At 48.5% G+C, this 70,499-nt stretch overlaps 2 protein-coding genes and 1 long non-coding RNA gene across 17 annotated transcripts; 1 reads left to right on the top strand and 2 right to left on the bottom strand.

Annotated features, from left to right (window-relative positions):
• Positions 1–19,561: 19,561 nt before the first annotated feature.
• LOC131820361 (uncharacterized) lies at positions 19,562–22,905 on the bottom strand. 6 transcript variants are annotated; one of them, XR_009349610.1, is made up of 5 exons: positions 22,814–22,905; positions 21,265–21,510; positions 20,993–21,141; positions 20,687–20,867; positions 19,562–19,887 (listed from the first exon to the last, which is right to left on the bottom strand). It is a non-coding gene; the product is annotated as an uncharacterized LOC131820361 (long non-coding RNA). The 6 variants fall into 6 exon arrangements; XR_009349608.1 differs by lacking the exon at positions 22,814–22,905 and adding an exon at positions 22,381–22,561 and having other exon boundaries at positions 21,253–21,510; XR_009349606.1 differs by lacking the exon at positions 22,814–22,905 and adding an exon at positions 22,381–22,560.
• Positions 22,904–42,555, top strand: ZNF596 (zinc finger protein 596). 9 transcript variants are annotated; one of them, XM_059155922.1, is made up of 7 exons: positions 22,904–22,993; positions 23,484–23,642; positions 29,316–29,400; positions 31,009–31,135; positions 31,971–32,063; positions 32,532–32,614; positions 33,080–36,470. In XM_059155922.1, the coding sequence occupies exons 3-7, from the start codon at positions 29,389–29,391 to the stop codon at positions 34,322–34,324; spliced, it is 1,560 nt and encodes a 519-aa protein (XP_059011905.1). In that variant the 5' UTR covers positions 22,904–22,993; positions 23,484–23,642; positions 29,316–29,388; the 3' UTR covers positions 34,325–36,470. The 9 variants fall into 9 exon arrangements, with proteins under 9 accessions (XP_059011905.1, XP_059011911.1, XP_059011904.1 ...); XM_059155928.1 differs by lacking the exons at positions 22,904–22,993; positions 33,080–36,470 and adding exons at positions 23,000–23,250; positions 42,454–42,555 and having other exon boundaries at positions 23,478–23,642; XM_059155921.1 differs by lacking the exon at positions 22,904–22,993 and adding an exon at positions 23,000–23,250 and having other exon boundaries at positions 23,478–23,642.
• Positions 42,556–51,100: 8,545 nt separating this feature from the next.
• Positions 51,101–69,452, bottom strand: LOC131820355 (zinc finger protein 431-like). Of its 2 annotated transcripts, none has more exons than XM_059155916.1 (6): positions 65,395–69,450; positions 64,523–64,679; positions 63,835–63,961; positions 63,089–63,184; positions 62,228–62,310; positions 51,101–52,774 (listed from the first exon to the last, which is right to left on the bottom strand). In XM_059155916.1, exons 2-6 carry the CDS (start codon positions 64,625–64,627, stop codon positions 52,700–52,702), a joined length of 486 nt encoding a protein of 161 aa, XP_059011899.1. In that variant the 5' UTR covers positions 64,628–64,679; positions 65,395–69,450; the 3' UTR covers positions 51,101–52,699. The 2 variants fall into 2 exon arrangements, with proteins under 2 accessions (XP_059011899.1, XP_059011897.1); XM_059155914.1 differs by lacking the exon at positions 51,101–52,774 and adding an exon at positions 55,316–57,607 and having other exon boundaries at positions 65,395–69,452.
• Between the last annotated feature and the right edge of the window lie 1,047 nt (positions 69,453–70,499).

Here is a 70,499-nt window from a genome sequence, read left to right as displayed (position 1 = left end):
ATTCGCCGATGACATATCACATAAAGGTCTAGTATCCAAAATCTAGAAAGAACTTATCAAGCTCAACACCCAAAGAACAAATATTCCAATCAAGAAATGGGCAGAGCACATGAACAGATATTTCTGCACAGAACATCCAGATGGCCAACAGACATATGAAAAAGTGCTCCACAGCACTTGGCATCAGGGAAATACAAATCAAAACCACAATGAGATCCCACCTCACACCAGTCAGAATGGCTAAAATCAACAAATCAGGAAATGACAGATGTTGGCGAGGATGTGAGAAAGGAGAACCCTCCTACACTGTTGGTGGGAATGTAAGCTGGTGCAACCACTCTGGAAAACAGCATGAGTGTTCCTCAAAAAGTTGAAAATAGAGCTACCTTACAACCCAGCAATCACACTACTGGGTATTTACCCTAAAGATACAAATGTAGTGATCCAAAGGGGCATGTGTACCCAAATGTTTATAGCAGCAATGTCCACAATAGCCAAACTATGGAAAGAACCTAGATGTCCATCAACAGATAAATGGAAAAGAAGATGTGGTATATATATATATATGCAATGATGTGGATTGATCTAGAGGATATTATGCTTAGCGAAATAAGTCAATCAGAGAAAGACAATTATCATATGATCTCCCTGATATGAGGAATTTGAGAGGCAGGCAAGGTGGGGCTTGTGGGGTGTAGGGAGGGAATAAAATAAAACAAGATGGGACCAGGGAGGGAGACAAAGCATAAGAGACTCCTAATCTAAGGAAACAAACTGAGGGTTGTTAGGGGAGAGGGAGGGATGGGGTGGCTGGGTTATGGACCTTGGGGAGGCTATGTGCTTTGGTGAGCGTTGTGAATTTTGTAAGACTGATGATTCACAGAATTATACCCCTGAAGCAAATAATGCATCATATGTTAATAAAATAAAAAATAAAAGAAAAATTTTAAAAGGCAGGGGAGAAAAAAATGGCCTTAAATGTCATGTTAGACCAAATGCACTTATCAAAGATATGAAGAACTTCCCATCTAAAAGCAGCAGAATACACATTCTTCTCAAATGCACATGGAACATTCCTCAGTATCGATCCCATATTAGGCCACAAAAGAAGACTTGATTGAGATGCCTTGGTGACTCAGTCATTAAGCATCTGCCTTCAGCTCAGGTCATGATCCCAGGGTCCTGGTATCAAGCCTCAAATCAGGGTCCCTGGGACGCCTGGGTGGCTCAGTTGGTTAAGCGGCTGCCTTCGGCTCGGGTCATGATCCCAGTGTCCTGGGATCGAGTCCCGCGTTGGGCTCCTTGCTCATCAGGGAGCCTACTTCTCCCTCTGCCTCTGCCTGCCATTCTGTCTGCCTGTGCTCACTCTCTCCCCCTCTCTCTCTCTGATAAATAAATAAAATCTTTAAAAAAAAAAATCAGGGTCCCTGCTCAGCCAGAAGCCTGCTTCTCCCTCTTCTACTCCCCCTGCTTCTGTTCCCTCTCTCGCTGTGTCTCTGTGTCAAAAAATAAATAAATAAAATCTTTTTTAAAAAAGACTTGATAAATTTAAGAACGTTGAAATCACATTAAGCATGTTTTCTGAAGTTGTTCCTTTAAGTATAAAACTAAAAGTCAATCAAAAGAAGAAAATGGGGGCGCCTGGATGGCTCAGTGGGTTAAGCCTCTGCCTTCAGCTCAGGTCATGATCTCAGGGTCCTGGGATTGAGTCCTGCATCAGGCTCTGCTCACAGGGAGCCTGCTTTCCCCTCTTTCCCTTCCTGCCTTTCTGCCTACTTGTGACCTCTGTTAGTCAAATAAATAAATAAAATCTTTTTAAAATAATAATAAGAAGAAAATGGAAAATTCATGAATAAGTGCAGTTCAAACAACATGATACTGTGCAATGAGTCAATGAATTAATCAAAAAAGAAACTTAAAATGCCTTGAGACAAATGAAAATGGAAACACAACACAAATTCTATGGGACACAGCAAAAGCAGTTCTAAGAGCTAAGTTCATAGCAATAGTCAGAAAGAAAGAAAGATTCAAATCAATAATTTAGCTTTACATTTAATTGACTTAGAAAAAAAGTAAGAACTGAAGTTCAAATTTAGTAGGAGGAAGGAAATAAAAAGGATCAGAATGAAATTAAATTGAAGCCAGAAATAAAATTACAAAGATCAATGAAACTAAGAACTGGTTCTTTGAAAGGATAAACCATACTGACAAATTATTACCTAGACTTGTAAGGAAAAAAAAGAAAAAGCTCAAATAAATAAAATTAGAAATTAAATAGAAGTTATAAATGATAACAAAAATTCAAAGGATCATAAGAGACTACTATAAACAATGGAGAATATAAACAATGGACTACTATAAACTACTGGACAACATAGAAGAAATGGATAAAAATCCTACCAACATTAAAACCTTTCAAGCTTAAATCATGAAAAAATAGAAAACCTGAATAAAAAATTATTGATAAGGGGACACCTGGGTAGTGTAATGGATTAAGTGTCTGACTCTTGACCTTGAGCTCTGTTCAAACCCCAGTTTGGCTCCATGCCTAGCATGGAGCCTACTTTTTAAAAATTACAGTAAGATGATTGAATCAATAATCAAAAATCTCTTAACAAACAAAATTACTAGACCAGAGAGCTTCACCAGTTAATTCTACCACTCAAAGAAGATTTAAGCCTATCAATCTCAAACTCTACTAAAAATGAGATTCTAAATGATTATAAATGATTCTAAAAGCATATTATGAAACCAGCCTTATCCTTACACCAAAATAAAGACAGTGGAAAGAAGGAAGGAAGGAAGAAATTAAAAAACCAGTATCTCAGAGGAGTCAAGATGGTGGAGAAGTAGCAGGCTGAGACTACTTCAGCTAGCAGGAGATCAGCTAGATAGCTTATCTAAAGATTGCAAACACCTACAAATCCAATGGGAGATCGAAGGGAAGAAGAACAGCAACTCTAGAAACAGAAAATCAACCACTTTCTGAAAGGTCGGACTGGTGGAGAAGTGAATCCAAAGCGACAGGAAGATAGACCCTGGGGGAGGGGCCGGCTCCCGGCAAGCGGCCGAGCAACGGAGCACAAAACCAGGACATTTAAAAATCTGTTCTGCTGAGGGACATCGCTCCAGAGGCTAAACTGGGGTGAAGCCCACGGGGGGGTCAGCACGGCCTCAGGTCCCGCAGGGTCACAGAAAGATCAGGGGTGTCTGAGTGTCACAGAGCTCGCAGGTATTAGAACGGGAAAACCGGCTACAGAGACAGAGCCAAGGAGTGAGCTCCCAGCTTGGGGTTACCTTGAACCAGTTGCAGGCTCGGTGAGCTTGGAGCGCGGCTGGAGGCCAGGGAGATGGGAGTTATTGGGCGCTGTTTTCTGATGGCGCACTGAGGAGTGGGGATCTGGGCTCTCGCTCCTCCAGGCTGGAAACCGGGAGGCCGCCATTTGTATTCCTGTCCTCCGGAACTCTACGGAAAGCGCTCAGGGAACAAAAGCTCCTGAAAGCAAACCCGAGCGGATTGCTCAGCCTGGCCCCTGGTAAGGACGATGCGATTCCGCCTGGGGCAAAGACACTTGCAAATCACTACACCAGGCCCCTCCCCCAGAAGATCAACAAGAAATCCAGCCAAGACCAAGTTCACCTACCAAGGAGTGCAGTTTCAATACCAAGGAGAGTGGTGGAATTCCAGAGGAGGAGAAAGCAAAACAAAGCACAAAACTCATGGCTTTCTCCCCATGATTCTTTAGTCTTGCAGTTAATTTAATCTTTTCTTCTTTTTCAATTTTTTTCTCTTCTTCTGCTAATTCTTTTAACTTTTACCCTTTTCTTTTTAACGTTTTTTTAACTAGTTTATCTAATAAATATTTTTTCTTTTTTATAATTTTTCTTTATTCGTTTTCTTTTTTTAATTGTTTCTTTTCTTTTCTTTTTTCTTTCTGAACCTCTTTTTACCCACTTTCTCCCCCCTCACGATTTGGGATCTCTTCTGATTTGGTTAAAGCCTATTTTCCTGGAGTTGTTGCCTCCCTGGAGTTGTTGAAAATAGAACTGCCCTATGACCCAGCAATTGCACTATTGGGCATTTACCCTAAAGATACAAACATAGTGATCCAAAGGGGCACGTGCACCCAAATGTTTATAGCAGCAATGTCCACAATAGCCAAACTATGGAAAGAACCTAGATGTCCATCCACAGATGAATGGATCAAGAAGATGTGGTATATATACACAATGGAATACTATGCAGCCATCAAAAGAAATGAAATCTTGCCATTTGCGACAACATGGATGGAACTAGAGCGTATCATGCTTAGCGAAATAAGTCAAGCAGAGAAAGACAACTATCATATGATCTCCCTGATATGAGGAAGTGGTGATGCAACATGGGGGCTTAAGTGGGTAGGAGAAGAATCAATGAAACAAGATGGAATTGGGAGGGAGACAAACCATAAGTGACTCTTTTTTTTTTTTTTTTTTTTTTTTTTTTTTTTTTTTTTAAAGATTTTATTTATTTATTTGACAGAGAGAAATCACAAGTAGATGGAGAGGCAGGCAGAGAGAGAGAGGGAAGCAGGCTCTCCGCCGAGCAGAGAGCCCGATGCGGGACTCGATCCCAGGACTCTGAGATCATGACCTGAGCCGAAGGCAGCGGCTTAACCCACTGAGCCACCCAGGCGCCCCCATAAGTGACTCTTAATCTCACAAAACAAACTGAGGGTTGCTGGGAGGAGGGGGTTTGGGAGAAGGGGGTGGGATTATGGACATTGGGGAGGGTATGTGCTTTGGTGAATGATGTGAAGTGTGTAAACCTGGTGATTCACAGACCTGCACCCCTGGGGATAAAAATATATGTTTATAAAAAATAAAAATTAAAAAAAAAAAACTCCCAAAAACAAGAGCCATGTACCTGATGGATTCCTGGGGGAAATCTACCAAACTTTCATAGAAGAAATAACACCCATTCTCCTGAAGCTGCTTCAAAAACTGAAGCAGAAGGGAAACTTCTAGACACTTTTTATGAAGCCAGCATTACCCTGATCCCCAAAATAGGCAAAGACCCCACCAAAAAGGAGAATTTCAGACCAATATCCCTGATGCATATGGATGCTAAGCTTCTCAACAAGATCCTAGCAAATATGATCCAACAGCACATTAAAAAGATTATCCACCATGACCAGGTGGGATTCATCCCTGGGTTGCAAGGCTGGTTCAACATTTGCTAATCAATCAATGTGATGGAACAGATCAGTAAGAGAAGACAGTAGAACCACATGTTGAAGAAGAAGAAGAAGAAGAAGAAGAAGAAGAAGAAGAAGAAGAACCACATGTTGAAGAAGAAGAACCTTTCAGTTAATGCAGAAACAGAATTTCACAAAATCCAGCATCCATTCCTGATTAAAACGCTTCAAAGGGGGCACCTGGGTGGCTCAGTGTGTTAACCCTCTGTCTTTGGCTCAGGTCATGATCTCAGAGTCCTGGGATCAAGCCCCCAGACAGGCTCTCTGCTCAGTGGGGAGGCTACTTCCCCTTATCTCTCTGCCAACTTGTGATCTCTCTGTCAAATACATAAATAAAATATTTTTTAAATGCTTCAAAGTATAGGCATAGAGGGAACATTCCTCAACTTCGTAAAATCTATCTATGAAAAATCCACAGCAAATATCATCCTCAATGGAGAAAATCTGATGGCCTTCCCTTTGAGATGAGGAACACAACAAGGATGCCCACTCTCACCACTCTTGTTCCACATAGTATTAGAAGTCCTAGCAACAGCAATCAGGCAACAAAGAGAAATAAAAGGTATTCAAATTGGCAATAAAGAACTCAAACTCTCTCTTTGCAGATGACATGATACTTTATATGGAAAACCCAAAAGGCTCCACCCCCAAACTACTAGAACACACACATAAATTCAGTAATGTGGCAGGATACAAAGTCAATGTACAGAAATCAGTTGCTTTCTTTTTTTTAAGATTTTTATTTATGTATTTGTCAGAGAGAGTGAGCACAGGCAGACAGAGTGGCAGGCAGAGGCAGAGGAAGAAGCAGACTCCCTGCTGAGCAAGGAGCCCAATGTGGGACTTGATCCCAGGACGCTGGGATCATGACCTGAGCCAAAGGCAGCTGCTTAACCCACTGAGCCACCCAGGTGTCCCAGAAATCAGTTGTTTTCTTATACACCAACACTGAAAATACAGAAAGGGAAATTAGAGAATTGATTCCATTTACTATAGCACCAAGATCCATAAGATACCTGGGAATAAACCTAACCAAAGAGGTAAAGGATCTGTACTCAAGGAACTACAGAAAACTCATGAAAGAAGTTGAAGAAAACACAAATTGAAGAAGACACAAAAAGATGGAGCACCATTCCATGTTCATGGATAGGAAGAATAAACATTGTTAAAATGTCTATACTGCCAAGAGCAATCTATACTTTCAATGGTATTCTGATCAAAATTCCACCAGCATTTTTCAAAGAGCTGGAGCAAACAATCCTAAATTTGTGTGGAATCAGAAGAGACCCCGAATTGCTAAGGAAATGCTAAAAAAGAAAAACAAAACTGGGGGCACCACGTTGCCTGATTTCAAGCTTTACTACAAAGCTGTGATCACCAAGACAGCATGGTACTGGCATAAAAACAGACACATAGACCAATGGAACAGAACAGAGAGCCCAGATATGGACCCTTAACACTATGGTCAAATAATCTTCAACAAAGCAGGAAAATACATATAGTGGAAAAAAGACAGTCTCTTCAATAAATGGTGCTGGGAAAACTGGACAGCTATGTGTAGAAGAATGAAATTCAACCATTCTCTTACACCATACACAAAGATAAACTCGAAATGGATAAAGGACCTCAACTTGAGGCAGGACGCCATCAGAATCATAGAGGAGAACATAGGCAGTAATCTCTTTGATATCAGCCACAGCAACTTCTTTCAAGATATGTCTCCAAAGGCAAAGGAAACAAAAGCAAAAATGAACTTTTGGGACCTCATCAAGATCAAAAGCTTCTGCACAGCAAAGAAAACAGTCAACAAAACAAAGAGGCAATCCACAGAATGGGAGAAGATATTCACAAATGACAATACAGACAAAAGGCTGATATCCAGGATCTATAAAGAACTTCTCAAACTCAACACAAAACAGATAATCATGTCAAAAAATGGGCAGAAGACATGAACAGACACTTCTCCAATGAAGACATACAAATGGCTAACAGACACATGAAAAAATGTTCATCATCACTAGCCATCAGGGAGATTCAAATCAAAACCACATTGAGATATCACCTTACACCAGTTAGAATGGCCAAAATTAACAAGACAGGAAACAACATGTGTTGGAGGGGATGTGGAGAAAGGAGAACCCTCCTACACTCTCAGTGGGAATGCAAGTTGGTGCAGCCAATTTGGAAAACTGTGTGGAGATTCGTTAAGAAATTAAAAGTAGAGCTTCCCTATGACCCTGCTATTGCACTACTGGGTATTTACCCCAAAGATACAGATGGAGTGAAAAGAAGGTCCATCTGTACCCCAATGTTCATAGTAGCAATGACCATAGTCACCAAACCGTGGAAAGAACCAAGATGCCCTTCAATGGAAAAATGGATAAGGAAGATGTGGTCCATATACACTATGGAGTATTATGCCTCCATCAGAAAGGATGAATACCCAACTTTTGCACCAACATGGATGGGACTAGAAGAAATGATGCTAAGTGAAAGAAGTCAAGCAGAGAGAGTCAATTATCATATGGTTTCACTTATTTGTGGAGCATAAGAAATAACACGAACATGGGGAGATGGAGAGAAGGGAGTTGAGGGAAATCAGAGGGGGAGATGAACCATGAGAGACTGTGGACTCTGAGAAACAATCTGAGGGTTCTGGAGGGGTGAGGTGGGAGGGTGGGGGAGTCTGGTGGTGGGTATTATGGCGGCATGTAATACATGGAGCACTGGGTGTGGTGCATAAACAATAAATTCTGGTACACTGAAAAGAAATTTAAAAAATAAAAATAAAAGTATCTCTGATAATATAGATGCAAAAATCCTCAAAAAATATTACCAAACCAAATTCAACAATACATTAAGGGGGGCCTGGGTGGCTCAGTCAGTTAAGCTTTCAACTCTTGATTTCAGCTCAGGTCATGATCTCAGGGTTGTGAAATCGAGCCACATGTTGGGCTCTGTGTTATGGAATTGCCTTCAGATTCTCTGTCTCTCTTTGCCCCTCCACACACTACTCTTTCTCTCTCAAAATCTTTTTTTCTAAAAACAACCAATACATTGAAAGGGTTGTACACTGTGATCAAGTGAAATTTATTTCAGGAATGCAAGGATGACTTAATATCTAAAAAACAACCATATGATATACTGCATCAACAAAATGAAAAATAAAAATCATAGGATGGTGTCAATAAATACCAAAAACATGCTTGACAGAATCCAACATACACTGAAATTATAAAACAATTAAAAACTCTTGAAGAGGGAAGATGGAGGAAAATTAGGAGACCCACGTTTCATCTGGTCCCTTGAATTCAGCTAGCTACCAAATAATTCTGAACACCTGAGAATTCAGGTGAGCTCTAAGGGGGGAAATGCTGTAATTCTACAAATTGAAAAGCAAACACTTTTGCAAGGTAGGAAGTGCAGAGAAGTGAACCTGAGGTGGTATATTGGAAGGTTAAGCATGGGGAAGGGAGCCTGTGTAAGCTGGGGACCAGAAAATGACATAGCAGCTGAGGGCAAAATCAGAACTTTCAGAAGTCTGCTCAGGTGAAGGACATCCCTGAATGAAAGGCGCTCATGGTGAAGTGGGGTGGAATCCTAGGTGGGAGAGCCTGGTCTCGGATCCCCAGCATCACAGAAAGAACAGGGGATGCCTGAGTACAGCAGAGTTCCCAAGCTTCAGCGTTGGAAGGCCACCCACAATCAGCAAGCCTAGGAGTGGGCTTTCAGCTCTGTGTTGCCATACACTGTGAACCACGGCATATTCGGGCCACTGCTCTCCAAGCAGAGGCCCAGCAAGAACCCTGGAAAGAACCCCCATTCTTTCTCAGAGAGGTACAGTGCAGGTGTGTGTCACAGGAGTTTGCAGGGTTTGGAAATTCCAAATGGGGCCGCCTGCCTGAAATGAGAATGCCTGGTCAAGGGCTGGGTGAGCATAGAGTTTGGACAGAGATGAGGGAGACAAGAATGGATGTTTTGTGAGGCTGCACTGAAGGGTGGGGCATCCCAGACCTGGAGATCAGGGTGCAGCCATTTCCATCCTCTAAAGCAGTTCGGAAAGCCTTCAGGGAACAAAAGCCACGCAGAGCAATCTGGAGTCACTTACATTGAGCCTGGCCCCTTGGCAAGGGAGGTGCAATTCTGCCTGAAAGAAACCTGAGAATCAGCACAAAGGGCCCCTCCCCCAGAGGATCAGCAAGAACATCTACAATACCAAGTTTACAGATCACACAGAACTGCCAAAACCCCAGCACTAAGGGAAAACAGTATCTATAACTTGGGGCTTTAGCCTCATGATTCCTCAGTCTTCCAGTTTAAATCGTTTTTGGGTTTGTTTGGGGTTTTTTTGTTTGTTTTTTTGGTTTTTTTTGTTTTCAACTAGTTTATCTACTCTATACCCTGAGCTAGCAGGAGACACACTCTGGTCTCCCTCCCAGAGCCTACCCAGAATCTGGAGTCTGGGTGCCCTACGGACCAGCACACAACAGGGTCTCTGCTGACCAGGGACCCATAGCCCCCCAGGTGAGTCCACACTGCCCTCTCCCAGCTCCTGCCCCGCATCACCTCTCCTCACTGTGGGGCTCCAGGACCCGAAACCATAGGGCTGGCTCAGCTCCAGCTTGTAATGAGTTTGCACCCTCCACCCCAAGCAGCTAGATTTCCTGGGGCTGGAGGGAGGACTGGCTGCAGACACGGATGGGATTGGGGGAGAGGTGGGGACTCATGGAGAGTGAAGGATGGGGCAGGGGCCGAGTCCTGGGGCCACTGCTCATGTCTAAAATGGCTGACGTCCATGAATGCCCACGGTGTCCTTCATTATGGTAACAACACCCTCACACTCGAGCAACATGGTGGTGGGTCCCTCCTCCCTGGCTTCTTTGCCACACCTCTGACTCCAGCCAGGGCTGCATCCAGGGACAGGCTGGATCTCTGTCCCTGAGTCCTATCAGGAGACAAGGCAGGAAGAGGACAGAAGAAGGGGAAGGGGCAGACTGATCTCCCTGTTCTGAGTCAGTCTTCACTGATGCCTCCAGTCCTCTGGCCCAGCACTGCACTTAGCTGGACCCTGGGAGGGAGTCTGCATTCCAGGCCAGCTGGGTGGGCGTATTCATCTCTGTCCCCAAATGTGCAGTCCATCTGGCCTTGCACCCTGAGGCTTGCTGCCCAAGGTGGGCATGGCTCCGGGGCTCAGCAGACTTTGGAGCCACAGAACACTTGGTGGTGGTGAGGGAACACGCGGGCTGCTCAGGTGCGGAATCATGGGTCTCGTGCACATCTGCCTCAGGGTTGTGTCACGGCACAGGTGCTGTGTGAAGGTCTCCTGGGCACACCTGACCCTCTCAGGAGGGAGGCCTGTGTGCCTGATGCACCTGCCCTCCACCTACACATGGCAGAGTGGCCAAGTTCATGCATTTGCATGTCCAAACCTCAAGGATGGTTGGGAACCTGGGGTCAAGAGAGGAAGGAACTGGCCCAGGACAAATGAGGGGTATAGAGGGGTATAGACTGATCTCCCTGTTCTGCTCTGCAGTCCTAGACCAGCCCCAACCCTCCCATGAGTTTGCTTTGGGGGTGAGAGCCCCTCAGATCCTCGGGAATAGCCACCTTGGGCATCCCCAGGCATGTACAGGTATGCACACTGTACACACACACGCACATACATACACACACAAGTCTGACTTCCCAGCTGGGGCTCAGAAGGGGAGGACACCCTGGGAGTGAGGTGGGTGACAAGGGGGAAAGAAGAGGTGGGAGACAGCTGGGCCATGAAGCAGGGGCATCGGGACTCCTGGCAAGAACCCAGATCCATAGCATGGGGAGGGGAGAAATGCCAGGCTGATGGTCAGGAGGTCTCCAAGGGGCCCAGAGGGGTTGCCAGGGCACTGGGGGATGACAGGTTCTGGGGTCTAGTGTCCATCACCACCCCAGACTACCGGAAGCAGGATGAGATTACCCCCCACCCCAAGTCCAGATGGGGCTACAGCACAAAAGGCCTCAGCTTACTCTTCTGCCAACTGGGCTGCAGAGACAGGGTGTCCCTAGGGTCCCACAGGCTTGTAGAAGAGCCGGTTGACCTTGCATCTTTATCCCTGACCCACTGTGCTCCCCTGGGGAAATGCTTTGTATTCCGTCAAGGTCCTTCTGAGCAGAAGACAGCCTGGGGACTTGGGGGGGCTGAGGACCTGGGTTTGCAGAACATGGAAGAGCACTGGACCTCTGGTCTGGGGGCCAAGGTCAGGAGCCCCCTTGTTGCAGCCTCAGGGTCCCTGTCTGGAAGAGGTTCCAGAGTCAGTGCTATGGTCAGGGTGAGGAGGCCTCAGGAAGGAACTGAACACCAGGACAGGAGAGGGAAACGGGGACAAGGGAGGCTCCTGAGGTCTCTCGCATCACCCCTGGGAGCCCACAGATCCTGCTCCTGGGGGACATAGACAGAGAAGGAAACAGAGATTGAACACAGAAGACAGGGAACAAGGAGAAGCCACAGACTTTCCTCAATCAGGTTGGAAATGACACTCCATCATTTCACCCCATCCTATAGAGCACAGTCACACAAGCCATCCACCCTGGGGAGAGGATTCCACAGGGATGTGTGGCCAGGATTCAGAAATGCCTGCGAACTGCTGTGGAGACTACCCAGCATGTGGGCACAGACAAGGCCCTGGGACCTGAGCCTAAACCTAATGGGAGCCCCTGGAAGTCTCCATTACCAGGGACAAGATCTGAATCCATTCATTGCAACCTGCCCATGGGGGATGGGAGATGGGCAGGAGGAGGGTGGTTTTGCCTGGACCCCAGAGCAGATCCAGGCCCCTTGGCATGTTCCATGCCAAGACCAGCCCTTGGCTCACCCTTGCATTGCCAAGTGTGCACACCAGCCTCCTGTGATAGCAGGTATGGAATGTATGTACAGGTGCCCCCCGGTGGCATCCCTAGAAATAGAAGCCAGAACACTCCCAATGTGCAGACAGGAAGACTGGGGAAGCCCTGAGAGGCACGCAGTCTGTCCGGAGTCACAGCCCTGGACACAAGGAGGAGCCTGGTCTGAACCCAGCTCTGTCCCCACAGCAGGGACACCGGCTGTACCTGGCCTCATGGGGGCTGTGGGTGGGCTATGTGGGTGTCACTGTATGGATGAAGCATGGGTTGGAGGGTGAGCAGTGAGCACCTGGGGGAAGGGGGCCCTTGGGGAGACTCTTGTGTGAGAAGGAAGTTGGATAAGCAGGCCCCAGGCAATGGTGACCTCACTTCCCTGACGACAGAGCTCAACAGAATTTGGAACCCAGGTAACCAGGCACCCACATTCCAGAGACAGCTGCTGTCCCCGTCCATTTTGTTGGAGATCCTCGAATGAAGAACATGTTTGCATGCTGTATCCCAAAGTTCAAAGGCTGCAGGCAGAGGACAGTGCACCCTGCAAACACTTTCCCTCACCTGGGGATGCCACATCAGGGATCCCCGATGCCTCTAGCCATTTAGCCAGAAGGACCAAAAGGTGACACTGGGAAGCCCAGAGCCAGCCACCCAGCCCCACACACTCTGATCCCACCTGTGCAGCCCCAAGTCCCCTCCCCATGGGCGTGTGCATGTGTGCACTTGTGTGGGCCTGTGTGTGTCAAGAGGGCTCATGTGGTTGGAGATGTCCCAAGCAAGAGCAGGTTGATGAGGGGTCAGATGCCCAGTGGGCAGGTCATGTACAAGGTCAAGGCTAGCTGGGTGGGACTGGGTGTGGGGGCTTCAAGCTTCTGCCCAGGGTTTATCCCCAGAGCCCTGCAGGGATGGGTCACTGTCCCAGGTGCAGGGCTGTGCACACACAGGTCTGTGTCTGGTCTGGGAACAGCAGGGCGACTGGAGAGTGAGAAGGCTGGGCCTGGGTGCCTGTGGGTGTGTGGGGTTAGCAATTGCACTACTGGGAATTTACCCCAAAGATACAGATGCACGTGCGCCCCAATGCTCACAGCAGCAATGTCCACAATAGCCAAACTGTGGGGAAAGCCAAGATGCCTGTCAACAGACAAGTGGATGAAGAAGATGAGGTCCATATACACAATGGAATACTACTCAGCCATCAGAAAGGATGACTATTACTGTACAGTGCTGTGGATGGAACTGGAGGGAATTAAGCTAAGTGCAATAAGTCAAGCAGAGAAAGACAATTTTCATACGGTGTCCCTCCTACGAGGAGCGTAAGGAATAGCACGGAGGACCACAGGGGAAGAAATCGGAGAGGGAGACTCTGGACTCCGGGAAACAAACTGAGGGTCTCAGAAGGAAGGGGTGAGGCGATGCGGTGACCGGGTGACGGGCATTAAGGAGGGCACGTGTGGGATGAGCACCGGGTGTTCTGTGCAACTAATGAACCCCTGAGCACTACATCTGAAACTAATGATGTGGTATTGCTTGGCTAACTGAATTTAAATTTTTTAAAAGCTGAAAAAAGGTGGGGGGTGACAGCGCCGAGTGCACCAGTGTCTCCTGCACACAGAGTTGGGCCAAGTTGTTTCTGGGCGCGTCTGTGGAGCCAACCACGAGCACCAGAATACCGTCACCACCAGAGTCAACAACGGTTGTCTGGGGGCGGGGAGGAGGCTCTGACCAGGGCAATGAGCTCCTGGGCACTTCATCTCTGTGCTCGGTCTCGTGATCTGGATGATGGCTTTGTAATTACCATTTTATATTTCCACATACACAAAATTATTTGTAATGCGTAAAGTGTAAAGTTCTTTACTTTAAAAAAAAGGCGTTCTTCCCAACAAACTAGCAGAAGTGGCATGTTTCCACCAGGAAAATCCTAATGCGGGGCCGCTTCAAGCCCCGGGCCGGAGGCAGAACCCCCTCCCTGAGGGACGCAGAGCAGCGACGCCCAGGAGGAAGCCCCCACGCGCCGAACCCCGGGCTCAGGACTCCGAGAGCGCAGCCAGGGGCCGAGCTTCTCGTCACTCCGCACACCACACTGCTGCCCTGGTCGCTGGCGCACGGCTCAGCGCTGTGCACCCCTGGAAGAGAAAGAAGGGCTGCTCCGGTCCACACCCCTTCTGCTGGGGGGCGAGGGGAGCAGTGCGGGCCGGTCAGGGCGCGTGGTCAGACGTGCCAGCCCCGCTCCCAGCTCCCCGAGCGGTTTGTTTCCCACGCAGCCCCTGCAGAGACGCCGACTTCACGCGCCATACACCTGCCTCACTGGAAACACGAACCTCAGGGCCCAGCCGCACCCTCACGAGTGGCCAACGTTCCCACGGTGATTGCAGAAACCCCCAGCCCCGGAACCACAGACACGTGGCCGTCTGGTCTGGCTTCTCGCCCGGGCACCATGTTTTCACCGTCACCCACCCGCAGGCCAGTGTCCCACCTTCACTCCGGAGTCCAGCCCAATCGCGTTCACCCCGCGTGCTTCCACCGCAGTAACTGTGACTCACAGTAACTGTGACTCACAGCCGCAGGGCACACGGCGGGCGGAGTAACCTGCACTGTGGTCAGACCCGGGGGGATGCCCTGCCCCACCAGAGGCCCAAGAGGAAGGCTGTGCTGGCCAAGCAGGGGCGGGGGCTCAGCGCCTGTGGTCTCCTGTGGAACCAGCTTGCTGCTGAGCATCCCGTGGGAGCTGCTCCCCACGGCCACGCAGGGGACACGGAACCATCTGAGACCCCTCCCCTACCAGCCACGCAGGGGTCACAGAACCATCCCCCTCCACACGCAAGGAACGTGGAACCATCCACTCCTTACCCCCCACCCCCCCACCCCCCCCCCACCCCCCGGCCAGGCAAGGGATGTGGAACCTTCTGAGACCCCCACCATGCAGGAGACAGCACCAATCACCACCCGGGGCACAGGGAACCCTCCACCGCCCCACCCCTCACCACACAGGGACCATGAACAGTCTGCTCCCCGACCCCCACCCCCAGGGACCACAGCTTCTGGAGGCTCCAGGGATCCCCTGGGTGTGGTGGTGCCTCTTCCACCACTGTCTGTCTTTACATGGCTTTTCCCATGTCTATGTCCCTCTTCTTTCTATAAGGACACAAGTCACACAGGATTAGGGACGCTCTAATGGCTCCTATTACCTGCTTATAACTGCAAAGGTCCTTCCGAATGAGGTCCTGAGGTCAGGAGATGGACCTCTCTCTCTCTCTGGGGATACAACTTACCCTTCACACCGAGATAAACTTGCTCTAAAAGAAAGCCAGTTCTACTTAAACGAGTCTATAGAAAAGGCTCTAGCCTGCCCAATCTATTTAAGAACCATGTGGGCAGGAGCTTAAGGTCCAGCAGGCCCACATGTGAAAGGCATCCAGGAGTCTGCTGGTTTCCTCTTGGCCTTCTGGAATCCAGCCAGCCTCCCCAGACCCACATATCCCCAGTAAGACACCTTACTCCCCCCAATTCTTTCAAAGGTGGCAGCTTGAAACTGGCTGGAGAAAGACACCTTTTGGACAGCATGCTTGATGGGGACAGGGATTACCTAACAGCCAAGGCTCTCAGAGGTCTGTTGTCTGGTGGGTCCCCCAACAGACTTGCCAAGGGTGGGGGTGCGGACTCACCCGATTCCTCCAGCTCTATCCTCAGAGCAAGATTCAATGATGAAAATGAGGCAGATGCTTCCTACCCTCACACTTCCTACCTACTCACAACACCTGCCTGGCCCCTTGGGCTTGGGATCCCCTACATTGTGCAATTCTCACAGTGCCCCCGACTTCTACTGCACCCCACCTCCTGGCCACTGAGGGCAGTGGGGCCAGCCAGGGCCCTCCAGGCTTCTGGGCCTCCAGTGGATCTCAAACCACCTGAACACCCTCCAGGGCAGAGAGCACCCTCCCCCACAAAATGTTTCTGAGTCAACAATAGTCCCCAGGCTGTGTACCTGATGGCATCCCAAGGCTACCAGGAATCAAGGTTCCCAGACATGTCTTCGCAAAGTACCCCGACAGCCACACGGGCACTGTTTGGCCAAAGCGGTCCATGTTCCTCCAGCTTTACCTTGGGGGGGCAGGGAGGATGCAGGGAACAGGCTCCTTTGTGTAACAGAGCTGGAATTAGGGGGAGGAATTGGAGAGCCCAACACCCATGCACAAGAGCCAACCCCACTGCACACATGCCCTCTGCTAGTCCCTGGCTCCCCGCATCTGCATGCCGAGCCTCACCTTGACCTGTGCTGAGGAGACCGGGTATCTCTCTGCCTGAGGAACTCTGCTCAAATCTCCACCACAACAGAGCCTCCTGGGCAGAGGGAGCCCACCCCTGAGAATGTTTCCGAGGAGGCAGTATAAAAGTGGGAGCAGGGGTGCCTGGGTGGCTCAGTGGGTTAAGCCTCTGCCTTCGGCTCAGGTCATGATCTCAGGGTCCTGGGATCAAGCCCCGAATCAGGCTCTCTGCTCGGCAGGGAGCCTGCTTCCCCCCCTCCCACTAAGCCCCCCCCTGCCTTTTTCTGCCTACTTGTGATCTGTCAAATAAATAAAATCTTTTTTTTTTTCTTTATCTGACAGAGATCACAAGTAGGCAGAGAGGCAAGCAGAGAGAGAGGAGGAAGCAGGCTCCCTGCAGAGCAGAGAGCCCGATGTGGGGCTCGATCCCAGGACCCTGGGATCATGACCTGAGCCGAAGGCAGAGGCTTAACCCACCGAGCCTCCCAGGCGCCCAAAAACAGAGTGGGAGCACTGAGTCCCCATCGAGCCTGCCCGCCTACCTGACGGGGTCGCCGGCTTTACCAGCAATCTGGGTTCTGGCATCTTTTGTAAAAGATGAACCAGCCGTGCTGCCTCCAGACCAGAGCTGACAAGGGTGTGCCACTGCTTCCAGCTCGGCCTCCAGTGGCAATGTGCACCTCTGTGTCAGCCAAGACTTTCACTGAGACTGACTTCAGGGACCCACAGAGTAGATACACCTGGGGTACGGCCTCTTCCTACAACTGCCCTGCTCCAGGACCCTGGCACCCTGACCTGCACCGTGCCAGCCCACCAGCCCACCCTGTCCTATGGGGCTCCAGGTCGACTCCAGAGCATCAGAATGGCATCGGGAGCCCACATGAAAACAGTCTCAAGTGGCAGGTTGCCCCTCCCCAGGTGGACTGGCTGCTTGAGGGGTCCCAGGTTTCTCCAGCAAAGATGAAGTGCCTCTCTGGAAGGCAGCCTGAGCATCCCCCAGTCTCTCTCTATAAAGGCAGCCCCAACTGCTCCAGCTCGGCCTTCAGGGGTGGTACGTGCAGTTGTGTAGAACAGAGCTTGGCTTCTGCAGATGCCACAGCCCACCAGGAGCTTGCAGCCACACCTAGGCGCTACTCATGGCTGTTTCTCAAGATCCAGGCCATCCTGGGCCCACGGCAGTCACATCTGTGCAGTCAGCCCCCACCACTGGCCTCCAACTGTGCATGCGCGTTTGCTAGTTGCCAAGACACCTTGCCAATCAGGCCCATGGTGGCCTACTGAGGTCCAAAGCACGTTCTGGGGCCAGAGTTCTACGTAGTTTCCTGTTCCAAGTCCAGGCCTCCCCCCGGCCTGAGCAGCCTTTGAGTGTGCAGTCAGCCCTCGTCATTCACCTACCCACCCCCACAACCTTGTTGGCTCCTCGTGGAACACTGGGCTCAGGCCAGTGCCCCACACTGCACCACCCCAGGGCAGAGGGCGGTTACACCCTGAAATTCTTTCAAAGGCAGCAGCTTCAGACTGGATACAAACAGATCCCTTTTGAAACTAGGGGCTTCTTGAGTCCCTGGGCTTCTCGAACAGAGCTCCCTGGGGTCTGTGCTGAGGTCAGAGGGGTCCATCTGAAGCCTGCCCCGGGGCCCAAGATCGCCTTCCCTCCTACCTGCCTTTTCAGTTCCTTGTGCTCCCTCAAGCCTGGGCTGCCTGGTCAGACCCCTCTCAGCCAGCCTCCGGTGATGCATACCCAGTAGGTCCCTGACAATTGGGCTCAGCCTGTGGGTGCCTGGTGCCCCCTCCTTGTTACCTAACTTTTGTCTGTTGGCAACCTTGTGGGCTGTGGGGCTCAGCTTTGGCTCCCAAACCTACATATCACCACAGTCAAGAGTGGTTTCTCCCCTTCAAATTAAAACCACATTGAGATACCACCTTACAGCAGTTAGAATGGCCAAAATTAACAAGACAGGAAACAACATTTGTTGGAGAGGATGTGCAGAAAGGGGAACCCTCTGACACTGTTGGTGGGAATGCAAGTTGGTGCAGCCTCTTTGGAGAACAATGTGGAGATTCCTCAAGAAATTAAAAAGAGAGCTTCCCTATGACCCTGCAATTGCACTACTGGGTATTTACCCCAAAGATACAGATGGAGTGAAAAGAAGGGCCATCTGTACCCCAGTGTTCATAGCAGCAATGGCCACGGTCGCCAAACTGTGGAAAGAACCAAGATGCCCTTCAACGAATGGATAAGGAAGATGTGTCTCCATATACACTGGAGTATGATGCCTCCATCAGAAAGGATGAATACCCAACTTTTGTAGCAACATGGACGGGACTGGAAGAGATTATGCTGAGTGAAATACGTCGAGCAGAGAGAGTCAGTTATCATATGGTCTCACTTATTTGTGGAGCATAACAAATAGCATGGAGGACATTGGGAGATGGAGAGGAGAAGGGAGTTGGGGGAAATTGGAAGGGGAGGTGAACCATGAGAGACTATGGACTCTGAAAAACAACCTGAGGGGTTTGAAGTGGCGTGGGGGTGGGAGGTTGGGGTACCAGGTGGTGGGTATTAGAGAGGGCACAAATTGCATGGAGCACTGGCTGTGGTGCAAAAACAATGAATACTGTTATGCTGAAAAGAAATATAAATAAATAAAATCTTTTTTAAAAAAAAGAGTGGTTTCTCCCCGAAATACTTTCAAACATTGGCAGCTTGAACTCGATGGCCCCCAGGGCCCAGGGATCCTTCAACACCCAAGGCTCCCAGAGGTCTGTCTGGAGGGTCCCCAGAATATCCCGCACCACCCCCACCAGATTCCTCCAGCTCTGCCCTTAAGGCAAATACGTTCAGTGATCCTGATGACTGACAACATGAGGCAGATACTGCCTGCTCCTCGTGGGCCGCTATCACACGCTGCCTTGTACCCACGCGGCTGGCCGTGCTGTGGTTTGTGGCTCACGGGGGCCGAGTCCAGCTCCTCTTTCACCACGTGAGGGCAGTGGGGCCGGGCCAGTCCTCCAGGTTACTGGCGCCATAATTCACTCCGGAACCCAACACCATCCCAGACAGGAGCCCTCCCATTCTGAAGTATTTCTGAGGTGCCAATCCTCACCTCCCCTGAAGGGGTACCCATGGGGTTACCAGGAATCCAATCTCCTGTCTTGGTGAAGAATACCCCAGCAGCCACACAGTCCTGTGCAGAAAAGCAATGCATGTATTTACAGCATTTCACTGCATGAAATATGTGCATTTTTCTAATACAGGAACATAATTTAGGCAGATGTAGCAGCCAAAACTGAAAAACTTCCACCACATTAAGAGTCCACCTCTGTGCGTATAACCTCCAGGTAGCAGGAAACCGTCCTCTGAAACTTTCTGACATGGCAGCTCTCAACTGGCGACAGTCACTCACCCTGCAGACTGGCCACACCATGGGCTCCCAGGTGCCGCATTTGGCCAGCTCCCCAGTCAGTGGGCAGGCCCCGACCCTGCAGAGAAATCCATGTTTTCCAGGTCTGCCCTAAGGAGAGAGAGACCCAACAATGCAGGTTAAGGCTTAGAAAAAGGCAGATGCCATGAATGCCCCAACAACGTCCTCCTGTCACCCAGTTTGGCCAGACATTGCCCAGCTCCAGGTCCCAACCTCACCCCACCTTCCTCACCTGCCCACGCACAGTAAAAACCCAGTCCAGTCGGGGGGGGGGGGGGGGGGCACCCAGCCCCATGGAGGTCTAGCCCACCCCACCCACTGGCAGAGCCTTCAGGGTGCAGGGCCACACTCCCGGGTTTCCTCATACAGCTTCATCTGACACTAAGGACTGTCAGACCCTCTGGTACTGCCTACCTCTAGGGGCGCCAGGGCTTCCTCAGCAATCAGGACTTCCCAACTGTGGGAGCCTGGGTGGCTCAGTGGGTTGAGCCTCTGCCTTTGGCTCAGGTCATGACCTCAGGGTCCTGGGATCGGCTCCTCCCACATCGGGCTCTCTGCTCGGTGGGGAGCCTGCTTCCCCCTCTCTCTCTGCCTGCTTCTCTGCCTACTTGTGATCTCTGTCTGTCAAATAAATAAATAAAATCTTTAAAAAAAAAAAAAAAATGGCTTCCCAGCTCTATCTCCTGGGAGGTCTCCTGAAAGTGCTATTTGGCCAGAAGCAGCAAATGTCCCCTCTCTTCCAAGGTGAACGATTCAGTTCTTCATGTTTCTAGCCAGAAAATTTACTCAAGGCTTTTATCAATAACATCAATTAGTATAATGCGAAGTTAAAACAACCCAGTAACTCCAACCACTCTAGGTTATTCCCACCTAAAGAACATTACATTACCAGGGTGGCATCTGGGGGACTCAGTCTGTTGGGCATCTGACTCTTGGCTCCAGCTCAGGTCACAATCTCAGGGAAGGATCTGCCCATTCGGCTCCGCGCTCAGATGGGAGTCTGCTTGAGACTGTCTCCCTCACCCCCTGCTCTCATTCTCTCTTTCATTCTCTCAAATGAGTAAGTAAATCTTTGAAAAAAAAAAAAAGAAAGAAAAGAAAAAGAACGAACATTACCAGCAGGCTTCAACAACTGGAATGCACATCAAGCCCGTCACCGCAAGTGGAGGAGGTCGGGATATCAGTGAGAACTCACGCGACACGCCCCTGAGGTGCTGAGAAGCTGGACCGGCACAGCGGTCCTGGGCGGGCACCGAGAGCCAGTTGCCAGACAACACGCGGCTCTTCCCACAGAGTTGCTCTGAATCCTGCTGACTACAACAGGAAATGCTGATGCAAACACACCTGAGAAGAAAGAGAGTTTCACTCCAGGTGCCCAGGAAACATGCTCTTAACAGAGAACGCACTCCAGAGCATTATCAACTTTTCACATCTTGTAAAAACTCAAAAGCTCACAGGTTAACATACTGGCAGGATTCATGAGTTTTAGGGTTAGGGTTAGCTTCAAGGAACGCAGGGGGCATTGATGGGCATCTCAAGGACAAGTCGGTTTTCCTTTAGGCGACTTCTTCACAAAGCAGATGTACAATGCACGTGGAGGGGCCATCAACCAGGTTCACGGTTTGAGCAAGTCTGTGTACGGCTCTGCTGGCTCAGAATCTGAATCCGCTTCCTTTGTACACCAGCCTTCCACATGGCGGACTTACTTCGTGCCTCAGGGAGGAAGAGGAAAGTCTGGGTGTCCTTCTGGCATGGCCTGTCTCTTAAGTAATTCTTACTTAAAACGACCAATGTCACTGTACATTTCGGAGGGCCTGTCCTCAGGCCCCACAGTATCCGGGCAGTCCCTACTCTGCACGAACCCACAATCCCGGACGGACTTCAGCAAGAAACCTATCAGGTCACTCTTCTCACCAACCCTAACCCTCACGTTTCCTCCTAGTAACTTGCTGCCACGAACCCCACTCCGCTCCCCGGTGTGCGTTACCACTCGGCGCACCGCACCTCAGTGGAGCCCAACCACCCGCCGCCCACGGCAACACTGCGAGGTCCCTACACCCAACGCAGAAACAGCCCCACGCCCTGAGAGCTGCGCTTTAACACGTCTCCTGGTTTTTGTTTTTTAATTGATTTATTTATTTTCAGCACAACAGTATCATTGTTTTTGCACCACACCCAGTGCTCCGTGCAATCCGTGCCCTCTATAATACCCACCACCTGGTACCCCGACCTCCCACCCCCGCCGCTTCAAGACCACTCAGATTGTTTTTCAGAGTCCACAGTCTCTCATGGTTCCCCTCCCCTTCCAGTTTCCCCCAACTCCCTTCTCCTCTCCATCTCCCCTTGTCCTCCATGCTATTTGTTATGCTCCACAAGTAAGTGAAACCATATGATAAGTGACTCTGCCTGGTTTATTTCCTAAAACTCCGAGAGCCCGGCCGCGCGCCGCCCCCGCCGCCCCCGCCGCCCCAAGGCCGCCCACCCGCGCCGGCCCAGACAACGGGGGCCGCGCTCACACCTGTCACCCCAACCGGGGCGCGTCTGCGCACGCGGGGCCCGAGGCCGCGCGCCTCCCGGGCTCACCTGGAAGTGCCCCGAACAGCCGCCGGGCGCAGGGGAGCGGACACCGAGCAGCCGCCCACCGACCCGAGCGGCCAGCCGGCCGGCGCGCGCCTGCGACCGTGGGGCCGAGCGGAAAGTCTGCGGCCGCCTCTTCCTAGCTCCCGACGCACCCGGCCCCGGCCCCGCCCCACGCCGGCCGCGCCCCGGCCCCGCCCCACGCCGGCGTCCCGGCTCGCCCCACGCCGGCGTCCCGGCCCCGCCCCACGCCGGCCCCGGCCCCGCCCCACGCCGGCCGCGGCCCCGCCCCTTCGCCGGCGTCCCGTCCCGGCTCCGCCTAGTCCTCCCTCGGGCCCCGCCCCTGCGCTGTGGCCGCGGTCTGCAGCGCTCGCGATCCTCAGCCCCACGCTGGCCGCGCCCCAGCCCCGCCCCTCCGCGGCCACTCGTCCCCGCTCACCCTGGCTCTGCCACGTCCCGGGAGGGCCGCGTCCGCTGCACCGGCCCCGCCCCACGCTGGACGCTCTCCCGCACGGCCCCGCCCCACCTTGGCCTCGCCCCTCCCGGGCAAGGGCCCCGCCCCTCACGTAATTTCCTACTAACCCGGAAGAGGATTTCCGGAAGCGAAGGTCCTGGTCTGGTGAGTGGATCGTGGTCTCTGCCGCTTAAACCCGGGCTCGTCGGCCCCTTCCTGGCTCGGTTCTCCACGCCCCGGGACCGAGGACTCCTGCGGGCGCCCCAGGCCCCGCAACCGCCCGTCAGACCCGCGGGGAGTCGCCGGGCCCTGCGCTCCCTGGGCCGGTAGTCCGTGTCTGTTGGCGGTCGAAGGCGCCCCCGAGGCCTGCACAGAATCCAGTCCTCCCCGATGCCGCCGCCGTCGTACTCCGGCGGCCGGGGGTGCGTCCCCGCCTCGGGGGGGGAGAGCGGGCCCGGGTCCCCGCGCCCCAGACCTGCCCCGGGGCTGCGGTGCCGGCGTGTTCGCGTGCCGGGTCCCGCTGGGAAGGGAGCGCCTCCGTCCCGGAGAGCGGCGCGGGGTGTCGGCGGGGTGAGGAGGAAGACCGGGAAGGGACGGCGGGCTCCCCGCGCAGTGGCCGGGCGGGGCGGTCACGGAGGACTCCCGACAGGAGCAGCGGACGTCAGGGAGGAAGTGGCCCGGGGAACACAGGTCGGCATGTGAGGGCAGAGCAGCGCGGGAACACGGACAGTCGGGCGAGACCGGCCAGCACTGGCGCTGGGCAAGGCAAGGGCCATGGCTGTGAAGTCCTAAGTTGCTCTCCTGGTTAACTCAGGTAAGTCAAGTTCAGACGAGAGTCCGCGGTACTTTTCCTGTCTTTATTACGTACGGAACTGTTTCTTGTTGGTTAGCAGATAATTCTACAGCGTTTAGTGCACAGCTAGTGTTTCCGTGCGCAGCTACAGCGTTTCCGTGCACAGCTAGTGTTTCCCTGCACAGCTACAGCGTTTCCGTGCTCAGCTACAGCGTTTCTGTGCACAGCTAGTGGTTCCCTGCACCACTCCAGTGTTTCCGTGCGCAGCTAGTGTTTCCGTGCGCAGCTACAGCGCTTCCGTGCACAGCTAGTGTTTCCGTGCGCAGCTACAGCATTTCCGTGCACAGCTACAGCGTTCCGTGCGCAGCTAGTGTTTCCGTGCGCAGCTACAGCGTTTCCGTGCGCAGCTAGTGTTTCCCTGCACCACTACAGTGTTTCCGTGCGCAGGTAGTGTTTCCGTGGGCAGCTACAGCGTTTCCGTGCACAGCTAGTGTTTCCGTGCACAGCTACAGCGTTTCCGTGTGCAGCTACAGCGTTTCCGTGCGCAGCTAGTGTTTCCCTGCACCGCTACAGCGTTTCCGTCCGCAGGTAGTGTTTCCGTGCGCAGCTACAGCGTTTCCGTGCACAGCTAGTGTTTCCCTGCACCACTACAGTGTTTCCGTGCGCAGGTAGTGTTTCCGTGGGCAGCTACAGCGTTTCCGTGCACAGCTAGTGTTTCCGTGCACAGCTACAGCGTTTCCGTGTGCAGCTACAGCGTTTCCGTGCGCAGCTAGTGTTTCCCTGCACCGCTACAGCGTTTCCGTCCGCAGCTAGTGTTTCCGTGCGCAGCTACAGCGCTTCCGTGCACAGCTAGTGTTTCCGTGCGCAGCTACAGCATTTCCGTGCACAGCTACAGCGTTCCGTGCGCAGCTAGTGTTTCCGTGCGCAGCTACAGCGTTTCCGTGTGCAGCTACAGCGTTTCCGTGCACAGCTAGTGTTTCCGTGCACAGCTACAGCGTTTCCGTGCTCAGCTACAGCGTTTCTGTGCGCAGCTAGTGGTTCCCTGCACCACTACAGTGTTTCCGTGCGCAACTAGTGTTTCCGTGCGCAGCTACAGCGTTTCCGTGCGCAGCTAGTGTTTCCCTGCACCACTACAGTGTTTCCGTGCGCAGGTAGTGTTTCCGTGGGCAGCTACAGCGTTTCCGTGCACAGCTAGTGTTTCCGTGCACAGCTACAGCGTTTCCGTGCACAGCTAGTGTTTCCCTGCACCACTACAGTGTTTCCGTCCGCAGGTAGTGTTTCCGTGCGCAGCTACAGCGTTTCCGTGCACAGCTAGTGTTTCCGTGCGCAGCTACAGCGTTTCCGAGCGCAGCTACAGCGTTTCCGTGCGCAGCTAGTGTTTCCGTGCGCAGCTACAGCGTTTCCGAGCGCAGCTACAGCGTTTCCGTGCGCAGGTAGTGTTTCCGTGCGCAGCTACAGCGTTTCCGTGCACAGCTAGTGTTTCCGAGCGCAGCTACAGCGTTTCCGAGCGCAGCTACAGCGTTTCCGTGCACCGCTACAGCGTTTCCGTGCACCGCTACAGCGTTTCCGTGCGCAGCTACAGTGTTTCCGTGCGCAGCTTCAGTGTTTCCGTGCGCAGCTAGTGTTTCCGTGCGCAGCTACAGCGTTTCCGTGCACAGCTAGTGTTTCCGTGCGCAGCTACAGCATTTCCATGCGCAGCTACAGCGTTCCGTGCGCAGCTAGTGTTTCCGTGCGCAGCTACAGCGTTTCCGTGCGCAGCTAGTGTTTCCTTGCACCACTACAGTGTTTCCGTGCGCAGATAGTGTTTCCGTGCGCAGCTACAGCGTTTCCGTGCGCAGCTAGTGTTTCCCTGCACCGCTACAGCGTTTCCGTGCACAGCTAGTGTTTCCGTCCGCAGGTAGTGTTTCCGTGCGCAGCTACAGCGTTTCCGTGCACAGCTAGTGTTTCCGTGCGCAGCTACAGCGCTTCCGAGCGCAGCTACAGCGTTTCCGTGCGCAGCTAGTGTTTCCGTGCGCAGCTACAGTGTTTCCGTGCGCAGCTAGTGTTTCCATACGCAGCTAGTGTTTCCGTGCGCAGCTACAGCGTTCCGTGCGCAGCTACAGCGTTTCTGTGCGCAGCTACAGCGTTTCCGTGCGCCGCTAGTGTTTCCGTGCGCAGCTACAGCGTTTCCGTGCACAGCTAGTGTTTCCGTGCACAGCTACAGCGTTTCCGTGCTCAGCTACAGCGTTTCCGTGCACCGCTACAGCGTTTCTGTGCGCAGCTAGTGGTTCCCTGCACCACTACAGTGTTTCCGTGCACAGCTAGTGTTTCCGTGCGCAGCTACAGCGTTTCCGTGCGCAGCTAGTGTTTCCTTGCACCGCTACAGCCTTTCCGTGCGCAGCTAGTGTTTCCCTGCACCGCTACAGCGTTTCCGTGCGCAGCTAGTGTTTCCCTGCACCACTACAGTGTTTCCGTGCGCAGCTAGTGTTTCCGTGCGCAGCTACAGCGTTTCCGTGCGCAGCTACAGCGTTTCCGTGCACCGCTACAGCGTTTTTGTGCGCAGCTACAGCGTTTCCGTGCACAGCTACAGCGTTTCCGTGCGCAGCGACAGCGTTTCTGTGCGCAGCTACAGCGTTTCCGTGCACTGCTAGAGCGTTTTTGTGCGCAGCTACAGCGTTTCTGTGCGCAGTTAGTGTTTCCCTGCACCACTACAGTGTTTCCGTGCGCAGCTACAGCGTTTCCGTGCGCAGCTACAGCGTTTCCGTGCGCAGCTACAGCGTTTCCATGCGCAGCTACAGCGTTTCCGAGCGCAGCTACAGCGTTTCCGTGTGCAGCTAGTGTTTCCCTGCACCACTACAGTGTTTCCGTGCGCAGGTAGTGTTTCCGTGCACAGCTACAGCGTTTCCGTGCACAGCTAGTGTTTCCGTGCACAGCTACAGCGTTTCCGTGCGCAGCTACAGCGTTTCCGTGCGCAGCTAGTGTTTCCCTGCACCGCTACAGCGTTTCCCTGCGCAGCTAGTGTTTTCCTGCACCACTACAGTGTTTCCGTGCGCAGCTACAGCGTTTCCGTGCGCCGCTAGTGTTTCCGTGCGCAGCTAGTGTTTCCCTGCACCGCTACAGTGTTTCCGTGCGCAGCTACAGCGTTTCCGTGCACAGCTAGTGTTTCCGTGCACAGCTACAGCGTTTCCGTGCGCAGCTACAGCGTTTCCGTGCGCAGCTAGTGTTTCCCTGCACCGCTACAGCGTTTCCCTGCGCAGCTAGTGTTTTCCTGCACCACTACAGTGTTTCCGTGCGCAGCTACAGCGTTTCCGTGCGCCGCTAGTGTTTCCGTGCGCAGCTAGTGTTTCCCTGCACCGCTACAGTGTTTCCGTGCGCAGCTACAGCGTTTCCGTGCGCAGCTCGTGTTCTGAGTCCAGCTACAGCTTTTCTGTGTGCAGCTACAGCATTTCCTTGTGCAGCTACAGTGTTTCTGTGTGCAGCTGCAGTGTTTCTGTGGCCGCTACAGTGTTTCCATGTGCAGCACTTGGATATATTGAGGACTCAGGTCTTCACATTCAAAACCAGGTTTAAACAGGTAGTCTAATATTCAACACTTTTCTTTTTTTTATGTGGTTCTGAAGATTTTATTTATTTAGACAGAGCCCCCACCAGCCGGGGCAAGGGGCAGAAGAAGAGGGAGAAGCAGACTCTCCCATGAACGGAGAGCCCCATGCAGGCACTCAGTCCCAGGACCCTGAGATCATGACCTGAGCGGAAGGCAGAGAGGCGTAACAGACTGAACCACTCAGGCGCCCCAACAGTACATTTTTTGATGTATTGATATGATGTTCTGGAAAAAAGGGAAATTAAAAGCTTTTAATCAGTGTGAGTAAAACCATGAAATAGAGAAGTTGTTGCTGCTCAGGAGGCTGGAATAAGGTCTGGAACCTTCAGCGGCAGGGCAGGCCTTGTCACTATTGAACACAACTCCAATGCATGCATAAGGCCAATGCAATGATAGTTTATTCTCCCCAGGCCTCTCCTTCTGTCATCTCTGCCTAGCCCAAAACACCCACACACAAAGCACAAGACCTTTGGGAAAGGAAAGACCAAGAAATTTTAAAATAAGCAAAGAACAAACATCTCTCCAACTGGGAGGTGACCCTTGGTTTTGAGATGGGAGGATAATGTGCAGTGAGTGTTAATAGATGGGAGAGAGCCTGGGAGCACAGAGACAGGAGAACTCCACATCCTCCCTTGGTAATCCTGTATGCAGCCTATACCGCAAGAGACTGCAAGGATTGTAACTTGAAAGGGAGGATCACACAGACTCCCATTCCCCTGAATGCAAGGTGACAGGTGGGCTTCAGCAGGAATCGGGCATTGTGAAGCACAGGGCAGACACTTGTTCCTCTCCATCTGCAAGTTTATCATCCCTCTTCCCTGGTGCTTTAGTAGACCACAGAGAACCACCTAGTCCACATGCTGATTTCCTCCCCACAGTTTATTCAAAATCCTGAGTGGCACATTTTCCAAACTAGGAGAAAGATGATGATGATGGTGATTCAGGACCATAATTATTAGCAGAATTCTTTTGAGGAAGAAACAAATTATGTTTATCTCCCAAGCACAGAATCACATAAAATAAAACTTTATCTTTTCTTGACATGAGATACAAATGGGTAAGTTAAACCTGCTTCTATTTATGACTCGTTATTACTTGTCCATGAAATACACTTACTTCCTATGTGTGTTTTAGGGGAGGAGTTAAAATCTATAAATGCTTTCACAGACAAATACCCAAAATCAAACATCGAAATTCAGGGAAGTTTCAGCTAATGCAGATTTCAGTGAACAATTTTCTAAAACTTCAGCTGGAGTAAATAACGTCCTCCTAAAATCCTCTCATTCTTTAATTTCTGGAAGTACTACCCCATAAAGATTATTAGACATGAGTTCTGCTGTAACCCACATATTCCTGCAATTTTCTGATGCAGGGAATTTTAAGGGGTAAATTTGTAAGGTGGGTGCCTTTGACCCTCAAAATGAAGTAAGTCACTTAACTGGCTAATCTTACCATTAAATGCATTTTTTTAAGATTATTTATTCATTAAAGAGAGCATGAGCTGGGGGAGGAGCAGACTCCCCACTGAGCAGGGAGGTGATGTGGGGTTTGATCCCAGGACACTGGGATGATGACCTGAGCCAAAGTCAGATGCCCAACCGACTGAGGACCCAGTCACCCCCATAGAATTCAAACTTAACGACCTTGCTTCATAACCAAAAACCCAGTCAGAACAAATCTAAAGGCCAGTGTTGGTGGAGACAATGATGGATGATATGTGTATCCAGAGGGCTGGACAGGGAAGTATAGGGATGGAGTTGAGACACCAGAGAGCTGAGGAGTTAGGGAAACTGCTAACAAGCGAATGCCTAAGTCTGGGAAATTTCACAATGCTTCCGCATGTGGCAGGTGCAAGAAATCCTGGAATTGGAATTGGAGGGAACTGGCTCTTCACATTCTTCCTAAATTGAGAGTATTGCTTTCATTTCTCCAAGCAGTAGTAGAGCCTTACCTTTGGAGAGCTGACCTCTTCTCCCTGTTTCCTTTGGAGCACATTGCATGTTTCTGTCTGGTCTGCTGGGGATTACTTCCAAGTGGAGTGGTCTTCGTAACAAATGTGTATGGACACTGTGGGCAGCTATAGTTTAATTGGCTCCTTTCTTATTCCTCAGCTTTGCCTCCTGTTGCTGAGAGACTGTGTATGAGTGAAAACCCAGAAGACACTTGGCAACTGAGCTACTAAGAATGGACTCACAAGTGAGTAGGGAGTTATTCTTCCTACTGAAATAGCGTGTCTGTTGCCATCATGTGGACATAAATCACACAGGCATTCATGTTCTAAGTACACTCAAGTTTTTCAAGCTTTCCAAGAACTGTGGAATGGTCATGTTTGGTCAGGGACTCATCATGTGGTAATCTCTTTCCCAATGTTACGCTGAGATATCTCAGGTTCAGTTAATGCCCTGCATTTTCAGGAGACATGAGAGAAGTTTTTCTTCATAGCCATCCCATGCCCTAGTTGGCACCAAAAATGCACTTATAACCATTTTATTAACTGTAGTGGGCTTAGGATTCAGGTCAGTACAGGTGATAGAGATGAAAAAGGAGCATAACTTTACAGTCCAGTAGAAAGGCAGATGTTCCCACATGTGAGCTCTGTCACTGCAGTATTATATGTGCGGGGGTGGGGAGGTTGTTGCTGATCAATACTGAGGGATGAGTGACGGTCATGCCGGAGAAGCCAAGGAGGAGTCCTCCCTTTCCCCCAATTTAAACCTCTTAAAAGTCTGATAGGATGTGTTTGTACTTTTTGAAACTTATACAAGAGAAAACTAAAAGTCATTACTTCCTTTGTCCCAAATCCTGATTTTTTCCCCCTCTTTATAATTTCCCTTAGTTCAAATTTGGTAACTGGAAACAATGTATAGGGAATATTGTTTTCTTAACTTTGAGTGTGATTCAGGAAAAGGAGTGTAGGAGGTAAAATGAAACCCAAGGACCCCTGGGAATTTTCGATGAGCTGAAGAGACAGGAACAGTAAAGTGGCTTTAAGCATACGTGAACCAAGAGATGAGATAAAGAAAAGCATGATGATGACAGATCCCTGGAGGGCCTCAGGCAATAGGAGGGGTCCAGACACTACTATCCTTCCTTAGGGAAGTCTCAGCCTCTGGCTCACGCTTATGAACCATTTGTCCTTATGCTTTATAATGAACCATTTATCTTTATGCTTTATAATAAATACCTGTTATGTGAAGATTAAAGGATGTGCTGCTGATTTCATATCCTGTGTGGATTCTGTTCAGTTTTACAGAATTATGGACACTGTTTCAATACTCTGGTAGTTAATGGATAGTAAAACTAGAAGTTGCATTTAAATGTTTGCTGTTAGCATTTAATAAGTCATTGGATCTTTAAGAACTCATAAAAGATGATCATCATAGATGATGAAACTGAGATCGTATAGGGGAATAATATTGTCAAAGTACTTTAAAAGTGGCAGGTTGTGTCATGAGTCCATAGATTTACTTGAAATTGGTGGAAAATAGTGTTTTAGTTTTAATAGTGTTCCAGAGAGACTATTATACTCATGATCTGGAAGTCTCACTTACAAGTTTATTGCAAAACCCACAGGTTAGATCACACCTCATTCTATATCTCTGTAATGAAATGTATGTATTATGAATGTGTCTGGGTATATGTGAAAGTCAGATGTCCAGGTGTGCACTGAAGATGACTGAACCCAGCATTCTGTTTGAGCTTTCTGTACGTGCAGCCCCCACTTCCTTAGTGCCGTTGTCTGAACCATCTGCCCCTGAATATTGGCAGGGATGGTCCTGTCTGAAAACATCCATAATCTTCTAGGAATCAGTGACGTTTGAGGATGTAGCTGTAGACTTTACTCAGGAAGAGTGGACCCTGCTGGACAGGTCCCAGAGAAAACTCTTCAGAGATGTGATGCTGGAGAACATCAGTCACCTGGTCTCAATTGGTGAGTCTCTTAGTGTTACTATGTATGTATATTTCTAGTCACTCATTCACTCAACAGCTTTGTGGCTAAGAGTCCTCATTTCTCACTGAAAACTGTCCTTCTTACAACTCACAACAATCTTCACATTGTACTTGGATTTGTCATCCCACTAGAATGTAATTTTCTTCACACAGTTTCATGTCTTTCTTGCTGCTCAATCTCTACAACACCCAAACAGTGGTGGGAATTCATTATTTTTGAATTGGTAAGTAAATACATTGACTTTAAAAAAAAAAAAAAACCCCAGGAGCACCTGGGTAGCACAGCTGGTTAAGTGTCCAACTCTGTTTCAGGTCAGGTCATGAGCTCAGAGTCGTGGAATTGAACAATAAAGTGGCTCCATGCTCAGTGCAGAATCTGCTTAAGTTTCTCTCGCCCTTTTCCCCTCCCCACACTGGGTCTCTCTAAAATAAATAAATCTTAAGGAAAAAAAAACAGGTGGTTTTCCATGCAGAATCTAGATTTTTCTGGTGGAGTTTTATTTATTGGGTTCATTTAGGATATAATACTCAAACACTGTGAGAACTTACATCTTCTCACAGTGTTAAAATATTGAAGATTGCACAGTTGGTCTCTGAACTTAGGCATCAATAATGACAGGTCATTAAAGTCTTTGGGAAAGATCAGGAGTTAACCTTCTGTTGGTGAAGGACTACCTATGCTGTTTTCAACATACTCTTACCAGAGAGGACTCTCAGAGGTTACCTCATTCTTTCCCATTAGTTGGCCCTACATTGATGATCATGCCATGTCCTACACAGAAGTCAAAATTCAATTCTCTTTTTTCTATGAACAGGCAGACAGCTCTACAAATCTGAAACGATTTTCCACTTGGAACCAGGAGAGCACCTTTCAAAAGGGCTAGGTTTGCTGCAATGCCAGAGTCTGGGTGAGCTACCTTAAGAGCTACTAAGTGAGTGAGTAGGCCCTAAGAATCATCAGATAAAACTTAGCTGCTTTTTAAAAAGATAGATAATATGATAGGGGGAAATATTTTTAGATATTGTCATTATATTTAACAGGTGTCAATTTCTGTTCCGTCTTTGGGAAGGTAATAATTACGTACTATTGAAGTTAAAATACACCAAATGTCCCTTTCCATGATTTTCTTATGTGAAGATTTTCCCTCTCTTTTCCTCCCCAGCTTGCCGTCTCCATCCTACTTTTCTCATCTTTCAGTCCTGAAAATGTCAACTGTTGATGTCCTATGTGTTTCTTCTCCTTATGGTATTCCTTAATTTGACTTTCTTTCCCATCTCTGTGTCAGTATTCAAAACATATTCCATGAGCATTTAGTGTCTTCAGCATCTTAATTCTGTCAGTGTCATCATTGCAATTTTTTCCCCAATCATTTCAGATAGGGAAGATGATCTTAAAAAACAAGAAATGATACTCATGCAACATGTCTGCAAGAAGGACACAGCATTAGTCAGTGCAATGGTAAGCCTCAAGGGGATGAACCTGTGCTTTGAGAAATGTGGGTATTGAATAAGGAAGGAATTGGGCACCATTAACCAATCATAATTTAAGCTGGAATCAAGGGTTTTCACAGCAAGAAGTTTTGGTTAGTTTTATTTTAGGGAAGAAATTAATCTGAAGTCAAAACCATAACCTGAGGTCTCGTAAACAGCTACATGGTCATAACTTACATACCTAACATTTGAAACACAGTATTGTTTTGAAACATTGTCTTTAATCAGATATCTCTGCATTTGGGCTGCTAAAAAAAAGAAAATTTCTGTGCTTGCTGGAGAGGCATACATATATGTTTATGTAACTAAGGTAGACAGTGTTGTAGGACTCTGTCCCTGAATGATGACTAGAGAATTTATATGTAGACGAAGGAAGGAAGGAATAAATTTGAGGAACTTTTTCAACAGTTTCTCATTTCCTTTTGAATAACAGAGATCTCACACTCTGGAGAATCCTTTTGAATGCAATGATTTTGGAGAAAATTTAACTGAAATACTAACATGGACTCAATATGTGGTACCTAAAATGGGAAAGAATCCCTGTATCAGCAAAGAATGTGGAAAACACAGCAGTTGTTCCCCATCATTTAATACACGTAAGCAGAGTCACACTACAAGTAAATCACATGAATGTCTTCAGCGTGGGAATGCCTGTATTCAAAGCTCTGCCCATAGACAAACCAGTACTACTCAGAATGGAGAGAAAACATTTGAATGTCATGAATGTGGGAAAGCCTTTGGAAAAAGTTCTAACCTGAGGCGACATGAGATGATTCACACTGGAGTGAAACCACATGGATGTCATCTGTGTGGGAAGGCCTTCACTCATTGTTCTGACCTTAGAAAACATGAGAGAATTCACACTGGAGAGAAATCATATGGATGTCATCTGTGTGGGAAAGCCTTCAGTAAGAGTTATAACCTTCGGCGACACGAGATGATTCACACAAGGAAAAAACCCCATGAATGCCATCTGTGTGGGAAAGCCTTCACTCACTGTTCTGACCTTAACAAACATGAAAGAACTCACTTTGGAGAGAAACCATATGGATGCCATCTATGTGGGAAGACATTCAGTAAAACTTCATACCTTAGACAACATGAGCGAACTCATAATGGAGAGAAACCGTATGAGTGTCATCTCTGTGGAAAGGCATTCACTCACTGTTCTCACCTTAGAAAACACGAGAGAACTCACACTGGAGAGAAACCCTACGAATGTCATCTATGTGGGAAAGCTTTCACTGAATCTTCCGTCCTCAGACGACATGAGAGAACCCACACTGGAGAGAAACCGTATGAATGTCACCTCTGTTGGAAAGCCTTTACTGATTCTTCTGTCCTTAAAAGACATGAGAGAACTCACACTGGAGAAAAACCATACAAATGTCCCCTGTGTGGGAAAGCTTTCAATCACTCTTCTGTCCTTAGACGACATGAGAGAACTCACACCGGTGAGAAACCATACAAATGCAGTGTATGTGGAAAAGCCTTCAACAGAAGCTATAATTTTAGATTGCATAAGAGAATCCACACTGGAGAGAAACCATATAAATGTTATGTATGTGGGAAAGCCTTCAGTAAATATTTTAACCTTAGACAACATGAGAAAATACATGTAAAAATAATCAGTATAGACGATTCACCACCTATAGCTTCAAACTATAAACACTCTTGAGGGCTCAAACACTCAAGAAACACTAGGTTTATAATCGGTGTGGGAGAGCATTTTTCCATCCTTACTACTTTACTCAACTGAAGGTAATCCCAAGTGAAGAGAATCTGCATGTGGGTCACACCTGTGTGACCAAACCTTCACAGAATGGACTGACATGGAAGAATATAAATGGAGTATGGAAGGATTGTCACCCACAGTTCTGTCGAACAAAATGGAGAAGTGGCATGTCAGAGAAAACAGGTCTGTAATTAATGCAGAAATACTTTCCTTCATCCTTTAAATAAGCAAATTGTGCAGCAGAGTCTCTAGACCTGTAATCACCATGCACTCATTCATTCAGCAACACATCTGGCATGGAGAAGTCTGCTAAAACCAATAAGGGAGGGGAGGGGGGACATTCCTAGGAAGACCGGAGAATTTTGTTGCCAAAGGGCTGTGTTCCATGAGAACTAGGACATAAGGATTGAGGACATTTGGAGTATCCTGTGTGCAGAAAGCCTAAATTACCTGACCTAACAGTAATGTCTGTAGTGACAAAGCACTCCCTCTACTAATGGCAAACACCAGTTTGGCATAGCTGAAAGCAGCAGCAGAAGAGACAAGCCTGCCTTGCCCTTTTCCCCATCATAGCAGCCACAAATGCACAAGACACCCAACTGAGGAGACCTCTGCATCCCAGGTCGCCCCACAAAAGGCAAATGCAGAAAGACGGGAGACACCAGGTAACAGGCCAAGTCGCTGATCCTACTCACTTGAACGTGCTTTGGCATCCTTGTTCACACATGGCAAAAAAGAGAATACAGATGCTTATAATTAATTTATACCAGTATGAGTGAGGATGCAATGCCCTTTTCAATCCGTTTCAACTGTCTCCTTTGGTTTGAAGAAATCATTGTTGTGTTTATCAGTGTTTCCTCACCCTAATTTGCTTGCTGTGTTTAAAGTCTTAAAGTGACCTGTGAACATCACCAACAGAATAGTGCTTCCCAAACCTAGAACTATTGAGTTTCTCCATCTTCCTGTGTTTCTTATAACTTCTTTTTTGTATAGTAATATTACACATTTTCCTCCTGACTCCAAAAATACATGAGAATTTGTTCCATCACCTTTACTGCTGCTTTGCAAAGATGTTTTTGTATTTTTTAACTCTGCACATTGTCTTAAAAAGAGGAGGAGACTTACATTGATGTGGTTTTACCCAGATGAGTTTATTATTCTCTTCAAGTGAGGAAACATCACTTCTTCCATCCAGGAGCTGAAATATGCTCGGGCTAGGCAGCAGTTTTGATTTCACTCAAGACATTAATGTCTTCCAGGTTGTTCCTCTAGATTTATGAAGACAACTCCCAAAGTACTATAAACTGAGAAGACAAAATGCTTTTCCTCCTTATCCTCACCTAACAACCTATGGGGAAAAGGATCCCAGGGTTGGAGAGTCTCTGTATTTCTATCAGCCTATCTCCATCTACTTGCTATTTCCTCATAGTGGTTTTGTGCCCATGATTTTCAGTGTCTATACAAAGCAAATTCCCAGACTTGTGGAAATTGGATGGTCTCTTCATGGTTCTTACAGTCTTCTCTGATTTCACAAATCTCTGAATTTAAAACAGTACAATTTTTATTTGATTGAATCTTTAATTTCCTGTTATCTGTCTTCTCTCTACTCAACAACTTATCTGGAAGCAGAAGCCTCAGTATTTCACTTGAACCAATTTCCAGTTGACTTTGTTTGAGTCAGGACAAGCTGCCTACTTCTCTGGACTGTCCTTCTGTGGTGTTCATTTCCAGGTGCTTCAGTAGAAGAAACCGGTGTGAATATGATGACCACATCGGCGGGCTTCCCTCTCCTCAGGTCATGTCATGTCATGTCACCCAGAGAGGCTACACTGTGGTGCCGCTGGGCAGTTGCTTGCATCCTTCACGAAGGGTTCACTGCTGCCACTAGTTAGTTGGTACAATGCAAGCTATTCAGGGCCAAAACAGAAATAATTCACCTGGACATACTTCAGACCAAAGAATGATTTATCTCTAGGTTTAATGCATAATATATTTGTTAGAATTTTAAAAACAGTTAACTATTTATATAAGAAAAAAAATCTCCACAGTTTACAAGTTGGAATCACATTAAAAGTCTGATACCTTCTCATGGGAACGTGGTTTGGTTATCTGCACTTTCCTAATTTAGTTTCTTGGGACTGTGTTTATGTCAAACCCCCATTACGTCAACCATGCAAACCAGTGGGACTGCCTTCTGATGAAGGTCCAGCACAGGGCTGGAGCAAGTCGCTGAAGACCAGGTGCATTACCTCTTTTTGGGTAAGAGTAACAGTCTCACTTTACCTAGATCCCCATTCCCCAAAAAGGGCGCGCCTTGGTGCCATGAGAAAGCATTCTGGCCCACATTCTTTCCCACAGGGAAAGGGAGAGCATCTGAGTGAGTGACCTCTAGCCAAAGAAACCCAGGTCTTTTCTGCACTCCCTACAATACCGGGGTGAGCTACATAAGCTGGGGCTGGGAATCCTGTGAAAAGAGCACGTAAAGGTCTTACAGGGTATCAAAGACGTGGCTCCTACTAACTCCACTGCAGACTACACCCCCCAGTGCTCAGTGCACATCACCCACACATCTCCAAACCTGGCGCTCAGCTCCCTGAGTGCACTCCCAACTGCATCCAGACTGAGGCCCTGCAGCTGGCTAGAGCATGCAGACAGCACTGGCCCCACTCTGTAGGACTGGGAGTCAAACAGGAGCACTTGGCAGCACACTAGGGAAAGCAAAAAGAAGGCTGTCAGCAGCTGGCCCAGCCTTGCAGCATTAAGAGAAGGCCTGCAATCAGGAATTCCACACCCCCCAAGAGGAGACCTGAGTTTGGAGCAGGACCACACATAGAAAAGGTATGAGAAACGATACAGCAAATACAAGATTTGAAAGAACATAAGTGTGCATGGGTGGCTTGGTCGGTTAAGCCTCTGCCTTCAGCTCAGGTCATGATCACAGGGTGCTGGAATGGAGCCCCGCATCGGGCTCTCTGCTCATCGAGGAGTGTTTCTTACTCTCCCTCTGCCTGCCTGTGCTCACTCTCACTCTCTCGGACAAATACATAACAAATCTTTTTTATAAATAACAAAATAAGCATTTAATATAGTTATATAGCTAAATTCAGAATACTGCAATCCTATTTTATGGTGATATTAACCACTTACTTCCAGCAGCAAGACTGAGAGAGAAAAGTACTGAGAATAACTATGGCTACCATAATTTTTAAAAGACACAATGTGAAAAACATCAAAAATGTAAAACATAAGAGGAGTAAAGTTGCTTATCAGCTTACATTAGACTGTCACATCTAGATGTTTTATGGAAGTCTCCAGTGACCACAGAGCAACAGTTGACACACAGAAGATACAAAGAGGATCAAAGCACAGCACTACAGAAAACCATCAACACCCACAGACCGTTCTCTTATCTAGAAGAGAACAAGTGAGATGGCATCAGGAAACCGGTCCAGCAGTTACCAAAGATGTGGGCGGACTAAATTCTGTAACAGAAAGGCAGAGTGGGTAGTTGCACTAAAAGCAATACCCAAACAAACAACACCATCAGAAGACACACTTCAGCTTTAAAGACACATACAGGGGTGCCTGCCGCGCTCCATCATTGGGCATTGCCTTCGGCTCAGGTCATGATCCCAGGGTGCTGGGATCGAGCCCCCATCAGGTTCTCTGCTCAGCAGGGAGACTACTTCCCCCTCTCTCTCTGCCTGCCTCTCTGCCCACTTGTGATCTCTGTCAAATAAATAAAATCTTAAAGAAAAATACTGGTGGGAAAGATAGAGAACACAAGCAAGGAGAGCGGGTAACGGAGAAGGAGACGCAGATTCTCCACAAAGTAAGGAGCCCGATGCGGCCTCGATCCCAGGACCCTGAGGTCACCGAATGAACCACCCAGACACCCCTAATCTCCTTTTTAAAAAGCAGTTGTAGAGTAAAACCCATCCCATCGTGTAGATTTCTACATTCTCCCACTTTATTCCAAGTAACTAATATTTTGAGGCCAGATCCACACAGGCTCACTTTGTAGGGCTGGAATGCATTATGAAGTCAGGGAGATCAAATTTTCCATTACCAACCTTATTTTCCAGGATTTTCCAGTGATTCCTGCACATTAACTAGTCCTTACCCAGAGAGAATTGACAGGGCATCCTGCTTTGGTCCCCAGGAAACCCCTGCTACCCTACCTCACTGAAACCGTAGTACTCACCCCATCTCCAATCCCTACCTGCACATGAAGTCCAACGACTCAACCCCAAATGGAAATGCTTCACAAGTTTGATGTCCGTGGTTCATAGATGGGATCTATCTAGAGATGGAAGAGGACTCAGAAAACACCGTGAGGGACAGTGAGCACGTGTTAGGTAGGACAGTTGAGAGCTGAACATTAGTCAATCTAAAATCGCATTTCAGGGGACGCCTGGGTGGCTCCGTTGGTTGGACGACTGCCTTCGGCTCAGGTCATGATCCCGGAGTCCCGGGATCAAGTCCCACATCGGGCTCCCAGCTGCATGAGGAGTCTGCTTCTCCCTCTGACCTTCTCACTCATGCTCTCTCTCACTATCTCTCTCTCAAATAAATAAATAAAATCTTTTAAAAAAAAATAAAAATAAAAAAAATAAAATCGCATTTCAGGAGGGAGAGGACATAACAACTGACAGAGTAACTCTTCTTCTAAGGAAGACGGATTCCTGACTCCTCGTCTTCCTGTCTGAGCTTCCTTCCAAGGCAACTCACTCCTGAGTGTTGAGACTATGCCTTTCAGAGCTTGGAATCAATGTACCTTCTTGTGCCACAGCCATATACATCAGGAGTCCTCTTTCTACTGAAACACGGGGACACCACCCACAGAAACTCCAGCACTGTGCTGTGTGGCTGGAGGTTTCTGGGATTTGTCCCGCATAACCTTCCCCCCCCCAACCCCCACGAACGCAGGCAGGCTCAACAGTGTTGTGTGTGAGACTCGTGCAGCAGGAGTGACCTCGGGAGCCTGGCTAGTGGCCCTCAACTGGCCTCCAGGTCAGAACGGGCCCTTCTGGTCTGGACGCCAAGAGCTGGAAGCCTTGCCTCCCACCCCCTCCTGCTCCAGGCTGGGCCGGGCCCCCGAACGGACCCTGGGACGAGGCAAACACACACAGCCCGGGCTCCTGGAAGAGGCAGAGACGTGGTAACACAAAATGCAGCTCACTCCAGACTGCGCGGAGGCAGACCAATGTCTAACTCCAGACCCCGTCATCTGCCCTAGAACCACGGCCCCTGTGGGGATGCTCAGTGGGAAGTCCCTCCTGAGGGGAGGACACTCTGCCCAGGCCTCTCCTTCGGGACTGCAGCCGGGCTGTCTCCATGGGGCTTCGCCAGCCGCCGAGGCTGGGTGTTCTAAGTCCCCGAGTAGATGTGACTCGGCCTCGGGCTCCTTTACTGCTTACTCCTGCCCTCATCTGTGCGTGGATCTTCCTTTTCTTCTTTCGGTTCCTAATAGATTTTTACAGAATCAATGCAGTGTTTTTCCCCTTTGAAGCGGAGAGTTCGGCTGCCGTGGATCTTTACTTCAGAACTCACAGTGACAATAAACTTCAACACGGAGACCCAGAGTTCGGTTTTTCTGTTTCTTCAGAAAGTCTTCGTATCCTAGGGAAAGCCACACTCACTCGGCAGCAGTGGGTATGTGACTGACATCAGACGCTGAAGACGCGGCTAGTGCCTGCAGGGCACTGATCTCCCGGAAGGTGGGCAGAGGCTCGGTTCTCCTCTGGAACTTCCCAGTATCCCGCCCACTCCTGGTTCCTTAACTCCCTCCGCATTCTTCTTTTCCTTCCCTAAGCTCACGACACATCGCGGGTGCCCCTCTCCTTGGAAGAGACCCCTATGGTCTGTGCTTCGCGTAAACAGTCTCGGTTCTCACCTGCCCACCGCCCTGGAACCCCGTTCATGCGCGGGGACAGGCACGGAGGTCAGCAGGGGCCGGCGGGCTGCAACCACCAGCACCCTCAGGGGATAGGCTTCCCCTTCCCACCTCACCTGCAAAGATCACAGGCCAGATTTCATACTCCTCAGCAACTTCTCTACCACGGTTTTCGTCAATGATCTCGAGCAGTGCACTTTTCTCAAACACCACATTAGACTCTCAGGAAACAGGAAGTTAAGAACCAGCTACCAGTACTGGAAACCATGAAGGATGGCCGCGTGTGCGAAGAGCTCTATGTGGTGTGTTCATCACCCTGGGCTTTGTCCCGACCAAACACGCGTTACCACTCAGCGCGCCCCTGAACCTTCACGGAGAGGGATAAAGGGAGCCCACACCTAGTCAAAACCTGAGTTTACAGCCCACAAAGTTAAAAGATCACATAAAGAAAATCCATTACTACACAAACTGGTTAAACTTTGCTGCTCCCAAGGTTAAAAAAAAAAAAAAAAAAAATCTCCTTAACAAATGTACACTGAAACAGGGAAAATTATTCAGTTCCAAAGAATATTTTCAGAATACAGCCAAGAGTAGAAAACTACTAAGTCTTCATGATCCGAGTACGACACTATACAGGGAGAAGACAACACACACTACGGGACTCCGGAGTCTGCACTTCTCGCACCTGCCCCTCCTCCGTCTGTGCGCTGAGCCCCTTTCTGGCTGTCCTCCTCTGCACCCGCCACCTGTACCCGGAGCCGCGCCCCGTACCCCGCTCTGCACCCCTCCCGCAGGTGCACACGGAACCGTTCCCGCCCCGCGCCCAGCGGGGCCCTCGCAGGGACCGCATCCGGACGGTCCCGGAGGGAAGCGCTGCCCGGCGGAACGTACACACAGCCTGGCAGGCACAGCCCGCGGGGCCTCCGGACGGAGGGCAGGGGGTGTCCCGGGCAGTGCCGGCCTCCCCTCCCAGCTCCGGGCTCTGGGGCAAGACCCGGGCGCACCCCGGCCGCGCAGCGCGGCTCAGCACCCGCCGGAACCTGCGGCTCGCGGGCGGGGGCGGCGCTTCCGGGTCGCGCGGAGGCGGGGCCCGAGGTGGGCGGGGCCGGGGCGTCGCGCCACCACTTCCGGCCGCCGGCCGCGTGCGCCGCGGGGTGCGGCACGGCGTCGGTCCTGCGCGCGCCGCGGGGTCGTGAGGGTCGGGCGGGAAGCAGGGCCGCCCTCCGCGCCGGAGGTTTCCTTCCCAGCCGCGGGACAGCGCTGCGAGTGCGGCGGGAGGGCGGGCCGCGGTGTGCGGGCGGCGGGGCTGCGGGGCGGAGGCGCGACCCCCGAGCCGCACGCGGCCCCAGCGCCCCAAGGTGGCCCCCGAGCTGGGACCGGGCCCCGCCTGCCGCCGGCGTCCCGTAAATGCCGTTTCCAAGCGGGCGCCCTCGGGCCGCGGGGACCGGTTTCCGCACGTGCGAGGTCCGCCTCCGTTTCCAGCCGGTCGACGACGCTGGGCTTGACCTGGGGAGGTTCGCGGTCCCTGGAGCGAGGGGACGGGACAGCGGCGAGCCGCGGCCGCCGCAGGCCTGCAGGACGGGACCCCGCGCGGACCGGAGCCGGCGCAGGAAGGTCCGAGGTCCGCTGGCCCTCGGGGCTCCAGGCCGCGTGTTCCCAGAGCCCCCGACCGAAGCTGGCTTCGCGCACGCTTCTCCTGACTGCAGGTCGGGCACACGTCGGGCCACCCCGCCGGCCTCCAGCCCGCCTTCGCCCCAGGCCCCCCGGGTTCCCCGGGGCCGCAGACGCGTCCGCTCCTAACCTGCCGTTGGGGCCGCGGCACTGCTGGGCGGCCGGACGGCCTGCGCACTGGCGGGGGTCGGTGGTCACAGTCCCAGAGAACCTCCAGGCCGGCCGAAGAGCTCGCGCCGGAAGAACTGCAGCCCGGCCCCGCACCGTGCTTAGACAGCAGTCGGGGAGGGCCACTCCGGTGGCCGGGGTGAAGAGGGGGCCTCCCTCCAATGCAAAAGAAAAGAAAAGAAAAGAAAAAAGCAGGGGCGCCTGCGTGGCTCAGTGGGTTGGGCCGCTGCTTTCAGCTCAGGTCATGACGCCGGGGTCCTGCGACGGACTGGGGAGCCTGCTTCTGCCTCTGCCTCTCGGTCTCATGAATAAATGAAATCTTTTTTTTCTTTTTAAGGTGGAATTTCATGGTTCCATCCCACACTTCTTGAATTGTCATTTCCTGGGGCGGAGACCCGGCTCTCCAGGACATCTGTAAGCAGGTTACGGTTTAAGCGGCAGCATTTAGCTAAATGATTCTCAGTGCGGATTTCCTGTTGGGCCCCGCGGGCGCTGTGAGACACAACTGTCGGACACTTGAGTGCAAGTGCTCTGGAGGGACGCTGAGCCCTGGTGCTGCTCAGCGCCTTCACGCCTCCTGACCCGCTCTCCGGGTCTGCACATCCAGCAAGCCGTAGCCCACTCCTCGCCCCCAACCCCATGTTCTAATGGCTGTTTGAGTTTGAGTCTAAAATTCTTTCACTCCCTTCGTTGTTAAAAGATCCAGAAGGGAGAGGAATTTTCTGTGCTTCTCCAGACCCTCTCCGTATTGCCAGAAATGCAGAGCCATGCTAGAGGAAGTGGCCATCATGACCTGCCACTGCAGCTGGCAGGATTTGGACCATGAGGCCAGGGCTAGTACAAACAGCCTGTGACCCGACAGCATGGAGACTGGGCTGTCGGGGTCGCGCCCCTAAGATGGCGCGGGCTACATAGCCCGAGCAGCACGGACAGCCTGAAAAACATCCGCCCTGGCCACACGTGACCTCGTGCTCGTCACATGAACACCGCATGCCACCACTGCCTACGCCCGATACCTCCTGTTCACGTGAACGCCTCTGTGATTGGCTGTTATGCCCTATATAAGGCAAGAGAACTTCCCCCCAGGAGGAGAGAGAAAGATCGACCAGGGAATAAACAAGAGCTTGTGCACCGACCTGTGTGTGTGTTGGTGTTGGGTCATCTCTGCAGGCAGGGAGAGCACGACACTGGGCATCTCCTTGGTCACAGAAGATCTAGGGACTGGCCCAGCTGTGGACCTTTCCTTGCTCTGCAGGGGGCAGCTGGCACTTGAGGGACGAAATCCCATCGACGAAAGGAAGCACTGCTAAGGCAAGTGTAGTGAGGGAGGGAGGAGTCGCTACGTGCTCCTCGGAAGGAACTTCCCCCGCACACACACACACACAGAGCCGGCCCACCGTTCTAGGTGACAGTTGCCATTTTTTCGAGGTTAGAAGATGTAGACGGCATGAGGCACAGTGATCTCATCTCCAGCTCCATGGTTCATAAATGCTGCTGCCCATTCCCACCATGTGGACCCCATGTAAACCCTTGGGCACACACAGGCTCCAGTCAGACCGACCACGACGGTGACAACACAGAGCTGGCATCTTGGGCATTGAGCATAGACATCAAAAATGTTTTAAAACTCAACACCTGCTATAAAAATAAAGAAAACCTGAACAACTGCTTCCAGTATGAGAAAACAGAGGACTCCGTGTGGGTGCAGGGCCTTCCAGAATTTAATACACATAAGGTCTGCTCCAGAACATTGTTTCTGTGCATATCCTGATGCACTGGGGCTGAATTCTGCCTCAGAGGCCGTGTTTTTAAATAGGCACAGGCCCTACCAAGCTCCTTTTTATTCCCAGATAAATAAATTTTTTTTTAAGATTTTATTTGTTAGAGAACACAGGCAGGCAGAGGCAGAGGGAGAAGCAGGCACCCCATGGAGCAAGGTGCCTGATGTGGGACTAGATCCCAGGACATGAGGATCATGACCTGAGCCACCCAGGCGTCCCAGATAAACAAATCTTGAGTAAAACTAATTTACAAAATGTTCTTCAGTGCTTAAAAGTTAACATACCTATATATTACATTTGGGAGAATTCTATTAATATTGAAATAATTTGGGCACCTGGGTGGCTCAGTGGCTAAGCCTCTGCCTTCGGTCATGATCTCAGGCTCCTGGGATCGAGTGTCCCATCGGGCTCTCTGCTCCATGGGGAGCCTGCCTCTCCCTCTCTCTCTGCCTCTCTGCCTACTTGATCTCTCTCTCTCTCTCTCTCTCAAATAAATAAATAAATAAAATCTTTTGAAAAAATGTTTTTTAAAAAAATTTAATTATTCACAGACCAAATGCAGGTTAATTTTGTAGTATTCTATTTACATTATAATTTAAAACGTACTCACACAATTTGACTCATTTTTAATAAAAGTCATTAATTTAAAAATAGTTGATATGCCAGTTTAATAAGTTCCAGGTTCAATACAGTTTATATTTACGTAACTAAACAGGCTGTGGGTGCACATGTGCGTCATGCACCATCGCGGACTCCCCATGGGCAGACAGGCTGGACCTGGGACAGCAGCTCCCTGCCTCTCCCTGTGTGGATGCAACAGTCACCTCCACGTCCCATGAGACCGAAGAGTGAGCTTACCTCCTGCACGGGGTCATCACTCAAGGGGACAGAGGGACAGTCTGGAGGAACGGAGGGCTCTGCAGTGGAGGAGGGAACCAGAGCTGCCGTGGGACTGGAGCCCCATCCTGCACTGTCTGATGTGGGGCGACCATTCTGAGGGGTGGCCCACAACACAGCTGGGGGCTGAAGGGCAAGGACCAGGGTGGGCACAGACAGCACTGGATGAGCTCAGTGCCCAGCACCCTTGCTGGCATCCTGTCCCATGGGGCTGCTTCCGGTCCAAGTCCAGTTGCAATGCACAGAAAGTGGAGTCTCGACAGGCTCCAAATTCAGTGTCTGCCCTCTGCTGGGTGATCTGGAAGGGACTGGGTCTGGGTCTGGATGGGCACCTGTTGGAGCTCTTGCCCAATGCCTGGAGGCTGAGCTTGGAGTCCCCTGCCCGGGTCCACATGGCAGTCTGTGGGTTCAGCTTTGAGTTCGTATTATGACACTTGATTGGGGCCTGAGGGATTAGGACAAGGCTCAGGTCATGAGTCTAAGGAGCATCACGGGGGTAGCATTCAGGCCCATCTGCCAGGCAGGTGATGATAAGTGCAGGGTCCCAGCCGGAGTGCTCGGATGCACGACAGCCATCTCTGATCTGACCTGTGAGGATGAGGGGACACTCTCTTCTAATGGGAGACCCTGTAGGGCACATGGATCTCACGGTGGGCTGCTTTTCCAGCAGCTGACTTGTGAGAAGAGGGTCCAGGGTCGATGCTCCCTTGGGTGTGTAGACAAGCGTGGGCCTGACTGGGTGCTGTGGGAGAAGACACCACACAAACATGCACATGCACACGTGTGTATTATGTATGTATGTACACAAATTGCACAGGACACTTACACATGCCTTGTTTTCAATACAGTAACACACTGTATATTTTCCTTCAGTTTTCTTAATGTCAATAATTTCTTTTCTCTGGCTTACTTTGCTGTAAAAATACAATATGTAACACATAGAAGGTATAAATATGTGACCACTAACTACGTTATTGGTAAGGCTTCTGGGCAACGATCGCCTATTCGTAGCTTGGTTTTGGGGGAAGTCCGAAGGCATACTTGGATTTCCAACTGGTGATATATGTGTTGGTTAACTGGACTGTGGGAATCCACCACTATGTATATGTATGCACATATATCATGTTCTATAAGTATATTCCACTGCAATGTTAATTATACCACAGTAAAACTGAAAAGAAAAATTTATTTTAAATGTTAATATGTAAAAGAAAAAAAAAATGTTAAAATGTAAAGGCAGGGCACCTGGGTGGCTCAGTTGGTTGGGCGACTGCCTTCGGCTCAGGTCATGATCCCAAGTCCCAGGATCAAGTCCCGCATCGGGCTCCCAGCTCCATTGGCAGTCTGCTTCTCCTCTGACCTTCTCCCCTCTCATGCTTTCTCTCTCTCTCTCTCTCTCTCTCTCTCTCAAATAAATAAAATCTCTTTTAAAAAATGCAAAGGTATATTATGTGCACATACATTATATATACATATATACCCACACACATACAAGCAAAAGTGTTCAACAATATACAAAAAGGGTAAGACATTAAAACAATGTAGAGATCCTGCCATGAATGAAAGGATCAATCAGTACTTCTTTTTTGAATCAATACTTTTTTTAAACTTTTTATTTTTTATTAACATGTATTATTAGCCCCAGGGGCACAGGTCTGTGAATCATCAGGCTTACACACTCCACAGCATTCACCATAGCACATGCCCTCCCCAGTGTCCATAGCCCCACCATCCCATCTCCGCCCCCTTCCCCCCAGCCACCCTCAGTTTGTCTTCTGAGATTAAGAGTCTCTTATGGTTTGTCTCCCTCCCAATCCCATCTTGTTTCATTTTTTCCTTCCCTAACCCCCAAACCTCCCATGTTGCCTCTCAACTTCCACATATCAGGGAGATCATATGATAATTGTCTTTCTCTGCTTGACTTATTTCGCTAAGCATGATAACCTCTAGTTCCATCCATGTCGTTGCAAATGGCAAGATTTCATTTCTTTTGATGGCTGCATAGTATTCCATTGTGTATATATACCACATCTTCTTTATCCATTCATCTGTTGATGGACATCTAGGTTCTTTCCATAGTTTGGTTATTGTGGACATTGCTGCTATAAACCTTCCAGTACTTGTGCCCCTTTGGATCACTTCATTTGTATCTTTAAGGTGAATACCCAGTAGTGCGATGCTGGGTCATAGGGTAACTCTATTTTCAACGTTTTGAGGAAACTCCCTGCTGTTTTCCAGAGTGGTTGCACCAGCTTGCATTCCTACCAGCAGTGTAGGAGGGTTTCCCTTTCTCCGCATCCTCGCCAGCATCTGTCATTTCCTAACTTGTTAATATTAGCCATTCTGACTGGTGTGAGGTGGGATCTCACTGTGGTTTTGATTTATATCTCCCTGATGCCCAGTGATATGTAGCACTTTTTCATGTGTCTGTTGGCCATCTGGATGTCCTCTTTGCACAAATGTCTGTTCATGTCTTCTGCCCATTTCTTGATTGGATTCTTTGTCCTTTGGGTGTTGAGTTTGATAAGTTCTTTCTAGATTTTGGATACTAGCCCGTTATCTGATATGTCGTTTGCAAATATCTTCTCTCATTCTGTCAGTTGTCTTTTGGTTTTGTTGACTGATTCCTTTGCTGTGCAAAAGCTTTTGATCTTGATGAAGTCCCAGTAGTTCATTTTTGCTTTTCGTGACGTTCCTAGGAAGAAGGTGCTGCGGTTGAGGTCACAGAGGTTGCTGCCTGTGTTCTCCTCAAGGATTTTGATAGATTCCTTTCTCACATTGTGGACCTTCATCCATTTTGAGTCTATTTTTGTGTGTGGTGTAAGAGAATGTCCACTTTCATTTTTCTGCATGTGGCTGTCCAGTTTGCCCAGCACCATTTGTTGAAGAGACTGTCTTTTTTCCATTGGACATTCTTTCCTGCTTTGTCAAAGTTGAATCAGTACTTTTTAAATGACAGTGATTCACCACATTAACACACAGTGAAAATCAATTATGACCCTCCCAAGAGGTGAGAGAAGCCCAGGGAGCATTTCAGCACCCAGTCATGGTGCATACTCCACATGGACCAGGAAGGGAGGGGAATTCCTTTAATCTGAAAAGTGCATCTACCAAAAAAAAAAAAAAAAAAAAAAAAAAGCCTCAAGCTAAAAGGACACCTAATGGTGAAAGGGAAAAAAAGGAAAAAAGAATGCTTTCCCTGAGATCTGGAACTTGGCAAGCATATACCTTCTCACAGCACGGTTACATGGGTGCTATGGGCTTGAGGCCTGGGAAGAGGCAGTGAGCCATGGGAGGTGATGGGCAGAACGTATCCTGCATGTGTCACAAGGCTTCATCAGCATCTGACCCGTGTCTGCAGGCTCCACAGGGTGTCTCCACCACCCAGCCTTGGCCCTCCAGCTGACTCTCCGTTTCTCTTCCTCAGCATGTTTACTACTGGTATTATCATCAATAACAATGTTTCCCTGGGTCGATTTTTAGATTGTCTTTTTCTATGTTATACTCTTTATTATTTTCTTCCATCTCCTTCCAGCATTTGTGTCCTTTTTTAGTTCCTGAGAAGGACACAGAGGTGACTGATTTCAGTCCTCCTATTCCCACATGTCCAGGCAAGTCTATAAATTTGCCCCTAAGCGCTGATCTACTTGGGTCCCACGTCCTCCTTGTCTTCTCACCTCCTGTGCCTGGCAGCCGTGTGTGCTCTCCAGAATCGCCACGCCATATCTTCCACTGTCCAAACCCTGTGCCCACAACCCATGTCTGTCACTGCATATTTCTGATCCCTCTGCTGGGGGTTCTTGCCAGGTCCTCAGAGTCTCCATCCCTTGTGTCTGCTGGGGGCCAGCCCACAGGGTTCGCCGTCCCTTTTGACAGCCCCACCATGGAGCCCATGTCACCGTTCCCCAGTATGTCCACGTAGCCCACAGCAGGAGCTCAGCCGACAGGGGGAGAGAGGTCTGAGTTGCCAGGTGTCAGAGCAGCAAAGCATCAAGTCAAGAATGAGAACGTGAATCCTACAGTCACGTACTGTGGTGGCACAAGCAAGAACCTTAGCTATAGAAGTTCTCCCTTGCCGGACTCCTGTCCCACGGAATGCTGGACAGATAGAACCAACATGAATGTGGGCCTGGGCTTGCTGTTGAGGAAACCCCCAACAGCAGGTAATGACATGTTCTTAGACCTTTGGGCTGGAAGGAGAGTGAGAAGCATGAGGGGTAGTAGGGCCCTGAGCACTGTCAGAGCTGGAAATATGTTTTCCAGGTTTCCCCATCTCTCCCCACAAGGGGATCTCAGCAAAACAATCTGTGGAGGACCTCATCACAAGACTCAGATGAAGAGAAGCACAGACATTTCAGGAAATGCTGTCCTTCCCTGAGGGTTCTTAACGCTGAAATCCAAATTTCCAAGTGGCTCCATCATTTAATGATGAATGGAGAAATAGGATCCCATGAAGAACATTAGGAGAATGTGTCAAGAGTTAAGAATGTACGCAAAAACTTACGTCATGGGCACCTGGGTGGCTCAGTCAGTAGAGCATCTGCTTTTGGCTCAGGTCATGATCCTGGGGTCCTGGGACCAAGTCCCATGTCCAGCTCCCTGCTTCTCCCTCTCCCCCCCCCCCCGCCCCACTGATTGTGCTGTCTCAGATAAATAAATAAAATCTTTTAAAAGAAAAAGATTCATCTTGGATTTATTGTTCTTATTCCAGAATAGTAAAAGGATGAATTTGTGTTCTATGTCAAAGAAACAGAAATTAATAGAAGGGAACACACACACCACAAAGTTCACAGAGTCCAAGAGAGAGCCTCTCTCTGCTAATGAACTAATTGAAAAAGCAATTCACTTCACCTGTTTGCAAGTATTGCTGTAGTCGGTCTTTCCCAACGCTTCTTATAGAGTGTATACAAGGTTGAGAATAGACCGGTCCATAAACTGGCCCATAAAGTACATGCCAGACAAATATGACACGTAAATAAAAGTAAAATACAAGTAAATACACAAAATACAAGTAAGCATTGCACCAGTAAATACTGTAGCATGATCAAGTGACCTTTATGTCAGAATGTGAGTGTGATTCAGATTTACAGTATTCATTAAAACAACCATATTAATAGAAATGAAAACTACATTCTCATGTTTATGCAAAAACTATACTGGAAGAATTCTACAGAAATGTGTTTTGTTTTTTTTGTTTTTTTTGTTTTTTAAGATTTTATCCATTCACTTGACAGAGAGAGATCACAAGTAGGCAGAGAGGCAGACAGAGAGAGGAGGAAGCAGGCTCCCCACTGAGCAGAGAGCCCGATGCGGGACTCGATCCCAGGACCCCGAGATCATGACCTGAGCCGAAGGCAGCGGCCCAATCCACTGAGCCACCCAGGCACCCCTACAGAAATGTGTTTTAATCAAACAAATAATTAAACTCCATGGAACACAACATCTGTACCCAATACACATGCTCATTGGGCTAAACATCGCCTTGGTGTCCACAAGAAAATTTAGTGTAGGGTAACTGCTAAAACAGGAAATAAGTGAAAACGAAATTACCAGAAGGATAAAATCTTCTATGAAAATAAGATAATTCATGTTGGAGAAGGTATTTTATGAAAAATCATCAGAAATTATTAACAGATCAAGTAAAGTCTGATGGTGCAACAGTTATCTTTCTTTATGAGGACAGTCAGTATTGCCACCAAAACTTCAAAAGTAATAGGGGCGCCTGGTGGTTCAGTGGGTTAAGCATCTACCTTCTGCTCAGGTCATGATCCCAGGGTCCTGGGATTGAGCCCCACATGGGGCTCACTGCTCAGCGGGGAGTCTGTTCCTCCCCCTGCTTGTGCTCTCTCTTACTCTCTCAAATAAATAAAATCTTAAAATAGTCATTGCAGATGTCTTCCTGCAGTTGGAAGCAATCCCCCCAAAGCTGTGGGACTGTATTATGCCACCTCTCTTGCTGCCCCCACTTCAGAGCCTGCAGTCCTGTTCCGGGGGACTGTGCCCATCCACCTGCCTGTTTTCACTCGCTCATGAAGTCTTTCTCCCTCAGGCTGACAGCATCTACACTGAGCAAGTTCTGCAGGGGTGGAAACGCCTGCAGGTCCTACCACCTCACATGGGCTTCCTCCTGTGAGGTATCTCAGTTCAGGGAATCCTTTCTGGCCCCACAACTCTCTCAACTTCCATAAATACACCCTTTAAGGGAGTATTTCCTACTGTCATCTCACCTCTGTCTTACCAGGATGCAGAAGCCCCAATACCTTGCTTGCACGACATTCCACCTTATTCCCACTAAGCCCAGAACCCCGGGGAGGACGAGACAATGCTCCTGCCCTGGACGTCAAACACCCGTTCAAGCATCGACATAATAATGTTCTCAAAGTTCTGTGTATTTTAACCAGGATTTGCAGCTGCTTTCTATGGGTTGGACCCACAAAATCCTCTCATTAGTGGCAAACTGACATCCTTTTACTTCACATATTTTCAAGCAAAGAATGCTTTAATATTTTTATGTACAAAACACATATCCATGTTTGAAGAGCAATAGGGCTGTTCTGAGCACAAAGCCTCTAACTGATCATCTGGACTCTGCCTTACCCACTGAGACATCCAGGTGCCCCTTTCTGCATTTTTCCCATTACTCTTCTTGCTGGTGTTTGTATCAAACGCCTAGTAAGAGGATCCACTGGTCTCTCCTATTCTCTGCCAAGAATGAGGTTGCCAGGCTCTGAGGGAGGTCAGCCCGTTTGCCTGCTCTGTCTCATTGATCTCTCCCGCACCCCCTGAGCACAAGATGACCCTAAGATCTAGGAGTAGAAAGGAAAGTGATTTCTTCTCATAGGAAGACTTAGTTCTGACTGCTAGATTTTTGAAGGCTTTGATTGTGCCATTTTAGATGCAAACAAATCATGGAAGATTGCATATTGTGTGGTACTTTTTTTTTAAGAACATTGATTTCCGCCCCCCTCCCCCCATCTCTTGAGAGCAGTATAGGCTGAATCTTAAAACTTAACAGTTTACTTTGGGAGGAACAGAACCTCCCTTTCTTTTAAGCTAGATTCTCGGATTCTTTTAGACATCGTGGCTCGTTAGATTGTCCCCGTCACCCCGACTTGGCGCTAGTGGGCTGAGCTCATCCTTACACCGCAGTGTTCTGAGCACGGCTGAAGCATTAAAGACTTGATTATAATGTTCAGTATTTTATAGAGCAAAGTTAATGGAAAGCATTTGGCTGGAGTCTTGAGCCTCTCCTCTCCAAGCCCCAGGCATTCATGTCCATGCCCAAGTGTGAAATGCCTCAAGATCCAGACACACGTGCAGCCAGACTGCCTGTGTGGCCAGGGGATCTCTTCCCAAGATCTGCACACAGTTGTTCCCTTTTCCCTGGTTTGTATGCCTTTGAGGGGTTGGCCATTTGTCTGCTGAGTGTGGTCAGCGTGGAAGGTGCACATGTGACTGTCAGAACAGACACATGTCATCAGATCTCATGTGTGCACATGCTCGTGTTAGGGTTTGTGTGTGCTGAGGGTGTTGTGTCCACTATGGGATCAGAGCGTGTGATGACTGTTTCAGAGCCCACGGGAGGTGGAAAGCACCAGCTCAGCAGTCCAGCAAAGGCCCACAGAGCATGCCCACGGCGGGGGGGGGGGGGGGGGGGGGGCTGGGAAAAGTGTGGCTGGCATTGTGGGGTCAGGCCTGTGGGCCTTGCGGGGGCTCTGGAGAAGGGAAGACTAGAATCCAGGATCTAAACTGTTCAGAGATGTGGGAGCTGTGGGCACCAGGGATGGGGGCTCTGACAGAACCTTGGACAGAACCTTGGGGTCAGAGTTATTGAAATGTATAGTGGAAATCCTGTAAGTGTGGGGTCACGCTCTGCAGAGTTGGTGACCTGGGAGTCTCATAGGGTCAGTGATCACGCAAACAGCAATTTGAATGCTTCCAAGGGGTCAGGAATGGGCGTGCTTGGGTCAGCCACCAAACCTGTGAGGGACAAACACAGAAATCCTCATGTGGTCTGATATGGGGCCCCCTCACCTCAGTGAACACCCTCCTCCCACAGGAGAGCGCTTTGCCCTCTGTAGTCACCAAGCCAGGCTGAAGGCCTGTGGGTGCCACTCACTGTTCCTCACTCGTAGCCTGTAGAGCCCACACCAGGCAAAAATCCCTGCACCAGGCACATTTTGTTAAATATCGAATAAGAAGGGGGCGTGGATGGTGCCCTCCGTTTAGAGGCCGACCCTTGGTTTTGGCTCGGGTCACCATCCCAGCACTGCATCCATGCTCCATGCTCTACTTGTGCCTCTCCCAGCCATAACCCTGCTCACCTGCTCTAAAATAAGGAAATAAAATCTTTAAAAAACAAACAAGTAATAATGTCCCCAAATTCAAAAAACCCAACTTCACTACCAGCCTGACCGACCTGACCATCCCCTCACTGAGGACATGAATGTTAGAAAACTGCCATTTAGAAAGTGCATGAGAAAATCTTCCCCTGGGGCCCTTCCTGCCCCTTGGAATGGTCTGCTCTCTACATGGGATGTCCTCTGCAGTGGCTACACTCTGCAAAAACTCTAACATTCAACAGAAAAATTGAGAAAGACATCTGTACATGAAGCGACTATGTATGCAGAAAACCCAACTACATAAACAAAGTGCTGAGAAATGATTAAACTTGCCAAGTTCAGAAAGTTAGTGATAAGTAAATGTAAATTAAAATATAAGCATTTACGAAGGCATGAAAATATACAACCTGGGGGTGACCATGATGAAGCTCTGTGAGCTCCTACAGTGACTTGGGCCATGTTGTTCTCTACCCACTGCAATGACCTACCATCTCAGCTCAGAAATGGGAGATCATGCGTCTTGTTGCTGCTTTACTTTACTATTGTGGGCCCCGAAGTACTGGCAGCCATCTCTGGCAGCCTTGAGATGCCAGAGTGGCTCAGTCGTTAAGCATCTGCCTTCAGATCAGATCCCAGGGTTCTGGGATCAAGCCCCACATCGGGTCCCCGGCTATAGGGAAGCCTGCTCCCCCCCTGCCCCCCACCACCACCTACTGGTGCTCATTCTAGCTCTCTGTGAAATGAATATAATCTTTAAAAAAAAAAAAAAAAAGACAGAAAGAAAGAAAAGAAAAAAAAGCAGCCTCTCCCCTACACTCTTGTCTGAGGGCTTCATTTCCCCTGCTCACATCACCCAGGCCCCATTCTCCCTGACAGGCCAGGGACTCAAGGGGGCCCATCTGGTTACTTTGGGTTACTTTGCCCTGGTTGATTCCTTCCCTCACCCTGCCTTGACTCTTCTCTTGCCCTCATGTCCTCTGAACTGGTTTTGCTGGGAACCAACCTCAGCTTCCCCTAGTCCAACCCTATGGCTCCACTCAACATGAGCCCCTGCTCCCTCCAGCACAGTCCCTTCCTCCTCCCCAACCCCCCCACCGGCGAGGTCAGTGCTGTGTCCCTAGGTGCTGCCCTTCACCACATAGTCCCCTCTGCCCAATGTCCTTTCTCAGTTCCTGTCTAGGGGTCCCATCCCTCTGTGCCCTTGACCTCACCTTGGGTGGGGTATCCAAGCCAAGAATCTAGAAGGGATGAAGGGGAATTCTTTCCCTTCCAAGGTTTGGTGCTCCACGGTGGGGCCTTCTGAGGCACTCACAGAGGGAGCACACTCATTGGGGGGGGGGGGGGGGGGCTGCCAAAGGGATCCTGAGAACTGGTGACTTCCTACCAAAGTCAGCTCTCCTAGATCTCACTCTGTAGTACCTGTGACTAAGAAAGGAAGGCAAACATCTGCCAACCAGAAAACAAGAGCTGCCCCAAGAGATAGGTGAATGTTTACTGGGGGCTAAGGAATTGTGATTTCGGAAGTACAGATCCCAGAGTAACCAGAAGTGTCCCATGTATGAGGTGAAAACGAAGGGTTTTATGAGAAATAGAAGGGCAACTACATGACTTGGGCAAAAAAGCAAAGCACTGTCCACTGGTACTAACATCTGGTCAACCCTGCAGAATCTCTGTGTGCACTTGAGAAGGGGAGGCGTGCTGCTGCACATGGATGGGGTGGCGTGCTCAGGAGCCTTCTCAGCCAATGTGTCATTGAGGGCTCGTCTTTTTGTACAGATTTTGTCTGAATGACTTATCGACTGATAAAAGTGTATCTTAACCTTCTATCACTGTACTAATGTTTCTCCCTTCACATGGGTTTAGGTTTTATATATGAAAGTGGTCACTTTCAAAAGATTGAGTCAAAAGCAAGACAGAGCATGAGCAGCGGGGGGGGGGGAGACTCTCCACTGACCAGGGAGCCTGATGCAGGACTCGATCCCAGGACCCCGGGATCATGACCTGAACCAAAATGAGATGCTTCACAGACTGTGCCCCCAGGAACCCCTATAAGTAGGTGTTCCTATACTGGATGCAGAAATAGAGGTTATATCCTGCTGCTGAACTGACTCCACTTATTATCAGGCTATACCCTTCATTGTCTCAATAACGCCATTCTAAAATGAAAACAAATGCAGAATTCAGTCACAAACTATCACTCTTTAATTCATCATTATGATCTACATACATGGTTAACAATATGTAGTAATGACACATCATCTTGTATTGTTTTTTGGTTAATATTTAGTTACTTTCTAGCTGAACCCAGTAATTATTGCTGTGAAAAAATAGGCCTGACCAACTTAATGTACTTTTTAGCAACAACCTCGCTTCATATGCAGTTCTATGTACTAGTCCCTTAAGGGGAAAAAAAAAATCATTGCATCTTGTCATAAAATTCTGCATTTAGAATTCCCAGATGATGTCACAATCCTACATATGTTTCTTACATTTTTATAATAGGCCATTAAGCAAAAAATATAAATTAATGTCTAAACTGTGTGGTTAGACATTCTTGATAGATGTTTTTCCTAGTCAGGGATTTCTGATGCAAACTCTAAACTTTCATCGGATTTTAGCAATGGCATATATACAGTGTGAGAAATTGCAAGTTGACTAAGGAATTAAAAATCACTGAAGACTTCCATTCATTCACTATTCTACAGAGTGTGAAACTTCACATGCCTACAATAGATTTCTACTAGTAAAAGGTTTTTTTTTTTCATGCATATTACAATGAGTAAGCTCCCCAGCATCAATTTTTCTGTTATTCTCCTTGAGCAACCTCCTTCTGTAAAGATTTTCCCGTGTAATTTCCCATTCTAGGGAGATTAGATTATCATTCAGACTGAATTTTCTTGTGCACCCTACAACCACAGATCAGCTAATGTCTCTTCCTCCTTGATGTTAAATACAGGGTTCCTCCAAATGGAGTTCACTCATGTTGTGTAAGGATAAATCTAAAATGAAGGCATTTCCATAATGAATATGGCCATAAATTTCCCCCACTTATGATTTCTCAGATTTGTTTTAGATTAGAGCTGTGGCTGAAGGCTCTTCCATATTTTTCAGTACATGTTGAATGAGTTCTCTCCTGTCTTCAAAGGCAAGAGCTTGTAACAAAGGCTTTTCCACACAGAGGACATTTATATGGGTTCTCTCCAGTATGAGTTCTCTCAAGTTCTTTAGAACTTTCAACAAAGGCTTTTCCACATAAAGGACATTTATATGGGCTCTCTCCACTATGAGTTCTCTCATGTTCTCTAAGATTAGAGCTTGTAACAAAGGCTTTCCCACACAGAGGACATTTATATGGTTTCTCTCCAGTGTGGGTTCTCTCGTGTTTTCTAAGACAAGAGCTTGTAACAAAGCCCTTCCCACAAAGAGGACACTTATATGGTTTCTCTCCAGTGTGAGTTCTCTCATGTTCTCGAAGACAAGAACTAGTAACAAAGGCTTTTCCACATAGATGACATTTATAAGGTTTCTCTCCAGTATGAGTTCTCTCATGTTCTCTAAGATTAGAGCTTGTAACAAAGGCTTTTTCACATAGAGGACATTTATATGGTTTCTCTCCAGTGTGAGTTCTCTCGTGTTCTCTAAGATTAGAACTTGTAACAAAGGCTTTTCCACAAAGAAGACATTTATATGGTTTCTCTCCAGTGTGGGTTCTCTCATGTTTTTTAAGACAAGAGCTTGTAATAAATGCTTTTCCACAAAGACGACATTTATACGGTTTCTCTCCAGTGTGAGTTCTCTCATGTTGTCTAAAACAAGAGCTTTGAACAAAGGCTTTTCCACATAGATGACATTTATATGGTTTCTCTCCAGTGTGAGTTCTCTCATGTTCTCTAAGATTAGAGCTTGTAACAAAGGCTTTTCCACATAGAAGACATTTATATGGTTTCTCTCCAGTGTGAGTTCTCTCGTGTTGTTTAAGATAAGAACTTTGAACAAAGGCTTTCCCACATAGATGACATTCATAAGGCTTCTGTCCAGAATGAATATGCTTATGTCTAGTTAAAGATGAAAAATATCTGAAGTGACTCCCACACTGATTACAGACAAATGGATTCTCTCCTGTGTGAGTTATCTTATGGGAACGAAGATGTGAGTTTCGACTGAAGTTTTTCCCACACTCATCACATTTATAGGGTTTCTCTCCTGTGTGAATTCTCTGGTGTATGCAAAGCTTCCTTCTATTATGGAAGCATTTATCACATTGATTACATTTATAAGGTTTTGCTTCCATGAAAGTTTTCTGGTGTCTATAAAGGTCGCTTCTATGACTGAAATGTTTTCCACATTCGCTCCATTTATAGGGTCTCGGTCCAGTGTGAGTTAAGACATGTTGAGTCAATGTGTAGGTCTGACTGAAAACTTCATCATACCCAATATGTTCAAAGGGGTTTTCTCCTGGGTGATATTTTGGCTGTTGGGAAAGAGATGAGACTGTTACAGGATTTCTCAGATATATTTATCCACTCAATTCTCTGAATATGAATTCAGTTCTCTCTAAATTCTAGGCTGGCCATTCAGTGACAATCTCCAATTAAAATCTTCCCCAGGTTACTTACATGCACATGAGGGTATTCGACTCCCACATGTACAAACATTTTTACTGTTGTGTACTGTGTGGCTGGAGGTTTCTGGGATTTGTCCCGCATAACCTTCCACCCCGACCCGCACCAACGCAGGCAGGCTCAACAGTGTTGTGTGTGAGACTCGTGCAGCAGGAGTGACCTCGGGAGCCTGGCTAGTGGCCCTCAACTGGCCTCCAGATCAGAACGGGCCCTTCTGGTCTGGACGCCAAGAGCTGGAAGCCTTGCCTCCCACCCCCTCCTGCTCCAGGCTGGGCCGGGCCCCCGGAATAGACCCTGGGACGAGGCAAACACACACAGCCCGGGCTCCTGGAAGAGGCAGAGACGTGGTAACACAAAATGCAGCTCACTCCAAACTGCGCGGAGGCAGACCAATGTCTAACTCCAGACCCCGTCATCTGCCCTAGAACCACGGCCCCTGTGGGGATGCTCAGTAGGAAGTCCCTCCTGAGGAAGGGAGGAAGTCCCTCCAGAAAAGTAGGAGATATGTAAAAAAAGATGCAAGAACAGGAATGTAGGTTCTGTTGAAGGTTAAAAAAAGGTAAATTTTGTCCTGGATGGGACTGGCTGTTTGGGAGAAAAATGGCTTGGGACAAAATAGGAATGCAAAGTAAAGTAGGTGGTTTCTGCAGGGAGATCTTTGGAATTTTAAGTATGGTAAGGATAGAATAAGTAAATGAGTGGATTTTTAAAGTACATGGTGAAGATTAAAATTCTGCTTTTCTCTCTGTTCAAAAGACAAAGTTTCTCTAATCATTGGTTTGCACTTGCTAAGAAGATGTAAGTAGTTGTTTTCTTTCCACTGATAACTGGAACAGGCTTGCACTTTTGACTTCTCACTGTAGAGAACTTAAGGATATTTGACACTTTTGAGCTTAACTGATTCATAAATTTCCCATCCAAAGAATTCTGGTGTGACGGGTTCACAACTGGTTACTACTCAGCGTTTATTGAAGATGCCTACGGAAAGACACTTGGCAATGTGCCAAACACTAAAATTACTGTTTCCATGTCAATGCTCAGTGTGCTCGCCGCCACAGAGCAGACCTTCAGCAAGCAGCTACCTCACGAGCCCTACCGTGGCAGACATAGTTGAGCCTGTGACGGACACCAGACTAACCCTAGAGGCGCACAAGAAAAGCAGACACTTGGGAAGGCCAGCCACTCACGGGTGGGCACAGGACTGTGGGATGCCCACCACTCGGGATGCCATGAAAGAAACCGTATTAGAATATCCAACTTGTCGGATTTGGCAAAAGCAAGAAATTCCATAACAGTACAAAGGGCCGATACAGCAGTGAAGACTCCCTGCCCGAATTTGGCAAATGGATTCTGTGGGGCTGTCACCTTGCTTCCGAGGCTGTCCGTGCATCTGTGGGGCAGGGGTTACACACTGTACTATGCTGGGTATTTAACAGTCGGCCCATCTGCCCATGCCACCCAGAAGAAAACACCAGGGGCACCTGGGTGGCTCAGCAGTTAAGCAGCTGCCTGCAGCTCAGGTCATGAATCCAGGGTCCTAGGATCAAGTGGTGCATTGGGCTCTCTGCTCAGCAGGAAGCCTGTTTCTCCCTCTCCCGCTCCCCTGGCTTGTGTTCTCTGTCTCACTGTGTCTCCCTGTGTCACATAATAAAATCTCTATTAAAAAAAAAAAAAATTAAAAATAGAACTTCCCTATGACCCTGCGATTACACTCCTGGGTATTTACCCCAAAGATACAGATGTTGTGAAAAGAAGGGCCATCTGTACCCCAGTGTTTATAGCAGCAATGGCCACGGTCACCAAACTGTGGAAAGAACCAAGATGCCCTTCAACGGACGAATGGATAAGGAAGATGTGGTCCATATACACTATGGAGTATGATGCCTCCATCAGAAAGGACGAATACCCAACTTTTGTAGCAACATGGACGGGACTGGAAGAGATTATGCTGAGTGAAAATAGTCAAGCAGAGAGAGTCAATTATCATCTGGTTTCACTTATGTGTGGAGCATAACAAATAGCATGGAGGACATGGGGTGTTAGAGAGGAGAAGGGATTTGGGGGAAATTGGAAGGGGAGGTGAACCATGAGAGACTATGGACTCTGAAAAACAATCTGAGGGGTTTGAAGGGGCGGGGGGTGGGGGGGGGTGGGAGATTGGGGTACCAGATGGTGGGTATTAGAGGGCACGGATTGCATGGAGCACTGGGTGTGGTGCAAAAATGAATACTGTTATGCTGAAAATAAATAAATTTAATTTAAAAATAAATAAATAAATAAATAAGAAAACAGAATAAAACAAAAAAAAACCCAACTATCAAAACCTTGGAGACTGTTCCATTATGATATACCTACTCAAATCCACAATGATAACGGCTCCCACTTAACAACTAATTAATAAAACTTTTGTACCCTCCTAGGATATTGAATGGATTTATCATAATTACCCTACTACTCGCAGGAAGTTGAACTGAAGACACAGATAAACAGATTATTTAAACAACAATATAAAAAATTAAGGGTGGGGACACCTGGGTGGCTCAGTTGGTTAAGCCACTACCTTCGGCTCACGTCATGATCCCAGGGAGCTGGGATCGAGTCCCACATCAGGCTCCTTGCTCAGCGGGGAGCCTGCTTCTATGTCTCTGCCTATCTCTCTGCCTACTTGTGCTCTCTCTCTCTCTCTCTGACAAATAAATAAACAAATAAATAAAATCTTTTTTTAAAAAAATTAAGCGTGGGTCTTTATCAAAATGTAAGTTATACCTAATGGAGGCTTTAAAAATCCTCAACAATAGACCTACTAGGCAAAATGAGACCCCATTAGGGCAGATGAAGACCCCTTATGTACAAATAGGCCATATGACAAAACTCTTCTAGCCACTATTAATATGCTAGAATATGCAGATGCTAAATTACCTTACAAAGCCACCTGCCAATACTCTCCCTTCTGCTAAGGTTACTGCTCAAGGAGGGGACACTACAGTAACACTCCTGGGCTCTGGTGATAAAACACTCATCGTGTTTAGGTTCTATGCTGTCCCATCACCTGGGCTCCAACTGAGGCTATACCCACCAATCCAGGACAACGATTAACATTGCCCTGCTGGGCCCACTGTTTTTTCCACACAGGACTCGCCTGCTGGAGACATGACAGACACGAGAGTTACTCCCAAAAACGTATCAGATGTCTTCTTCCCCTCCCTAACCAAACTTGTCAAGAAAACTTTCACTATAGGACTAGCAACCATCACCTTGTCCAGTGACAGTGGTATACAGATGTAAAACTGAAAAAACAAACACCCAATGATGTCAGTTTTAAATGAGAATCTATGCTTGCGACAGCGCTAAGTTTCCATTACCAACTGTTAATCCAATCAATACTTCCCCTAGTTGTTGGACTGGTTACCCTGTTGAGAAGGGTTCCTAACAGATGCTGTACGCATGTTACATTTATTATACTATTTACATGTTGTCGGGCTTGTGGATATATCAGAAGTGCCTTGCAGGTAGTGTCATATTATGCATGACTCAAGGACCGAATGTATCGTATGGATGGAGGTTTCTGGGATTTGTCCCGCATAATCTTCCCCCCCAACCCCCACGAACGCAGGCAGGCTCAACAGTGTTGTGTGTGAGACTCGTGCAGCAGGAGTGACCTCGGGAGCCTGGCTAGTGGCCCTCAACTGGCCTCCAGGTCAGAACGGGCCCTTCTGGTCTGGACGCCAAGAGCTGGAAGCCTTGCCTCCCACCCCCTCCTGCTCCAGGCTGGGCCAGGCCCCCGGAACGGACCCTCGGACAAGGCAAACACACACAGCCCGGGCTCCTGGAAGAGGCAGAGACGTGGTAACACAAAATTCAGCTCACTCCAAACTGCGCGAAGGCAGACCAATGTCTAACTCCAGACCCCGTCATCTGCCCTAGAACTACGGCCCCTGTGGGGATGCTCAGTGGGAAGTCCCTCCTGAGGGGAGGACACTCTGCCCAGGCCTCTCCTTCGGGACTGCAGCCGGGCTGTCTCCACGGGGCTTTGCCAGCCGCCGAGGCTGGGTGTTCTAAGTCCCCGAGTAGATGTGACTCGGCCTCGGGCTCCTTTACTGCTTACTCCTGCCCTCATCTGTGCGTGGATCTTCCTTTTCTTCTTTCGGTTCCTAATAGATTTTTACAGAATCAATGCAGTGTTTTTTCCCCTTTGAAGCAGAGAGTTCGGCTGCCGTGGATCTTTTGTTATAAAACACCTCGGTAGCATCTTCACTGGAGAGTTGATTGTTTTTGAAGACATCATGTTTCATGCAAATAAATCATGTCTGCAAAACTATCCTTTTGTGAGAGCCTTTACTGTCTAAATCCAAGCTAATTTCTTCCCCAAACTAAATTTTTTGACCACATTCCCTGACAATACGTGATTAACTTATCCGACTCCCAGGCCTGCAACATGGACAGGCACGGTCTGTCCTCAGGAGACTTACTATTATGCCGCAGTCAGATGGGTCCTCCTTGAAGATATCTTGCATAGATATTGTTTCTTCCTTTTTATAGCTGTTTTCTAAGCCTGAAATAATTGAAGACAGGAAGAGATAAACCTAAGGAATATCTTGAGTAGAGGAGAATTAAAGTGTTGAAAACACACAAGACCCAGGTGTGTTTCAAACAGTCACCACTGCATGACCACATAATGTAAAACTGAGAACAATACTAGCGAATAAACACACAAACTTTAGAATAATATCAACTAGAAAAAAACTCAAAACACGGAGAACATTGCGAGATGGGTAGAAGTGAGTTGGGGAAAACAGGAGGGGGAGACAAACCATGAGAGACTGTGGACTCTGAGAGACAAACCGAGGGTTTTGGAGGGGAAGGGGGTCGGGCGTTGGGTGAGCCTGGTGGTGGGTATTAAGGAGGGCACAGCCTGCATGGAGCCCCGGGTGTGCTGCATAAACAATGAATCTTGGAACACACACACACACATACACACAAACTAAGTTAAAAAAAATCTCAAAAAAGAAAAATAAATAATGATGGGCTATTGCAGAAAACATGAGTGGAAATCATTACCAAAAAAAAAAAAGGAGAGAGAGAGAGAGAAAATCATGACAAAGAGCACAAGGTGAAATTTCACCTCCTGTGAGGACAGGAACATTCCTTCTCTGAGGTCAAACTCAAGTACAGAGCAGTAATGACAGGACTCAGCTGCCTCAGGACTGCAGCAGCTCCCTGGCCACTCGGTCTTCTGAAGTTCTCATTCGCTCAAGCAAACGTGCACATCAGTGAGATCCTACTCACTCACTCGCTAGACTTCTCGCACGGAGCCCGTGTCCCCAGCTCACCTGGATTCCAGCCTTGAGCAAGTCCTCTGTCTTCCCTCCACAGCTCCCCGCCTTGCTCCCACTGGGAAATCACATCTGCCTGGAAGAACTGACAGCCTAGATCAACGGGAGAATGGTACGTGAATTTAAGGAGGAAGGACCGGGTGCACCCTGCACAACAGCCCAGAGAATAGCACCTTCAACACCGACAATGGTTCTCAGCTTGACCACCCCCGGTCAGTCAAGACCTTTGCTTGCGGTCAAGACCCCAGCTCAAAGGGGTGCAGAAAGCTCTGCGTGTGCATCCAGAACGAAATTAATGTTCTCATAGGGCAGCTACCATTATTTCCAAAGGAAGACGATAACATGCACTCCGCTGGAATACGCCGCGGCTTTTTATGCGGGAAGTGGTACAAGATGTTTGGTTTTCAGCTGTGCTCAAACTTCACCATAGCGCCCAGAGCAGAAAATATGTAAGATATTGATTTGTTCATCCCAAAACTATTCACTGTATTCCCAGCATTTTTCTGGGTCTTGGAGAAAGTGCAGGAGAAAGATACACAATTTGAGCCAAGAAGACTATATTCAAATTATTATGTAAAAGACCTGATGAAAATAATTTACAGATTTCATCAAGTCAGAACAGAAGGGCCACAGAGTAGAACGACTTAGGGCAGAGAGCCGCTGGAGTACGTGGAAGCGGCCCTGCCTACAGGTTTATCAATCAGTACATGAACAAGCAAACAGACAGATAGCGGCGGACTCACCCACGGACACCAGATGAGTGATGTTCTCCAGCATCACATCAATGTACAGCTTCCTCTGCGACCTGTCCATCAGGGTCCACTCCTCCTGGGTTAAGTCTATGGCTACATCTTTGAAGGTCACGGACTCCTAGAACATCACAGACAGTGTGATTCAACAGGCCCGTGCTCAGTAATCCACAGGAGAGAACTGTCCACGGGATACTGATGGCAAAGAGGGAGCGGTGTGGATAGGAGGTCAAACTCCACGTGTGGCTCAAACCCCACATGCTCCCGTGCTGATCTGCCTGTGCCTTCCTGACACACTGAGAAACAGACACATACAGTAAGCACAGAATGACTTCATGATCACAGAATCTCGATGGGAGATCACCCAATGATCTCTCAATAAATTGGGGATTCTGACTAGCTTCTTTGCAATTATCACCTCCATTAAACAGCACTGCGAGGCACCTGGCTGGCTCAGTGAGAAGCGCATGTGACTCTCGATCCTGGGTCCGGTGTGCGAGCCCCGGGTTCACAGAGATCGCTAGAAGGGCAAATGCATACAGGCTGGGGCTGCAATTTCTACTGAGCTAATGTGCAAACGCTTCTCTCACAGCCAACAAGGGCCACACAACCGATCGGTCCCTTCCCTACAAACAGGCAGAGACGCATGAAGCCAGGCCCACCACGGGCATACAAAACTCACTTGATCTTTAGAAGAGATCAGAGCAGACAGTATCGTGAGGGGCTCCTGGGGCTGTTCTTCTGGAGGGTGGCCCCACAGTGACGCCTCTGGCAGCGAGCTCTCCATTCTCAACAGCAGCTACCCTCGGATCCGTTGTCTGTGTATTAATCCTGGTTTTCTGTTCAAAGGCAACAGAATCCTCTCTATTAGTTCCGGCCTCTCTTGGTCCTTCAAAAAGTGCTTCAGTATTTTAAATTTTATTTTAATTCCTACACATATTCTGCCAAATGCACAGCTAATTTTTTTAAACTACTCCCTAAGCACTGTTGTCAGATTTCCAATTTTAACAAAGTTTAATCACAAAGAGGGAAAGTGAGTGAAAGAGGTAAGGGTAGTAGAGAGGATTTGAGTCATCTTTGGGAGCTTCCAAACTTCAGTATATATTAACCGAACTTTGTAAGTTTAAAATTGAGAGGAAAAAATGATTTCTTCTTTCTTCTCTTACACAGAGGTTTCTTGCATTCTCTGGAAAACAGCGGGAACACCTGTCCCCTCCAGCACCGACTGTGCCCCGCAGCACGTGACTAACACTAAGGAGTACACAATTTCCCAACTAAGACCACACAATGAATAAGAAAAGAAAATCCTGCCCATCTGTCTTCTGCAAGGACACGTGAACGGAGAATGAGATATATTCGTTTGAATGTTGCGAAGTAGAGGACTTCCTGATCAATCCCTGACCAAACGCAAGCATCCATGGGTCCTGAGAACAGTTAAATAGAGCCCAGATCCCCAAGCACAGCCCATGCACTGAGAAGACTCGGGCCAAGAGAAGCCTTCCCATCCATGGGCAGCAGAGCTTCCTTCCAGAGAAAGATCCCATCTCTACTCACCTGCAGTCGCATTCTCAAGAATTCCGCCACCCCCTCGCCTCCTCTGGAGCTCCAGTCACAGAGAGTACAAGCAATGTGCAGGAAAAGCTGAGCAAGGAAAGAGAAGCCAAGAGACTCCAGTCTCACCCACCGGTCCCAGACACCCTGATCATGAATCCCGGAGACCCCTCATGCAACCCCGACTCCCTCTACAAGAGCATGCCATGGGCCCTCAGGGCAGTGGGGGCTCTCACATCTGCCTGGAGCAAGTGTGAGAAGGCTTTGGCTACCACCGCTAGGAAGTAAAATATGAATATTCTTTGCTATTTTCAGACAAGGAATGAAAATCACTCAATTTATAAGTTAACCAGCAAGTTGTTTTTTTTTGTTTTTTGAGGGGTTTTTTTTTGGTTTTTTTTTTTTAAGATTTTATTTTAGAGAGAAAGACAGCGGGACCAGGAGGGACAGAGGGAGACCCCATGTTGAACATGGAACCCGACCCAGGGCTTGATCCCAGGACCAGGATCTAGTCTGAAACCAACTGCACCACCCAGGCACCCCAGAGACAAGGAAATGAAAATCACTGAGCTTACAAATTAACCAGCAAGTTTTTCATAGGGTTACTTAATTCCGTTCCTGATCCCCAAACCTAAAAGCCCCTGACTTAGAAAATACAGAATGCAGGCACTGTATGAGGAAATTTATTTATTCAATCTAACATTTTGGTAAAGTTGTACCTGTAATACTGTCCTACATTAATCAACAGCACAAACACTTCTGCATTTCACAAATCTTATACTTAAAAAATATGTAAACTTGGGGCACCTGGGGGGCTCAGTGGCTTAAGCCTCTGCCTTTGGCTCGGGTCATGATCTCAAGGTCCTGGGGTCGAGCCCTGCATCAGACTCTCTGCTTGGCAGGGAGCCTGCCTCCCTCAGCCTCTGCCTACTTGTGATCTCTCTCTCTGTCCAAAAAAAAAAAAAAAAAAAAATTGGGGCGCCTGGGTGGCTCAGTGGGTTAAGCATCTGCCTTCTTCAGCTCAGGTCATGATGCCAGGGTCCTGGGATCAAGCCCCATATCAGGTTCCCTGCTCCTTGGGGAGCCTGCTTCTCCCTCTGCCTCTGTATGTGTGGATCTCTCTCTATTTCTCATGAATGAATAAAATCTTTTTTTAAAAAGTCTCTTAAAGAAATAAAAAACATAAAAATTTGTAAACTTTATGGGGCGCCTGGGTGGCTCCATCAGTTAAGCATCTGCCTTCTGCTCAGGTCATGATCCCAGGGTCCTGGGATCGAGCCCCGAGTCGGGCTCCCTGCTCAGTACGGAGTCTCCTTCTGCATCTGCTTCTCCCCCCGCTTGTGCTTTCTCTCTCTCAAATAAACAAATAAATTCTTTTTTACAAATAAATAAACAAGTTTTGGCAAACTAAATTTGTATCAAAATTTTGCTAGTACTTAACTGTATTTCATGGAAAAATGGTATTACATCACAAACAAAAGTAGACTTAACTCACCTCCTTATACCTAGACTCCAAAAAATAAGGAAGACAAAATAAAAGTTTAATAAATATGACTCTCTGCTTGGAAATTTACATACATTCATTAACCCTTCAAAGACTGCTGGCTACAGACTGAATGCCCCAGCCCCCGCCCCCTCTGCCCCACACAAATCCACTCCTCAAAGCCCAACTTCCCAAGGCGGTGGTGCCTGGAGTAGGTTTAGAGGTAGTCATGACAGCAGGCCCCCCAGGAAGGAACCGGTGACATTATTAGAGGAACACACCAGAGCTCTCTGCCACGCTGGGACTCGCTGAGCGCCAAGCTTCTCCAAGCCCAGAACTAGACCGTCACCAAGTCCCAAATCTGCTGACACCTTGGTCTTGGGAGTTTCCAGGCTCCAGAACAGTGAAAATAAATGTGTGCTGTCTAAGCCACCTTGTCTGAGGTCTTTGTTACCAGCCGCCCAGAATGACTGAAACATGAACTTCTCTAACAAGTGACACGAACGTGGTTGCTGTTTCAGAAAGCTTTACTAGTGTGACAAACTTACACTGCTAAAGAGGGACACAGCTAGCACTTGAATTTGGTCTGTTTCCCCAACTCCAATTTCTACACACGGTCCTCTTCAGGGGTAGAAGCCACCCCTAGGTCTGGGCAGGAGCGCCGTGTCAGATCATGAACCAGAGACCCCTGCAGCAATCCCTGCCGGCCCTCCCTTCGGCAGCTGCTCAGAATCACTCCTCCTACCTGTGGGCCCCCTGCAGTCTACCAGCCCTTAATTCCATCATCTTTCCTGCCCACTTTGAACCCCATGTACTCCCTCCCACATGCATCCACAACAAAATAATGCAGTTTTGTTCCAACTGCGTATGCAAGCCCTGTCCAGTGCCTGGTTACGCGGCTTGTGCTCCGAAGTATCGGAGACTGAGACTCCCACTTGGTCAGTTCTGCCTCACACCCTGACCCAGCCATTCCTTACACCTAGTTAATGACCGTCACCCGGTAATAGACAATAGTCTTATTTCGAAAATCCAAACATTCAATTACATAGTCTTTTTTTCATACCAGTAACTAATTCTCTGGCAGAGACCGGGTGTGTCCGGACACTCTCTTCCTGGAGTCAACATCAGATCCCACAAAGCCCCCCTCTACGCCAGATGCCAGCCACAAAAGCAGCACTGGTCTATTCACACTTCTGCTGGGAATACCGCAGGCTCAGGAGTTCCCACAACCCTCAATTACCAAATGAGGTTTGGTAATTTTCTAGAATGGCTCTAGAATCTAGGAAAAACTTCACTTAGGCTTACTGGTCTGTTATAAAGAACAAAAATGAGTCGTCAGATGAAAAGGTACATGGGGGAGGTCCCAGAGGGTTCCCAGTGCATTATCCCTGTCCCCGAGGAGGTGGGGTGCATACCCTCCAGCAGGTGGAAGCTTTCGCCAACCTGGAGAGTCTCCAAAACTGGCTGGTTAAGAGTTTATAGAGCTCGACCTCCAGCAAGCTCTCCCATCCCAGAAGCTGCCAGGTGGGCTGCTATCATCTACAAGCACAAATGTATTAACACTCTCCAGCTTTAACTTCTTTCATGCTTCCTCACTGGCCCTGAAAGCCTCCTGCCTGCTGCCCCAGCCCATCCACCAGCTCCCCTGACTGCCGTCTGCTCCCAGCTCCTGGGGCACAAAAGGTTTTGTCTCAGCAATTTTACAGAACTTCTGTTCCCATGAAAAAACTAGTCTCTTAAATTATTCATACCTCCATGAATATCCCTAAGACTTTGCTCAAATAAATTTTTTTTAAGATTTCATTTATTCATTTTGGGGGTTGGGAGGAGAGCACAAGCAGAGGGAGAAGCAGGTTCCCCAACGAGCAGGGAACCCGACATGGGACTCGATCCCAGGACCCTAGGATCATGACCTGAGCCAAAGGCAGATGCTTAACCAACTGAGCTACCCAGGCGCCCCTGTTCAAAGAAATTAACTAAAATATCAGTATTTTACACAAGCGTTTTCCTAAAGGATATAACTTCCTTTAGGATTATGTACACAGCTTTTTTGTTTTTAATTTCTTTAAATTATCTTTCCTAAATTAGCCTTTAAACATCACACAGTCTGACAATCCGTCCTTCTTATTCTCTAGTAGAACTACTGTCTGGCACAAGCCTTGTTCCAAGTCCCCTTCCGCACATGCCTCTCTGCGGGAGAGGTCATCACTGCCGCAAGAACACTGCAGTGTGACTTGGCGGCCAAGACCGTGGCACAGGAGAGAACCCTGGAGACTAAGCACTTCATTACCTTAAATGCTTGCTATAAAAAGAACACTCATTTTTGAGAGTTAGTATTGATTCGCTTTTATATTTCATATAAATTCACAAAGAAAACAAATCATTTTTTCTGGAATCAAATGCCTGTGCCTAAAACGAAAATATACTGCCTGATAATTTTCTTCAGAAGTAATTTATTCTTTTATATATTAAGGTAGGTCCCAACTTTTTCTTTTTGTTAAAAAATATTTGAAACACATCCTATTTATGGGAAAATTAACACTGAAAGTATAAATTATTCTTGGAACCTATAATATTTTGAAGCATATCAAGGATTTCAACAAAACCTTACTTGAAATGGGTGCTGGATGGTCTTTCTCTCTTCCCACGGGCTAAGGGAAGAGCAGAGTCTGTACAAAGCCTTCATTTGCCTGCATGGAGATGACCAGGAACGGGTGCTGAGGGCAACTCCCCGGGGCCCAGAAGGATACAACGTCTCCCCCCACCCAGGTCTTAACTACAGGCACACCTCGCTTGGTGCACCTTGCAGATAGTTTTTTACAAAGATGCGTGGTGACGCAATGTTGACTGGCACCATCTTCTCAATAGCATTTGCTCACTTTGTTATCTCTGTGTCACCTGGTAATCCTCACAATGTTTCAAATATTGTCACTAGTATACTTGTTATTGTGATCTTGATGATACCGTGTGATGTGATGTGATCTTGATGATACGTGTGTTTGATGATGCTACTGCACTTGTTTTGGGGTGCCATGAGCTGTGCCTGTATCAGATGACTAACTTAATGCTGTGGGGAGCCTGGGGGACTCCGTCAATGAAGCGTCTGCCTTCAGCTTAAAAAAAATCACTGTTGTGTACGTTCTGACTGCTCCCCTTTGCTGTGTCCCCATCTCTCTCCCTCTCCTTGGGCCTCTACTCTACGAGACACAACAATATTGATCTCAAGCTGTCAATAACTCTACACTGGCTCTTAATTCTTAAGTATTCAAGTGAGGAGTCCCGCATCTCTCACCACATCAAAAGCTAGAAATGATTAAATGTAGTGGGAAAGGCCTCCTGTGCCCAACAGTTAGCCATGTTGTGAATACAAGGAAGTTTTTGAAGGCAATTAAAGGCACTAGTCCAGTGAACACAAGAATAAGAAAGTGAAATGAAACAAAGTTATTGCTGATATGGAGAAAGCCTGAGTGGTATGGATGGAACACATTCCCTTAAGCCAAAGCCTGATCCAGAGCAAGGCCCGAATTCTCAGTTCTGTGAAGGCTGAGGCAGGCGGGGAAGCTGCAGAGGGAAAGTCTGCAGCCTCTGGAGCTCGGCTGGTGGGATTCAAGGAAGCAGCCGTCTC

This window comes from Mustela lutreola, chromosome 18 (assembly GCF_030435805.1).
Source record: "Mustela lutreola isolate mMusLut2 chromosome 18, mMusLut2.pri, whole genome shotgun sequence".
Lineage (NCBI taxonomy): Eukaryota > Metazoa > Chordata > Mammalia > Carnivora > Mustelidae > Mustela > Mustela lutreola.
The sequence above is the reverse complement of the archived record's forward strand: the minus strand, read 5'-3'. Positions and strand labels throughout refer to the sequence as shown.

Coding starts and splice junctions, on each gene's coding strand:
- ZNF596 (XM_059155922.1), top strand. Junction 31,136..31,970: donor CAGTCACCTGGTCTCAATTG/GTGAGTCTCTTA, acceptor TTCTATGAACAG/GCAGACAGCTCTACAAATCT. Junction 32,615..33,079: donor CAGCATTAGTCAGTGCAATG/GTAAGCCTCAAG, acceptor TTTGAATAACAG/AGATCTCACACTCTGGAGAA.
- LOC131820355 (XM_059155914.1), bottom strand. CDS start 64,627: ATGGAGAGCTCGCTGCCAGAGGCGTCACTGTGGGGCCACCCTCCAGAA. Junction 62,311..63,088: donor TGCTCAAGGCTGGAATCCAG/GTGAGCTGGGGA, acceptor CAATTATTTCAG/GCTTAGAAAACAGCTATAAA. Junction 57,608..62,227: donor CATCTGACTGCGGCATAATA/GTAAGTCTCCTG, acceptor CTTTCCCAACAG/CCAAAATATCACCCAGGAGA.